Source organism: Electrona antarctica (assembly GCF_951216825.1).
Source record: "Electrona antarctica genome assembly, chromosome: 11".
Classification (NCBI taxonomy): domain Eukaryota; kingdom Metazoa; phylum Chordata; class Actinopteri; order Myctophiformes; family Myctophidae; genus Electrona; species Electrona antarctica.
This window is the reverse complement of record NC_136792.1, coordinates 43,880,949-43,953,037: the sequence shown is the minus strand read 5'-3', so window position 1 is coordinate 43,953,037 and position 72,089 is coordinate 43,880,949. Positions and strand designations below refer to the sequence as shown.

The window sequence follows — 72,089 nt, the reverse complement described above, 5'->3', positions numbered from 1 at the left end:
TGCGTGCGTGCGTGCGTGCACACTGTGTGGGGGTGAATGTGCATTTAAATCAGTCATGTGCATACATGCATGTTGTGTGCAGCATGCACATAATTTCCTTTACTACTAGTCACTATTCCCTCTATTGCTGCCTGCCTTTGCTCTCTGCTAAGGGCCAATCCAATCTACTCAGGTTACTGGCCTCCTTTCCCCCAGAGAGGTAGTGTTGTTTGAACAAAACTTTCCACCATGTCTTTTACTGTTAAAAGCAAAGAAGACATGTAATCAGCCACATGGGCACGGGCCAAATATAGGAGACTAAAGGAGAGTAAACGTAGAAAAGGTGTAGAGATAAATTGTGTTTGTGTGCGTGCGTGAATGTGCGCGCACGCACGTGTGTGAATCATGTGCAGCAGTTGTATCTGGTTCGACCGTAATTTAACCTTCTTCAGTTCTGATCAGTGTTTGGATCTAATGTATTGCGCCTTTTGTGCAAATCCAAATAAAATAATTAAAATGTGCGTGTGTGTGTGTGTGTGTGCGTGCGTGCGTGCGTGCGTGCGTGCGTGCGAGAGAGAGAGGAGAGAGAGATAGATAGAGAGAGAGATAGAGAGAGAGAGAGAGAGAGAGAGAGAGAGAGAGAGAGAGAGAGAGACAGAGACAGAGATAGAGAGAGAGAGAGAGAGAGAGAGAGAGAGAGACAAAGACAGAGAGAGAGAGAGAGAGAGAGAGAGAGAGAGAGAGAGAGAGAGAGAGATGAAGAGGAGAGTGCAGGGCAGCTTTAAGAACACATCCACAGAGGGCTTTTAACATATCAAGCGTTAGCTGCATGGGTACCACTGTAAAGGCTTCCATCTCCCTGCTCTCTCTCTCACAAACACGGACAGGCAGTCTTACTCACTTAGCCCATTGTAGAAAACACTGGCATCCTATTATTAATTCATTCCATTCATCTCGCATTGGAGATTTATCGACGCTCGTCTTTCAGTGCGTTTGTGGTCATTTGTGGACGTTTAATCCGTCAAGATGGCGTGTGAAATCAGGAGCCAGTGGTTTAGGGTTGAAAATGTGATGACTGCTGATTACTAGAGATGTCCCGATACTGTATCGGGAAAAGTATCGGTATCGGCCCTTATTTGTCATATCGGGTCATATCGGTATCGGCAAATATGCCAGTTTAACCACCGATCCGACACAGGTGTAAGAGGTTGACACTAAAGTAAATAAAATGTTAGGGCATATGGAGTTTGCTTTGGAGTTGCCCAAACTGCAAGTGCACATTTGAGTGAGGAGTCTGCTATGAACACAACACGAGATACTGTATATAGCTAGATATCTATAAACACAAGACAAGATCACAACACTGGTATCGGTATTCGGTATCGGCTAACACAGAAATTGTGGTATCAGGATCGGATCGGAAACGGAAAAAGTGTATCGGAACATCCTTACTACTGATAGGATAATATCCCAGTTGTGAAACTACAGTAATTGAGTGTAAAAAAGTGTAAATATACTCCTATACTCCAGATATTACTCAATGACAACTTAAGTGAAAGTTGCTCTGTCAAATTTGTACTCAGTCAAGTTAAAGTGTTCGAGTACTTGTTTTTTAAATACATACAGTAATATAGTTTTCTATTAAGAATGTGTGCGTGCGTGCGTGCGTGCGTGCGTGCGTGCGTGCGTGCTTCATGCCTAGAGGAAGCCTTTATGACCACGGTCATTAAATACCAACCACTTCTACCATGGAGCTGACCAGGTGCAGACTATTTGATTTTATATTTGGCAGCCAAGGGCATACCCACAACTTGGGATGCCAAAAAGGTGGAAAAAAGGCTGGCAAAGTATTGTAGTGTCTCTGCTATAATTGGCAGCCACCACATATGGCAGAGACGCTGAGTGACATGCCTATTGTACCATGAAAACACGTGCCATGATTTTGTAAAGGTAACCTATCTGCACCTATCTTTGTGTCCTTGTATACATCTCCTTTGTGTGGACATTAATAAGTGGTTAAAATGTGTGTGTGTGTGTGTGCGTGCGTGCGTGCGTGCGTGCGTGCGTGCGTGCGTGCGTGCGTGCCAGATTGTGGACAGGCAGTAGGCCTCAGTGAAGTTGGCTGCATGGGGTCAGGTCTGGGGAATCGCGAAAAGCAGCCGCTGGTCAAGGGTCAGGGGCCGGTGACTTCTCAGGACAACCCTCATCTGAGGGAGGGGCCGCCTCTCCAGCATATGACGCAGTCTTCAAAGTATGAGGAAAATTTCCCCAGAATGCAGACCGGGCGGCCCCAGAGCAATGAATATGGGCATTGGGGTCGCGAGGCTTATAATGTTTACCCAAGGGGGCGTGAGTCTCCTCCAAGAGAGTATGTAGGACGGACGTGCCGACCAGGGTGGACCCATTGTGAGACTCTACTGCAGGGGTTCTCAACGTTTTTGGCCGGGGACCCCCGAAAATGCTTTGGCAACGTCTCGGGACCCCCGCCCCGACCCCCAATATAAATTGACTGCTACAATAACCTTAAAACATTTTGGGCGGGAACCCCTTTTGGTGTTTTAAGCATTGTTATAATTTAGCTATTTAAAAATAGCAGATCTACAAGCTCATAGCGCGCCACCGAGTGGCGCGCTACGAGCTTGTAGGTCTGCTATTTTTGAAAAATCGTTTTTTTTTTTTTTTAATAATTTGGGGACCCCCTAAAATAATTTGGCGACCCCCCCGAGGGGTCGCGACCCACGGGTTGAGAACCCCTGCTCTACTGCAGGAACGGGGACTTTTTAAGTTCCACAACAGGCCCACTGATATATCAAAGAAGTTTAGGGGTGATTGATGTCATGAGTGTGATGAGATCATTGGTGTTGTTCGCCAAAGTGTTTTTGTTTAAATCTATTGTAAAGTTTGTATGGTCAAGTTTATATGGTTACTATGAGAAGATATTTTATACCCCATACGATAAAACGGAACGAAACAGCAGACTTGCATGTTGTCCTCCATATTAGGAGATTAGTAAACTGTCTGACTGACCTATTGTGACCTCCCCTGGTTTCCCAAAGTCTCTAGGAGAGATTTACACCCCCACCCCTATAGTTTCACCCCATGTCAGCTGATGTGGCAGACACTATGAGTACATTTTATTGTCTTTTTTTGTATATAATAAAGTTCAGAGGGGAATAGGACTATCTCTAGGAATTGGAGTAACTCATTTGGGTAATTCAACAATAAAGTGTAGAAATTCACTGGATTACACTTTAAGTACGCAGTAAAATAAATATATAGGTACAGAGGGACAATTCCTCAGAATTTACAATTAATTATGGTACTCACGGGCAGTTACTCAATTACTGTACTGCCTCTGAATCTGATATGATTAGTAACCGTTTTGTTTGTAATGGTTTACAAGTTGAATTGAAAAAGGGACGATTGTTTTTGCCTCCCTCCAGGTTGCTCATGTTTTCATATGACAACATGTGGTGTAAGCCTAAACAAAAGTTACCTCCCCTCATTAACATACAGTATATAACCCCTCAGAACATTCCGTGCTCAGCCAATCAAATTATCACAAAAGTCGTTCCGGTCAATCACTTTTGGCATCTTCACTTTTCTGCCCTCACTTTTATCTTCAATATGTACTTTGCTCAGCCAATCAAGTCATCGCTATGGGGTGATCAGCCAATCCCAAGCCAATGTTTGTGTTCACACAAACCCGGAGAGCAAGGCATAGGAGGCCCTCAAAAAACGCAAATACTCGTGCAGGAGTTCACTCCCCAGCCAAACATGCCTATCTTCACCCTCGACAGGCACTCATTAGCCACCGCCCCTCACTTCACCTACCTCGGTATTGCACTCTGTCGCCATCATGCACCATAGACGATGACGTCCATGCTCGCATCGGCCTGGCCTCTGCTGCCTTTGGAAGGCTACGGTTCCAGGGTTTTTCAGAACTGGAACCTCACCATCTCCACTAAGGCAGCTGTGTATAAGGCAGTCTATAGTATACCTCTCCACGCTGCTCTATAGCTCTGACACCTGGACACATACACAGTCTAGAGCTGGCCTTCCACATCTTCTGCCTCCAAAGGATCCTGGGTTTGACCTGAATTTTTTTTACGGGACCAACACACATCACTGCACTCCTTGGCCAAAAACACCTCAGATGGGTCGGCATGTGATCCGTATGCCAGCCCACCGTCTACCACGACAGATACTCTATGGCCAGATTCCAGACAGTCAAAGTGTCACGGTGCGTGTCAGGTGAGGACCCAAAAGCAGAGCAAGCAGGCCAGCAGGTCAAGTCCAGTATTTATTAGCAACGAACAGGACATATACACAGGCAGGAACACAACGTAACAATAACTTATAATCTAGCAAGGAAACACTGAACACAGGGAGACTTAAATAGACACAAACTAACTACACACAGGTGAAACATAACTACAAACACCACATGATTGGCTGAGAACTAAACATGACACAGGTGGACTCAAGTTAGCAATCAGGGTAGAGACAAGAAACAAATAGAGTAGACAGGAAACACTAGGAACATAACTACACAGTAAAAGTGTGCAACAGACACATATCGTGACACAAAGCCTGCATGGGTACTGAGCCTAACATGTAACAAAGAGTCCTCCTCACATAGGACCGTGCTGCAAAAGCATTTACATTTATACACCACCATATAGTGCTATGGTGGAATCTGGACAGATTTATTGATGAACAACACAAGCCGCCCTCCTCCTCCGCCCTCCTCCCCAGAGATAATTACGGTATGTTACTTAATAATTCATTTCTAAAATAATTATGATGTAGACGACATCATTAATGCAAAACACGAGGGGGAGGCGGTATGGTTTGGGCTATAGGGTATACCACAGATAATAAAAGGATAGAGGGAGGACCCTGCTATTCATTTCGATGGAAGTTGCTCAATGGCGTTTTGAAGCCCCCGGAAGAACGGTCTACTTCTGGACACCACATTTTGGTGTACAAAATGCGGAAGTGCAAACGAGCGTTCAATGTTAAAGCCCAGCTTTAACATTGCTTTAACATTGCTTTAACATTGCTTTCCTCGTCATAACTCCACGGGTCCGCCTGCAGTCCCACCTCTGACCAGTAGGGCCAAGCGCTTCAACATTGGAGACCCTCCCTGGGGGCTTGGGGTACCGTATACCAATATATTTTGTGCTAGCCTGTTTTGTACACCGGGGTATAAACTGGACTAGCCCAGAATATATCCCAGGGTGTAAACTGGACCCTGGGTATATTTGGTCAGGGGCATAATCTTAGAACCTTTGACTTTGTGTGTCTTTGACTTACTCATACAGTACATTACAACAATGATAACGGTATAACTTCCACATTAGATTAAATGAAGACATTGAATTGTAATTATATCGATTCGGGCATAAAGAAATAAAAATGAATGATTACATTTTGCTTGTGGGATACAAGCAAATGTTTACGGGTGCTGACTTCTATATGAGAGAGACCATTTGAAACTGGATTTTCCGCAGCCTGTGCACGCACGCACGCACGCACGCACGCACACACGCACGCACGCACACGTTAGTCTATATAGGCACTATTTCCTCTATTGCTGCCCAGTGCATGCCTTTGCTTTCTGCTAAGGTCCAATCCAATCTACTCAGGTTACTGGCCTCCTTTCCCCCAGAGACAGATCCCCAGAGAGGTAGTGTTGTTTGAACAAAACTTTCCACCATGTCTTTTACTGTTAAAAGCAAAGAAGACATGTAGGCAGCCACATGGGCACGGGCCAATATAGGAGGAGTAAACTTAGAAAAGGTGGAGAGAAAAGAGCAAAGTGCATGTGCATGTGTGTGTGTGTGCGTGCGTGCGTGCGTGCGTGCATGCGTGCGTGTGTGCGTGCGTGCGTGCGTGCGAGAGAGAGAGAGACAGAGAGACAGTGAGAGAGAGAGAGAGAGAGAGAGAGAGAGAGAGATGAAGAGGAGAGTGCAGGGTAGCTTTAAGAACACATCCACAGAGGGCTTTTAACATATCAAGCGTTAGCTGCATGGGTACCACTGTAAAGGCTTCCATCTCCCTGCTCTCTCTCTCACAAACATGGACAGGCAGTCTTACTCACTTAGCCCATTGTAGAAAACACTGGCATCCTATTATTAATTCATTCCATTGCATAGCTGCACTGTTGCACTACGTCCTATAGGCTACTGTATGTTGCTTACTTGGCAGAAGACTAATACATATTACACCCAATTTCTCATGTCACAACAGTGGGGTGAAACCCCCTCTTTGTGATCAGAGTGGACTATTGAGCTGATCAAAATGAAACATCCATTATTAATCGTTATTGTTTAATAAAAAACAAAACATGAAATGTCTGCCTCCAGAATTTAGCATGCCCTTCTTCATAGAAAAGTATCATTCTTTGTTAGATTTCATTATTACATTTTATTATTTTAATTAGCAACTTATAATAAGACACCGACCGATAAGGAAAAACGAGTGATTTGTTTGCCCGAAATAGATGCCCAACCCTAGAGTTCTGCAACTTCGGAAATAATGGAAATAAATAATTCAATAAATACTACTACTACTATACTACTCGCTCGGCTGCTCGGCCCGTCCGAAGGGCCACCCTTCCTGGGTACCAGATGGGACGAGTGACACCCTCCTAGCCCTGGTCCAGAGCGTTAGCAGGTTCTCTCTAACACCCTGCCAGGTGCTCCTCTGCTGCACGTGGAAAGAACATTCCACTGTCGTGCATGGATTCGCGACTTTTGTCAAAATAAACAAAACTATACTTTGCTACTCGTTCACCGAAACAAAGGCTGTTTTGGTTTGTTAAAGTCTATTCTCCAGGGTGAGAATCCTCTCAGGAGCCCACCTTCTCTGTATAATACCGTATTGTCCCCAACATAAGACGACTCTGATTATAAGACGACCACCATTTCTCAAAACGCATTTGTGGAAAAATAACATTGAATGTTAAATAGTCTAGTGCCGATTATAATACGACCCTGTTTTTTAGGATATTTCCATTGAAAAAAAAGTTAAAACATAAAAAAACATTATATATTCAGGCCAATAGAATATATGTTTTTGGGCCTTCTTGGGTTAAGGTTATAGGTTTAACATACTGAGGTTATAGGGTTATGGTTAGTTATAGTTTTATTGAGGTTAGGTTAGGGTCAGCTATTTAAAATGCTCAGTGCGTATTGCATATTGTTTTTGAGTGGTGCAAACCACTCCAACAACCATGCAGCTTTGTCTGTATCTATGTTTGTGTCTATGTATGTGTGTACCTGTACGTGTGTGTACCTGTACGTGGGACCCAAAAAATGAGCATGGTTACTATGGTCACTGACATTACGTCAGACCACAGCTGATCAGGCTATATAAGACCTTGCACCACTCAGTTCACACGGGTGTGATTTTTTCTTATTGCTTGGACCCTGTTATCGCTATATATATATATATATATATATATATATATAGTTTTTAATGGTATCTTTTGTTGAGTTTTTATTACACAATAGGCCATACTTACTCTGACCTTTTTGAATCCTGCACCTGACAAATAAATAACCCAAAGTATGAAGTATGAAAACTCTTGTCACACTGTTTACAGAGGTATGGTCTTTCTCCAGAGTTGATATGCAGGTGAGCCTTGAGACTGTCTAACCGACAAAAACTCTTCTCACATTGTTTGCAGTGGTATGGTTTTTCTCCAGTGATACGCTGGTGAGTCTTTAGATTCGCTAACTGACTGAAACTCTTTTACTGGTTTTTCTCCAGTGTGTATACTCAGGTGTGACTTCAGTCTCCAGGTGATCGAACCTATTGAAACTCTTGTCACACTGTTTGAGGGGAGAGGTTTTCTTTCCTGTGCAACTCAGCCTATGTTACATTCTTGGTAAACTGTTGACGACTGTTATAGTTTGGTCCATCCATGTCTCTTTGTTTCTGGCTGGCTGCAGGGCTGTTCATCTGCTGACAGGCTGCTGAAGGCATCTGTTCATTCCTCAGCGTTTGGCGGTAGGTCGTTGTGGCCACCAAATTTTGGTGGTCAAATACGGAAGTCCAACCGAGCGTTCAATGTTAAAGCCCAGCTGCACGGGGTTTCCCGGTCACGAATCCACGGGTCCGCCTGTAGTCCCTCCTCCTACCACTAGGGCCCAGTGCTTCAACGTTGAATAGCCTCACTGGCCCCTTGGGAGGCACAGGCATATGGACACTCAAAACTGGAGACCTAAGTCTAGACATATTGGGACTCACTCCTTCCTCCCATCATCAAATCTGATGCTACAGTAAATGGACTGTGACTGGGGGGGGGGGAGCGAGAGTTTTAGGTTCCTCTGGGGGTTGGGAAATATTTTATATTATATTACTCTCTCCCTCTTCTCTGTCTATCCCTCTTCTCTGTATCTTTGTCTCTCTTGGGTAAAACTCTCTTAGTACAAATGTCTATACATCACATTGACAGTCACACCTCATGCGAGTGCGTTGGTTGGAATGTGTGATAATAGGGGCTGTTTCTTCCATACTATTCTGGTTATCCTCATGATGTCATAGTGATGTGTCGTCATTTCCATGTATGGAGATCCAGTTGATGATGTCAGTACGTTTCACCTCCGTATATGGACGTCCAGGTGATGAGGTCTACAGGGTTCAGCTCCATATACTGTATATGGAGTTCCAGTTGATGGCCTTATATGGAATACGTGATGTCAGACGTAGATGCATGTGTATAGTCAATTCAGCCGATGATGTCGGTGTTGGTGCAGTCGTTAGCAGTTGATAATGGGGGGGTCGCATACATACGTTGGTCCGACGTGCTAACAGTCCGATATGCGTGGCCAATGAGGGACTATAGGCCCTTCGAGGTTCACCCCTCAAATATAGCTGCAAGCAGTGATAAGATGGGGCCAAGCCATAAAAGCAATAAAGCAATAAAGAAAAAATCTATATACGCAATGCCTGTCTTCTAATTAGTCAATAAAAAAATTTCAGTAATGTTACAGCTTGTATCATTCTGTAAATATTTCAGTTCTGTAGATGAAACTCATTTGGATTTTCCCTAGTTGCTGTGCCTGATGTTTGTGTTTATGGATGTGGTGAGCTCATGTTTGCATAAACAAAAACATAACTTTTAATGTCTCTAGCTAAGATGCTAAGTCACCAAAACATTAATGCTTGGCACTGGCGGATGGATAACAAAAATAGCTGATACGCATGTTTGCTATACTTCACGACACCATTTCACGACTCTTTCAATAGATTGCAGATAGGGGCTCTCACACGCAGGAAGTAATAGTCTATTCGAGCCTCCTGTTTCCATAAAAGTGCCACCCATGTATCCTAAAGTGACGAGTTATGGTGTTGCGTAAACAGTGTACACTATTTTTGAATCTAGAAATCGTAGTGCTCCGTGGTCAGAATGCACAATGACCACAATCTCCCAAAAGGGTCCCATGAATTATGAACGATGGAAAAAAGATCCCAGATGCTCAGGATGTTTCTGCAAAGATGTACAATGAATCGCTTGGCAGAGGAAGACACAGTCAACGGCATAAAACACTTCCCAACTCAATTATTATATTCAGCAAGCAGGCGGAGATATTGTGATCGCACGCACGTGTGTGTGTGTGTGTGTGTGTGTGTGTGCGTGCGTGTGTGCGTGCGTGCGTGGGCACACATGTGTGTAGCTTATATAGGCTATCACTAAGCCGATCAGCATCATATCTTGTGTACACTTGCTGGAGGCACTCTGGAACACTGTTCCCAAATACATTATATGATTTGTATTAATAATATATCACAATATTTCACACAGGGATGCATTGTGAGCTTGCAGATCTGCTATACATTTTGTATCAATTCCCAGCTACTGTATAATGACATGCTCAAAATAGGAACGCCAGGCTGAAAGTGCTCCAGTCTGTTTTATAGCTGGACCAATGTCCAGGGAACGACATGGCTGAAGGAATAGGGGTGCTGGGGGGGCGGGGGGGGGGAGCAAAACATATTTCTGTTACTAGGCCTAATAAATATGCTTTATCACAGTATCGGCGCCTTATCCTGGTTAATTGCCTGTGTCAGTTTGTTCATATAACTTGCGTGTGTGGAGAGGGAAAGTGAAAGCCACTTTTCTGCGTGAAAATGTGCGAAAATGCGCGTGCACGGGGCGCGCGCACGCACATTCCACCCCCAGCTGAATAACGTTCAGCACCTCCTACTGTAAATATCTTCCTGCGGCCCTGGGGAACGATGCAAGTTGGGAATGCATTCCCCACTTGGTTATGCAATACCCGCATTGTACCCGCTCTCTGCAGAGTACCCATTGTATCCGTCCGCCTGCCCGTCCGTGTCTCTTTTATGCACACATACAGTATGGAGATTTCTGTGTCCCTTTTATGCTCGTAATGTGGAGTTCAGGCCAGACGTAATGATTCTTTTATACTATGATGTCATATTGATGACATCAGGGTACTCCCACAGTGCTGTAGTCAAGGTGTTTTCAGACTTTCAGAATTATTCCCTGCGCGACAGGCTATACTATATAGGCTATATACGCTTGTGCATGGTCAATGAATGAAATGATAGCAGATACACTGACACCACGCTAGACAGGAACGCCCAAAAACATCACATCCGGTTTTAGCCTGGGGTAAGAATTTTCTATGACTGCCAATGCAACTTGGTCCAATCCTTAATCACATACGGACAAACATCTATGCCGATGCTATCTAACTTGCGGAGGTAGCGTGCCTTGTCCACGGGCAACAGATCTTTCAACGTATGGCATTGCAAATACGTTTGATAATCGCTACTCTGCTCAATATTGTTTTGAAAATGCCGCAAATTGCATTGTAGTGAACGAGCGCAAATCACAACTTCCCCCGGTTGTGGGCGGAGTCACAGTTTGAGGCGCTGTTTACGCGCCGTCGTGTCAGTGTATAGTAGCCTATACGCTTTTAAAAAAAACTTAAGGCTTTGTCACGGCATACTAATTATACGTATATAGCATATAATGGTAGACTACACCAGTGCTCCTACATTAGGGAATTACGGATATATCAATATTTTTTGGGAGATCCGCTGATCCGATCGACTTCCCCTCAGGTTCACGAGATATGTGGGGTGTGGAAAAGACGAATCAGATCAAAATATATCTGTCAGATTTTTCTGATTCCATTCCGATTGGCTATGATTGCCTTTCAAAGTTGTCGGGAGGGGCCCATTCTTTACGAAATTCTACAAATCATGAAATGCTTGTCCTGAAACTTTGCACGTATATACACTCCCAGTAGTAGGCCAAGGAAGAACTACCACCCCAAACAGTCTCGTTCACCTTTAAAAATAACCTCTAAAATAAATAAAAATTAACATGCATTCCTTTGATCTTGATGCAACGCCCCAGTTCGACTCCTCCCATTTATGCCAGATTAAATCTTCTGCCTTTCAAACACACTTTTTGCTATTACTCCTACAGATTCTGTCCAAAAGTCACACAAACCGGTACACATCGTCTACAGTGCCAGCGGTCCCCAAACTTTATTGGCCGTGCACCCCTTGCTACCTCCTGACCTATAGCTGACTCACCCCCCAGCGCCAAATCTCGTTGTATTTGGCCAAAATTATACATTTTTGAATATGATTATGGAAAATAATCACAGAATGAGACATGCAGCTGCTGTATACTCCCGCAGCTGCTCTATACATCTTTTTACAACAGTGGTTTACCAGATTTTGCCATTTGTGCTGCTAAATAACCGCATAAAACCGCCATTACCCTTTTCATGTCACACACCCCCTAGAAGGCGTTCGCGCACCACAAGGGGCGCACGCACCACAGTTTGGGAACCCCTGGTCTACACAGTTATGTAATCAAGATGTATCAGTCAGATCTTCCAGATTACATTCCGATTGGTTATGACTCGCTTCCAAAGTTTGCCCTGGGTATAGGCAAACCCTGCAATGTGCATCCTTTGAGTTCAGATCTCCTGTCCAGTTGGCCAGCTGTTTGTTTATTTTACTGTATCAAACATACAAGAAGGGGGAAACAAAATCAATTGTCATTGTACAGAAATTGATTATTAGGTTGGTCCTGACATCCTCCCCCAGGACGCTTGTCATGTTGTATTCATATAACGCCTCATGCCATGTGCATTACTTAAACCCTTCAGTCAGGTAGCCAGTATAACATACCACAAAATCACACCCGTGTGAAGTATGGGGCGCTCTTATCATCGTACATCATCATGACGTAAACTAGACAAATATGTCTATTTGCTCTGACACTATAACGTAAAATTCTCCATTCATTGTCAATGGGAATTTAATGTTCGTGGACAGACATCAAAAGCTGGATTTAGGAGCGGCTAGCGCCCCTAAAATAAATACACATGCAAAATAAATTCAGCTTATGGACTGATTTACTGGCCTCCCGTCAGGCGCAGCGTTGACGTGAGACGCAGGACAAGGTGGAGGGTGGAGTCCTTGTGGATGTTGTAGTCGGACAGGGTGCGGGCATCCTCCAGGTGCTTGCCAGCGAAGATCAGCCTCTGCTGGTCCGGGGGAATGCCCTCCTTGTCCAGGAGTTTGGCCTTGACATTCTTGATCTTATCACTTGGCTCAACATCGAGGGTGATCGTTTTGCCAGGGAGAGTCCTCACGAATATCTGCATTCTTGCTGAATTTGAGTCACCCAACATATACAGCTGGAAGTCGATGCTGGAGCCACTTTTATGTTAGCAGTGACATCACAGTTATCTCTGACCTCGCATTGTGATTGGCTGAGAGGCGTACTTGTGTGCCCGTTTTGACTTCACACTTCAGTCGTGTCGCGTCATTTCACGTAATTATTTCGTCATTCCCATTTTGTGCACGTGCCAGCAGGCCAATTAAGGAGCTATAGCCAGTTGGTTGCAAGCTGTCTATCCGGCCTATAGGATCCACTCTAGGGGTGTAACGATACATTTTTAACAGCGATACAATACGTAAAATCTCGATGCAGTTACTATATCGTTACAACCCTAATCCACACTATGCCAATTTGCTTCTCCCTTTGGCTACAGCTGTGCAACTATATGCATCATAGTTGAATCTATAAGCATGAAAAGAAATGATCACTAGAGAAAGCGCTCCTCTGAGCACATGTCTCCACCATGGGGGGGAGGGGGTCCCAGATATAAATGGCATTAAATGGGGGTCAGTAGCCTATGCATGTCAAACTGGGCATCCTTTTCAAATTCGGTCCTGCCAGACCTCGACCTCGACCTCACGCGTGTGGACTCGGCCCCCAGCCTGGTACCCTAGTCAAAATATGGCCCTCGAGGAAAATTAATTGGGGAACCCTGATGTACAGTATGTCGGTGTACTCCACTGGCCAATAAGGGATCGCCTGGGTATGTGTGTATGTCGGTGTACTCCACCGGCCAATAAGGGACCACTGTTCTTGATGACGTAACTAAAGTACGTTTCAAGGTTGGTATAAGGTCAATAAGGGGTATGTATGTATGTCGGTGTCCTCCACCGGCGAGCTCTACAAAGCTCAGAGCAGCAATCGTACGTACCCAGACAGAGAGCTCTATATAAAGATCAAGTTGAAGCATATCAAACTCACTCACTCACTCACTCACTCACTCACTCACTCACTCACTCACTCACTCACTCACTCACTCACTCAAGCAGCAGAGAGCTTTAGGACAGACTCAGAGCAGCAGTCGTACCAGCAGTGGTGAATGCACCTCATGGCGCGGCACGCTCTGCTTGCGCACAAGTCGGCCATACATGGCCTACTTGTGTGCAAAGCGCAAGTTGGCATCTCGTGTTTTTGTGCAAAAATGTGCCTCCTGTGCCTCCTGGTGGCGCTATAATAGGCAATGTTAAAAGGGTGGCATTAATTGTTCTTCAGTGTAGTGGAAATGGGTCTCAAGCTCAAAAGGTTTGGGAGCCCCTGGTGTACGAGCTCCACAGTCAAACTAGTAATTAACAGTGACAGGGACTATGTCATGCTATGTCCAGCTGCTTGAAAAGCAGTTGGACAACATGTTCACCTACCAGTGACCGTGGTAGAAACATTTTCCTGGCTGCCTCTATGCCAATAGGAGACTTACCCATAAAGCCCATAGGCTGAACGGCATATAACCCACGCAAACGCTGCATTGTTTATCATCGTTCAAGGTAACTGGCAGAGTGACTAAACTGCATGTGGAGAGAGAAAACCTTCCTGATTTAGCATTTTCTGAGGTGTGTGTGCCTCTGGCTCGGCACTGCAAAGGCTGGCACGTGGCCGTCAATCACTAAATGGACCCCTGTGAGCTGCCTAGCATGCACATAATATACTTCAATCTCATTCTGGCTACATTTGCATAATGCTAATAAGGATGTTAGGTGGAAATAGAGAGAGTTTAAAGTGTTAAAGTGCAAGCTCCACAGACCGTTTCTATAGTAAATTGATCATCTATAAGCTGCAAAATGCTACAGGGCACTCGGGTGGCGCAGTGGTCAAATTGCCTGCGCTCCACCACGGAGGTTGGTTCATATCCACCGTGGTGCATCCGGCTTTGTCAACCGCCTACGCAAACACAAAAAAGCAACAAAAAATAAATCTAATATAGAACAAACCCTAAAGAGTGGTGAAAGGAATGTATACAGAAAGCAGCAAACAATCTGTTGTAACATTCCAGATGTGGTATTCAATATGGTGTTGGGGAGTACAGATTATGTTCATAAAGCACTTCCAAAGCCACCAGACGGCCTATTACATGAAGAAACGTGGTTTAACAACAAACCATTATGCGCCAAACCATGTGAGCAGAATTTAAACACCTGCACAGACCTTATAGTTCATTTGGAACAAATCCTTTGAGTGCGAAGCATTAACTGCAAATGAAAAAACTCAAATTAACATTTAACCAAGTGGTAAAATAGAGCAATACAAACAGGAGCATCTCTGGGCACTGTGAAAATGATTAGCCAGATGGAAATGATCAAAATAAAATAATCAGAAGACCTTCCTCAGTGTAATACAGGCTGTGTGGGTGGGACAAATCAATACTTAGTTTTCATTGAATAAGAATAGTACAGTACATATAGGCTACAGTGCAATACTAATAATACTAATAAGTACTACTAATAAGTACTACTAATAACTACTAATAAGTAGAGTACGTAGTTATAGTTAGTTAATAATGTCCATCACTGGAGATTGACAAGGCTGACTATTGGCTTTTGTGGACGAAAGCATCTCAGTAGTCCAGTCTTAAAGTAGTTTTGTCTCAAAGTAGTCTAAGTTAAAAGTCAGGTGGTGTTGTAAATGCAAAAGGCTTTTTATTTTTTAGTTTTTTTCAATGAATATCATTATAGTTTCCAAGCGGCAACACAAATCTAAAATGTGTTCTTTCCTTCCATTCCGTGACATATCGTTCCCCCTGTAACCCCATGCCCTGACAGGTTGTTGATTCACAGTTATGGTATGCAGCTTATGCTTTGTTCATACTCCTTGTTAGACACAATAGAGCAAACAATAAATCTGCTATTTACACCTCCCCCTGAGCCACGATGAGCCTGCATCATCTCCGTTTTACTGGGAAGTGAATTTGAAATGCCTGTGATGCTATCAGACCTACATGCAAGGCTGTGTCGACGCACGGGGAAGATTTATGGAACGGCACCGTCGCCCACCCCACCAATTTACAGCCATACCTGCTGCTATGACTACACCCAATGGCATTTTTCTTGTACTCGCTGCATGAATTGATATGCATAATTTATTTACCTTCTGACAGATTTTAAATAAGAACCATCAAGCCACGGAAGTAACCTTGGGGCCACATCCGAGTGCACTTGTGTTGCTGTCACTTTAAATAAAACGAGAATGGGAACATGCAAATCCAGTTCATTCTTCACAAAACCCCAGCTCTCAGTTAAGAAGGCTCTGACATCTTTCTTTCTTTGTTATTATCGGCAGCTCCTGTGAATATGGCAACACAACGTTTGGACGCGTTGAATTCCTTTCCGACTATTTTTAAAGGGGATTATAGGCCTCTTTAGCCTTAGGACCACAAACGAAGGGTGGGTGTAAATATGTAAAAATAACAAATAAATAACTCACTTTGTTTGCATATTCTTACGCAGTATCTGTCTGCGAACATTATTCCCGTGATCTCTGGGGGTAAAAAAAGAAAAAGAAAGAACACACAATATAGAATTTAGGCATTTAGCATACGCTCTTAATCCAGAGCGACGAGTAAACAAGAACAAAAATACAAATACATAGAAATAGTCATCAAGAATCATACGTATAAGCTAAGAAACTAACAGTGGAATATAATGAAACTATGCGTATACAGTATGTCTACATAAAATACTATCTAAGTCACATAAAACACACGCACACACACAGTCACAGTCACGCGCATGCACGCACGCACGCACGCACGCACGCACGCACGCACGCACGCACGCACGCACGCACGCACGCACGCACGCACGCACGCACGCACGCACGCACGCACGCACGCACGCACACACACACACACACACACACACACACACACACACACACACACACACACAATGGCAGCATAGTTTAAATTAAATGACCCCACCCTTCAATTGTGATCCAAATGATCTAAAAATAGGGCCCAGGATAAAAATAAAAATAGAAGTTTTCCCCTTTAATGTGACAGTTTATGGTAGGAATGAACAGAGAGAAGCAAGAAACCTCAGTCGACGGTGGAGGTAAACATCTGTAGAAATGCACAAGCAGTGATGATGATGACCCAGTTCCTAGACTCTTTTAGGCATTTTACTAGACATTACGTTATCTTTCGATGAATGCACAGGATCAATCCTTTTAGCAGACCTTGTATTGTGTAGTTACTTCCCTGTGCTTTTCCAAACTTTTATTTTACTATGAAAACCTACATTTCCCGTCAGTTAGTTAGTCAGTCACCCCCAGACATGACCATATACTGTATGGTCATGCCTCGTGACATCACGTGACATCATCAGGGATGACCCTTAGATTGATGACATCAGGGATGGAGATCCCCGATGTCATCAATATTAAGCCCATATATGGAGATCCCTGATGTCAACAACATTGGCCAGCAACTCTACATCTGATCTCAAACCTTAAGATCTCCATATATGGAGCTGACCTGTTCTGACATTCCATATGTTGATTCTTCCCTATCCATCCTTCCTCTTTGTTGTATCCCTTTTGATTTAAACTCTAGACTGGCCTGCCCCAAACTTATTAGTGCAGCCGCGCCCAGCAGCCGGCGAAAACTAGAGTTCTCAACAGGCTTAAAAAAATTAAGGCTCGGCCCTACCTGGGCCCTCATCAAACCCTGTACACTCAAGACACTGCCGCCGCTGCCACCCTTAGATCTCCATATATGGAGCTGACCTGTTCTGACATTCCATATGTTGATCTGACCTCATCAAACCCTGTACACTCAAATCTATATACAGTATGGCCAGTACAGAATTAATTCCATATGTTGATCTGACCCCCCATGCCAAAGCGCCAGCGCTCGCCCAGCAGTCTGCTGTCACCCAGGAGTTTGCGTGCTTCTCGCCCTCAGGCGTCTTACTGGTAAATAGATATATAAAGTATTCAATCAATCAATCAGCCTTTGTTTTTTATGTTTTTGTCAGGTGAAACCTAATGAAAGCTCATGAAATGTAGACGACCAAATGACCACCTATAGTCATACTGACGGCCTAGCCTGATTGGCTGCCTCGTCTGCCTCCTCTGGACAATCCATGCACACACGAACCTCTGGCAAATGGGACAGGGACAGCAAGCCATGCCAACAGCATCCATGCACACACACACAGCGCACACACTCGATTTGAGACTCGCAGTGAAATTAATCCGTAGCATGACAGGCAACGCTGAATCGGCACAACAAGCGCTCAGCTAAATAATATAGATAATATATATAGGTCCAGTGCTGGTTGATGTGTTTGTAAAGCGTTATACTATTAGTATTTATTAGCGCCGAAGTCCTGACGTCACTCACTCATCCCCTGGTTCACAGAAGTTTTTCTCTATGGAGAATAACATGGGGTCATCTTAAATCGTCTCATATAAGAATTGTGGTCCAAAAATAAACAAACTGTCTCTGCGATATTGTTGGGGAGGTGTCTCTGTATCGTTTACTGTTTCACCTGATGCATTATGACTATGTCATCATTCCTTGTTTTTCTTTGTTTCTTGTTCTTTCTTTCTTTTGCCAGAGGGGGAATTCTCCTCCCACATTGAAGAATCCAAGAATATGCATTTTTTATTTCATAGTGCTCCGACTGCCATTTTTGTGGACATCCCATTAATAAAGAAATAGTATAAACTGCTATTTTTGAAAAATCGAAGAACGACTGACATAGAAACATAGCTTTTTCAGAAAACTGTCAGGATGTAGAAGACATTTTTAGAATCTGATCTCAGTTATACTGTTACTGAATATGATGGAGCATGGGGCAGCTGGTGGGGGTGTTGATACAAGAGCTGTTTTGGGGAGATTCCTCTTTCTCTCCTGTGATCTGGTGATCAGGGGAAACCGACCACATTACTCTACATCATGACTGCAGAGTCCAGCAAAAGGGATCTTGGCACACTGACCAATCTGGGAACCCATCGGCAAAAATAAAGAAAAAGCAGCACCCTCTGCTGTTTGTTTCCAGCACAGAATGTGTTCTTGAGAGATTACACAGACAGTACACAATGACTGACCGACCGGTTGTATAGTAACATCTCTGTACTCACTGAGTTACTCATCAGTCGTTTCCATTATAGAGTCAATGGATTACTTTCTTCTTCTTTTTTTCTTTCTGTAAATTAACCCATTTTGGGCGGGAACCCCTTTTGGTGTTAGCATTATGTTATGCTTTAGCTATTGAAAAATAGCAGATCTACAAGCTCGTAGCGCGCCACTCGGTGGCGCGCTACGAGCTTGTAGGTCTGCTATTTTTGAAAAATCGAAGAACCACTGACATAGAAACATAGCTTTTTCAGAAAACTGTCAGGATGTAGAAGACATTTTTAGAATCTGATCTCAGTATCAAAATGGGTTAAACTTCTACTTCATATTCATGTGGGAAAACATTGGCATCTTCGGTAAAGAAAAAACATATTTCTTTACAGGAAAAAAATATAGATATATAAAAAATCAGACTGTGCTGTTCTTTGTAGTACTGTACTGTACTGTACTGTACTGTACTGTACTGTACTGTACTGTACTGTACTGTACTGTACTGTTCTTCGTAGTACTGTACTGTACTGTACTGTACTGTACTGTACTGTACTGTACTGTACTGTACTGTACTGTGCTAGTACTGTACTGTACTGTACTGTACTGTACTGTGCTGTACTGTACTGTGCTAGTACTGTACTGTACTGTACTGTACTGTACTGTACTGTACTGTACTGTACTGTACTGTACTGTACTGTACTGTACTGTACATCCAAACCTGTGAAGAAACATCCAGTGGCTTTGACATGGTCCCATCTAGCTCAACTCTGACAAACGGCTCACAAACTTTTCTCGTCCAATATTTTGTGGTTAGAAACAGGGAGCAGCCTATAGAGCCTCGAGCTCCTGCATGAGTTTGAAATAATGTGACAGTGCAGATAAAGTGTGCTGGGGGTGGGAGGAGCACGGAGAGAGAAGAAACAACAACAACAACAGAGAGAGGTCTCCTGAGAGCTTTTATGTATTTGAAGGTTAGCTCAGCAGTTTTATACCAGTATAACCCATTTAGGCCTGACCTCAAAATTTAAACAAATTCTTCTAAATCCTCCAGTTTTCTGAAATAAATATTTTCACGATTTTTCAAAAATTGCAGACCTACAAGCTCGTAGCGCGCCACTCGGTGGCGCGCTATGAGCTTGTAGATCTGCTATTTTTCAATAGCTAAAGCATAACATAATGCTAACACCAAAAAGGGTTCCCGCACAAAGTGGGATAAGGTCGGCAGCCGATTCAATTATTCTATAAAGCTTCTGCCAGCAATTAATTTATACTCACAGAGCGTTACCGACAAGATTGAGGATTTTTTTTGACCTTCTTACGCACTCCATAAACAACCTGGCAATGCAGATAGCTACCCCGTGAAATGACATGGCTAAATGCAATTCTGTTTCACTTGCATCGCTGACTTCTTGGAGGTTGGCAATTTGGGCCCAAAGGCAGAACTTAAACTAGGGTAGTTAAGCATCCTTTAGACCGCCTCTGTCACTCAGGAATACTTCATATGGCTGTACATAATGACACGCTTGCGTGTGCCGTGTATCTATATACCGGTAGTCTTATTTGAACATTGCCCTGGCGGGAGTTATGGGAGATTAGCTTCAATACAAGTGATTTGTGCTTTATGGGTTAATGTGTCAACTGTTGTGGTAATCAGGGAGATACCCAGAATAGGGAGGCTAGGGTTCAGGTGGTTAAATGGGCATTATCACAGGTTGGTTAAGCTGCCTTAGCCTTCGTGAGCTCAAGTTTGCATTTCAAGAAATGGTTCTAGTCCATGCGGTTTTGCCTGAAAAGCAACTATGTACGTATCTCAAGGAGCTGATTTTGACCCAGCATCATCATTCCTGATCAGATGATTATCATATCACAGCGATGGGAATCTTCAAAGAGCTACACTCTCTCCTTCTGAGGTGGGGCTTGGGCTCGGAGCAGCAGGCGAGGAGCCGGCAGTATTGACTGACTCGGAGGCCATGTTCTGCACCACAGCAGAAATATGGGACACCACTATCATGGTAAGAGAATGCTTGCTTTTGGAAGAACACAGGGGTGGGGGGGGGGGGGGGGGGAAGAAAGAAAACTACAAACAGACTTTAAACAGATCTCATTAACTTCAGAAAAGGTGTTTGAAGCCTCAAAACAAAGTCAGCGGGTGGTACGAGGGGAGATAGAGAGATGTAGAATGCTGAGGGGTGGGAATAAGAAAGTAGTGATATTGAAACCTGTTGGAACTGTTAAAGACGAATTTATACTTTGCCACATGATCATACAACAACTCATATAGACATGTTTTGATGTATTTTTGTCACTGTTGTGCAACAAAATATAGCCTGCATAGACTATAAATCCATCCCATACTCTCTAGCTACTACAACTCATACTACAACTCACACACACACACATACACGCACGCACGCACGCACGCACGCACGCACGCACGCACGCACGCACGCACGCACGCACGCACGCACGCACGCACGCACGCACGCACGCACGCACGCACACACACACACACACACACACACACACACACTGACGTAAAACACCCCTCCATATGGCACCTTGGGCACAGGGGCATTACTCTCTGACTGAATGTGTGGTGTGGCCTCAAGGAGTGAGAGCCCGAGGATTCACCATAGGCTTGCTTTGAAAATGTGCTGACGCCACGCCTCGGCTTCATCACTTCCCAGCGATGACGAAAGAGGGAGAGGAGCAATGGCGTTGGGTTTGGAGGGGAGGCGAAAGTTAGGCGAAAGAAATAAAACAACCACAAGAAGGAAGAGGCAAATTAAAAATGCTGCCCCCTCTGATTCATTGTGCAATGACCTATAAGCTCCTTCCCGTGCTCTTCATCATTTAAATTAATTTAATCCATTTTGGGCGGGAACCCCTTTTGGTGTTAGCATTATGTTATGCTTTAGCTATTGAAAAATAGCAGATCTACAAGCTCATAGCGCGCCACCGAGTGGCGCGCTATGAGCTTGTAGGTCTGCTATTTTTGAAGAATCGTGAAAAGTGACATGAAAGTGTTTGAGAACGACTGACATAGAAAAACATAGCTTTTTCAAGAATTTAGAAGACATTTGCAGAATCGTTCCCAGGTCAAAATGGGTTAAGTCATTTAAAACACCTCTCAGGAGGGCAAATGAGGGGAGATATTATTAGTCAGGAGGGGGGGGGGGGATAGGAGCGAGGGGCTCTCTGAGGTAGATAAGTGAAATGAAGGCAGAGAAGAGTGGGTTGCTGTGCCGCAGTCAGTCGTTCTGTGGCACGCATGGGACTGATGCCAGACATCTCTCTCTCTCTCTCTCTCTCTTTCTCTCTCTCTCTCTGTTACTGCTACTCAGCACTGCAGTACTGTAGCAACAGGGTGGATCCCTCCCCTCTGCCAAGTGTGTGTGCATGCGTGCGTGCGTGCGTGCGTGCGTGCGTGCGTGCGTGCGTGCGTGCGTGCGTTCCACTCACAGAAGTGGAAATATAATCACATTCTGTCAGTGCAGCAGCACGCATGCAGTGTTGATTTTGCAATAACAAGCAAATACAGTGTGAGCAAACCAACTCGGACACCCCTCAGCAGACTTTATTTATACTGTCCATATACTGTAGTCCAGAAGGCAATGGTCTCCAATCCCAAATTTGACTGTCTGTGTTTTATTTATTTATTTAATAAGAGGAACCGTTTAGATTTGCTGGTCTGGAGGAAACCCACAAGCAAATCACTGAACCCCCCAGCTGCGCCAGTGGGCTGAAAACTATGATTACAGAACCTCACAAAACTATTTGTATAGTAAATGGAACTCTCCTACATAATATAGGAAACAATCAGTGAGGCTTTAAATTTTAAATTGTGGTATAGTTGATGCTTGCTCAGGCAACACAAGCAATTTCCTTTCGTTTGTAGAATTGGTTAATATTTCTAATTATCACAGCTGTTAGAAAAAACTTTTGCAAACCTGAGGAAAAGAGAGAGAAAGAAAAAAGAAAAACGTCTTAAAAGCAGATGTTTAAGAAGATAGTGAACATCCACAATAAAAGAAGCACCCGCACACTGCCCAACTTGCACTGTACAGAAGGGCATGTATGTGTCAGTGGGAAATAACCTTAAAACATTATATTACATAGAATAGCTATTAATGTATAGTATAGTAGCCTATTACTGTATATAGATTCGACAGCAGGCAGGCAGGCAGGCAGGCAGGCAGACAGACAGACAGACAGACAGACAGACAGACAGACATTATACTATACTCATCCACCTGAAAATGACCATTCACCGTCTGACACGTCCTCCACAGCCATGAGTAATATCTGGAATCTGCATCATGCTGACCAGAAGTGGTTCTGCTGGTCTACTGACTCAAGTATGATTGATCGGCATGCTCTCACGCCGGCCACCGAGCCCATTCAAACATCTCCATTCCTATTAGCCCACCACTCCGTCCGTTAGCAGCAAGGGAGGTGTAAAATAAGACCAGGGTGGGGTGGTGGTTGGGTGGAGGAGGGAGAAGGAGCATCTGGAGGTAAAGGATAAGCACTGATGAGTAGCACTTGCGAAAAAAAATTAAAAAAGGTCCAGGCCATTAAACCAATCATTGAATGGGAAGGCTCTCGATATCAGCACGGTGGCGTACGCATGCAGAGAGCGATGGCTTAATTAAAGTATCATCCAACAAATAGTCATAGAGTATTTGATGATCCCGAATCATTTAATTCCATGTGAATTTAATATGAATATTAATGAATAATAGGCGCGAGATGTAAGTCAGGCTGATGCGGAGGGGTAAGAGCCTGAGGCAAGATGCCGGGATGGGTATGACGATGATGATGATGATGAGGACAAAGTGTCATGCCACCAGTGTATCGCCGTACACTCCCACCCTAGACGTCACAGTGAACTATGGCAGTAAGCTGGTGTAGAGGCACTATAATTCCCCAAGACGAGGACCTGGCACTGGCTGCTTGGTTGGTGGGTGGCCTACATTCTGACCCTGTCCCTTGTTGTAACATGCCCGCCTTTGAATGCACATTGATTTCAATCGTGCCCTAGAACGCTGCTCCTCTTTGCTGTTATGTCTTTCATGTCAAATCAAATAATGTGGCCAAATCTATGTGTCCTAAATAGTCCCAGGTTGTATTATTTTGAACATGAACATGAAGGCAGCATCCGTCTTTATCCCGTAAACTGGTCCAACTGAGGCACACGGTAACATTCCTGTTTCATATTACCAGTGCCTGTCGGAACGCATTGCCCGTTCAGTTACGCAATAGGCTACCTGTTTTTATAGATACTTCATAGATATCCATGTCATACCCATACTTAAAGGAGCATTCAGTGATTTGGGTAATTTGGAAAACCACCCAGTCCGCCCCAGTAACAAAATGTGCACATGCACGCTCTACAGTGGGGGGAAGTGAACAGGCCAACAGCATGTGCACCAAGGCCCGCCCCCACTCGATCATGATTGGAGGAAGGCCCCTCTCATCCTGATTGGATGAAGGCTTTGCCACCCGCCACCAAAACTGAAACTAGGGTTTTTTGACCCCAGGGGTTAACTGGGGACATGGAGGAACTCCTTATATGGTCAGCACACTCTATAGTAGGGAGGATTATCCAGAAAAAAAGAAAAAATAAGTGATATTTGAATGAAGTCAAATCACTGAATATACCTTTAATGTATTCGTGGTCAGTAGGCCTGCCCATTACACCTGTTCTCAGATTATTATCCAGTGCTGTACCCACTACCATACAACCAAGCAAGATACAGGGATCGCTGATATTGTTAGAAACTGCTGACCGTCATGTTGATGACGTACGTGCTAATATGTGAAAGGGCCGGTCCACGTTGCCCCCACGCTGCCACTTGGCAGAACGGCACAAATATGGCACAAAGCTGAGCCAATGAGTGAAGCCGACGGGTTGGGTTGGCCAATCAGGGAAGCATTTTTATCTCAATGATTAAATACTAAACATACTCTAAGATCCACTAGGTTAGTTCTGTCTGTGTTGGTTGTTTTATTGTTCATTTCTACATGCAAGCATGAAGCATATTTTAAAATCACACTTGTGTGAAGTGAGGGGCGCTCTTATCATCATACATCATCATACATCACATTCCGTGCATGCTCAGCCAATCAGATCATTTCCGTGGTAGGCCTACTACACACACACACACACACACAGACACACAAAGATGGGAATAGGTGGGGCTAGCGCCCCTCAAAAATATGGATGACTCTGATACATTAGAGACGAGACATGATGAACAGCACATGCTCGGGGACCACTAAGCACCACAAGTAAAGTGCTTGATGTACATTTGACTCTGAAGAGGTACAAATGGTTTGTGCCCTCCATGGACACACGCTCGGTTTAGCAGTGGTTGGAATGCAGTGCTCTCACCAATGAAGGAAATAATGAAGCTACCACCAAACTGATGACGGTGCATGCATGATGAATAAAGTATTGGGCCTACTGCCTGCCACCGGGTAGAGCAGTAAAGTAGACTACTTATTGCCCTGATGGTAATCATCCTGAACCAGCTTTCTTATTCTTTCTCATGCAGTACAAGCATAGAGCTATAATATAATCTAGAGAACGGATTGAGGAGCGATACCCCCGCCCCCCGCTATTCACTTCAATGGATGTTGGCATTTTGAAGCCACAACGAAACGACCAAGTCTTCCGGGTAGTACCCCTCGAGCGCTGATATGATTGGTCGGCTCCTATCATAGTACCCCTCGCGCTGGTGTGGTACCTCTGTGTCACGTATGCGTCGACGGAGACGGTTTCAGCGTTGACCAGCCAAGCTATTCTGCAGGCTTGAGTACAAGTAAAGGAGTCAATAGAATGGTAGCCAGGCCCTCAATAGAATAGTAGCCAGGCCCTCAATAGAATGGTAGCCAGGCCCTCAATAGAATGGTAGCCAGGCCCTCAATAGAATGGTAGCCAGGCCCAGCCAGCGTGATTTCTGATATAGAGGGGCGGGTGCCGTCGGGATCACGGCGGTGGATCCTATTGGTTCACCGATCTGAGCACCCGCCCCCCTCCCCGATAGAAAACAGCAGAGAACACTGACGTCACCAAATTAAGAGCGACGCCCCTCTGCACTGTGGTTCACTCCCACTCCTAGACCAGGAAATGCCCAGGCTTTTCTTTTTCTTGTGAAAACGAAACGCCTGCGGTCTCCTAGGCTAATAGAAAGGAGCTAAACTGAAATTCAGTTGCTTTCCATGCATGATAACAAAGCAATTCACATCAGACTTGTGTTTATAATATGTAGCGTTTCCATACCATAAAATTAATGAGTGAGCCAAGAACATTCTCCATCTCAGTATCCTTCTATAACTCCCGAGGGAGTGATGTGATGTGTGGGAAGTCAGCCGGTTCGGCAGTTGTCCCTAATAGATAAATCCGACGGCGTAGTACTGGTGATGTCATAGACTGGCCTTGTACTCGTTGACTCTGACAACGGGTGCAACGCGTATTGCTTACCCGGTGGGGCATCATGCATTCCCAACTTAAATCATTCCAGACTTGCATCGTCCCCGAGTAAGCGGCCAGTGCAGGTCTAGTATATATTACACATGGCAGCTTGAGAAACAATAAAAACAGACACTGCTTGGCCTTCTTAACACCTATGGACATCAAGTTATTTACAGTCTCAATGACAAAGCCATTTATAAGCAAGTGGTTCCATTCCAGACTCACTATTGATTTTTCTAAAGTCAAAGATCACCTCTTTAGTTTTTAAATCACTGAGTTCCAAATTGCTGGCTGCACCTGCCGTCTATAATTACATTAATCATCATAGCTTTTTAAACCTGTCAAAGTGGTGCCATTTGCAAATGACAATTAGCGAACCAGGGAATGCAATCATGTGGGTGAACAGTGTGAAGAGAAATGGGGGGAGCACACACCCTTGTGGGACCCCGGCACTCAATACACATATACCAGATACCAAGTGACCTACTTTGTTGAAATGCAATGTGAAGAACAAGGCGTTGGGCTAGGTTTGAACTGAATAAATCTTCCTTAGTAACATATGCAGTGATGTCAGCCAGAGACTAATTAGTCATTTATTCTACTTGGATACAGTAGTGGCTGAGTGACTTCATGTGTCTTCTATTGATGTTGTCGTGGTGGTGAGTGAATCTGTTGATTAGAAGAGCTCTACAACTGGGAACATATAGTGGCTTGATGTGGGACGTACTGTTCTGGGACTGTGAATCTCCCGTGTGAAAAGGGAGAAGGCCTACATGAAACATGCGGTACTTGGAAGCTTTAGGCCATAAAGATGAAGGTTTACGAGTTGGTATATTTATTTTGGAGAGCACTTCTAGAACGTTGGATAGTTTCTCTTTCAGCTCCTCTATATGGATGTCAGCCATTACATTGGGCAAAAACAACGTATACAAGAGATGAAACAATTAAAAACTTTGTTTCTGGTCTGTGATGGCTTTGACAGGTTTTCTGGCATTTAATAACAACCTATGATATAACTAAATTTAATTGAAAGGTAGTCTCCTGCATGCCTGCCAATTTCTACTCAAAATTCTTTACCCAAAGGAGATGAAATAGTAAACGTATCCATTTTCCACCTAATTAATTACCTCTTTGAAATTAGTATTTCGAACCATGCAAACAAAATCTCAATACTGAGCATGTGCATGTGTGCATAGTGCATAGCAACCATATGTGATCACAATAAAGATGCAATGATCACAACTTGGCCACAAGCATGTTTCAAGGTGCAAAAGTACAATATTATCTAGACCAATGCTGCCACCTACTGTTAGAATGGAGTTAATTCAGGAGGACAAACCACCTCTTGGGGTTCAGGCAAGGATGCTTTAAGATTTCTCAGGACAAAAAAAAGGAAAAAATCACACCCGTGTGAAGTGAGGGGCGCTCTTCTCATCGTACATCATCCAATAAAACATTTATATACTTCTTCATGAATTAATTTGTCAATTTATGTTATTATCTTTTAACCATGATACAATGTTTTTTTTAAAACTCATCTTTTCACCATGACCATGTAAGATGACAACTGAATTTATCTATCTATCTACCTACATATGACGTAAATGTTCCTTTCATTGTCAATGGCATTTAATGTTTGTGTTGCCACAAGTTTACGTCATATTTCAGGCACATAATAACGTAAATTCTCCTTTCATTGTCAATGGCAAAGCAAAGCAAAGTTCTTTGTTTACCCAGGGTGAATGGACTAAGCACGAGATGCTTGTTTACAGCCAGACCCTGCTCATAGAACATTTCATGGTAGGGGTTCAATGCCTTGCTCAAGGGCACTTCAGCGGTGCATGGTAATTTTAACGTGCCGGTCCGGGGATTCGAACTGGCGACCTTCCGATAACAAGACCGCTGCGCAAACCGTTCGGCCACCGCTGCCATAGGCAAATGTGAGACGTGACGTGACGAAAAGCTGTATATAGCGCCACTCAAAAATAAACAGCTAATGGGATTTGATCAACAGTGTGCTAATTTTAGGACTTTTATAAAAATGGGCCCACTGCAATTCAACCAGATTCAATAGAACGATAATCAGACAACCAGTATTCAAAGTATGACAAATGCATAGTACTATTCTCACTTTCTGGAGGCAGTTAAATGGATGTTCCGCTCTGTATCACACACACACAGACTCAGCAGGTCTGCCTGTTATGTCTTTCAATTCCCCATATTTTACACCTCCTTTACGAGTTGAGTGTCCCTGTTCCACGGAACAGCAGTTTTTGTAGTCCTCCCATGGTTGTAAAAATACAATGGAAATACATTAGGGATAGATAGGGAGATGTATGGACACATGGACAGAGACCAAGAATAGCTCCAAGCACTTTAGGCCTCGAATAACACTGCACAGGTACGCGTTTATAGATAATATCATATTATGTTTTACTGCTTTCAACTGGGAAATGCTTCCAATACTTTAAATAAGCATTTAGTGGCTGTGCAAGCACCCACACATCAAGTCTTAAATACTTAATAACCAAGCACAATATAGGCTAAACGATTCTGGTGGCAAATTATGACATACATTTAGGCGCATTTATTGACGTTTTTTATTGACTTAGCTAGGCCTCATTGTAAATTACACAAATCTCGAATGGAATAAATAAATAATGCACATTGCAAAGGTTATAACATAATCTCATTATACTAGAATGTCTTCTCATTATGGCCTAATATAACATTCAACTCAGGATTCCAGATGGATATTGTGAAACATTACACAGCCATGAAGAGCAAAAAGAGGACAGCCAAATTGCAATTGACATACCATTCTTATCTCCCACATTTGGGGCTTCGCCCCCCGGCCAGGCTGTGCCGAAGAAGATATTCCCCAAGCATGAAGGGGTAAAATCATTATACTTTGAATCAATCTAATTAATACGAAGGGCAGCCTGTGTCCAAGGGCCATCTGATTAGGGTGGCCCGACTGATTAGGGTGGCTCGACTTTCAGTTTCACTCTCACTCACAGCACTTGACCTCCAAACTCAATGATGCTGTTGCCAGAAGCACATTGTTACAAAAACATTGAGCTTTAAAGGCGCATTCAGTGATTTGGGTGATTTGGAAAACCACCCAGTCCGCCCCGGTAACAAAATGTGCACATGCACACGCTCTACAGTGGGGGAAGTGCAACAGCATGTGCACCAAGGCCCGCCCCCACACATGATTGGAGGAAGGCCCCTCTCATCCTGATTGGATGAAGGCTTTGCCACCCGCCACCAAAACTGAAACTAGGGTTTTTTGACCCCAGGGGCTCACTGGGGACAGGGAGGAACTCCTTATATGGTCAGCACACTCTATAGTAGGGAGGATTATCCAAATAAAAAGAAAGAATAAGTGATATTTGAATGAAGCAAAATCACTGTGTGCACACATACATCCCTTCACCTATTTCAACAAAAAAAAAAAAACCCAAAAAAACACAGAAATGAAATTTAAAGAAAGAAAAAAGAAGAGGGTAGGCCCATGTTAGACATTCATTCATTTGTATCTATAGACCCATAAGGTACATTTAATACAAAATATATATAGTTCGTATATATAGTCTATATAAATATATAAATACATAAACATATTAACACAAATATATAAATACATAAATATATAAATATATAAATATATAAATATATAAATATATAAATATATAAATATATAAATATATAAACATATAAACATATAAATATACAAACACATAAACATGTAAACATACCAACATACAGGCATAGGGGGAAAAAAATAAAAATAAATAAAAATAAAATAATAGAATTAAGGACATTAATGGTGTGTGTGGGGGGGGGGGGGGGTGGGGTGGGTAGGCTTTGTTAGGCTTTGTTTTGTGATGATTGTGGTTCTTCCATTTCCTTTTTATTTCTCATTTGTTTGTTTGTGTTACTGAATACTTAGGTCTAAACAAAAAAAAAAAAGAACAGAGAAAAAGAATAGACCTTTAAGGATCAAAGAAAATAGAAAATAAATGAAATTTTATATGCAGCAACCAGACAGGGCAGGAGAGAGAACAGAAGCTAATTGAATCTAATAGATCAATATATCCTAAATATAGGCTACAAATAAGCACAACAGCATCCAGTACATAATGTGCTTTGGCTGGGAATAACTGCAAACTGTAAGCATACATAACAGTTGTAAGCCTAAATTCCATATTATGTATAATTTAGCACACTGTCGTGGTAATCTATACTGTTTGTGAACAACATTATAGTACGGTCCTGCAGGCCTATCTATCACCATAAAAGATTAATAATGCTCAACTCTTTCCACTGGGAAAACTAACAGCTAAAAAAAACGTATTGCTGCCTACAGGCCAAGGACCACAAATAATCGTATTGGCATGTTCTTCAGCCTATTGATCCCACTAAACACGCACGCACGCACGCACGCACGCACGCACGCACGCACGCACGCACGCACGCACGCACGCACGCACGCACGCACGCACGCACGCACGCACGCACGCACGCACGCACGCACGCACGCACGCACGCACGCACGCACGCACGCACGCACGCACGCACGCACACACACACACACACACACACACACACACACACACACACACACACACACACACACACACACACACACACACACACACACACACACACACACACACACACACACACACACACACACACACACACACACACACACACACACAGGCTAACCCTAATCTGAGGTAATATAGCGCTGATCTAGCCTCATTATCAGACTGTAGCTTTCAGTCCACTCAGAGAGTGGGCGGGGTCTTTGGGCTGGATCCAGGCTAGCGCTGATCCATATTCATAAGTAGCGATGTGATGGCCTGTGTCACCAAGACTGAGATGGCGACAGTGCTCAGCGCTTGCTCAACTTAGCTGCCTGATAGTTGACAGATAGTCTTGTCAAATGAGTACCACAGACGAAAAACAGTCTAAGTCCAAATTTCATTCTGACCCCTCCACGAAAAGGCCTTGTTGTCCTGAACCCGTATCTATCATTTATACATTATGGATCAATAGTGTGGACTTAGACTGTTATTCGTTAATGTAGGGCTGCAACTATCTATTATTTACTTATTGATTATTCTATTGACTACTTTTTTGATTAATCAACTATTCGATTAAGTGCTTAATCCATTGAGACCTGGAACGCATCCATGTCACGTTAGCGTTTAACCACATTAACCATTAAGCAGTAATATACTTAGCCGCACAACGGTGTCTTTCAAAACTATTGAAAATAGGTCACGCATGCAATGCTATTTTCACTATTTTGTTTTTACAAAAATGTTTGCCTATAATGACGTTTTCAAAAATAGAGATTGATTATTAATCGATTATTTTACTATAGTGATTATCATAATTTTTTATAATTTAAATTGTAGAGTGGCTTTTGATAGGTATCAAACATTTGCCTCGATTATGATTAATGAACGATTATTTAAAACAAAAAAGATCTACGTACAAGCTCACAACGTGTCACAGAGTGAAGCGTAGCTTGTAGATGAGCTATTCTCGCTATTTTTATACGCCACCCTAGTACAGGGTTAAGTTGTTAATGAGACTAATTGATTTAGTCGATTATAAATAAAAATCTATAAAAAAATGTTTTTGTGTCGATTTGTTAATATAAGAAAAAGAAGAAACCTGCTTCTTGATTATTCTCTTAACCTATATTTACTTACCGTACTTTACTTATCCTTGCACTGGCTGGTGCATGTCTTTCCACTTCCATCTGTCTTTTGCCATCTTTTCTATGGCCACCAGCAGCTCTGTGGTGTTGATGGAGCTCCTTCTGTATCGTCCTTCTAATGGCTTAAATCCTGCCAGAAATATGTTGGTATAGTCAGAATGATTATGTTTTTTACGTATCAATATTGCAATGTAGAAATACTATGTTGCAAATAAAAGTCTGGCACTCAAAATGCACTAGACTAGAGTATTTACTGAGAGTAAAAATATATATGTTTTAGAATGTCCCATTTCAGAAGTTTCCAAATGGTTTGAAAATAGCAGATCTACAAGCCCACAGAGTGCCACTTTGCTACGGGTTGTGAGCTACTAGAGTATGCATATAGGACTGAAGTGGTTTATGTACGTTTTGTAATAATAATCAGCCTGTGTCAGGCCGCCCCCGACTCAGATATAACGCGACATTAACAGCATGGTTTACGGCGATACCGATGCCGGACGGCAGCTTTCAGTCAGTTGGGGGGAAGCGGTCGGTTTGAAATGGAGTCTGAGAATCATCAGAGGATGAAAGAAGTGATTTGGAGGATCCAAAAGCTTATGGGAATGTATAGAAAAGAAAGAAAGAAGGAACATCAGAGAGTGACGAAGAAATTGGAAGACATGTGATCGGGATGAGTTCAGACACACAAACCGACAGGCTTTTTAGTGATCCTCAAGCGGTGGGAAAGTTTGTGGAGAGAATTATTGGCAGGGTGAAGTCAGTGAGGATTACTAGGAGTGGATTGTAGTGATAGAGTGTAGGAACAGAGACCAAGCAGAGAAAGCAGTATACAAATTCTGTACTTTAATGATCGATCAGTGAATGTTTTTTTACCTGGGAGGAAAGAAAACGAGGGGAGTGATTAGTGGCGTGCCATTGGATTGGAGGATTTTGACATTGAAGGAGTTTGTGCAATAAGGAGGATGACACGATTTAGGGAGGGGAAACGGGAGGACAGTTCGTCACGTTTCAGGTGATGTTTTGCCAGATCGAGTGTATACAGCTTTCGTGTTGGGCCTTTCGAAAGAGCAGCACTAAGATGCTATTGCTGCCAAGAGGATGGGCACGTATAGCTGAGTGTAGGGGAAAGAAAAGATGTGGGAGGTGTGGGAAAGAGAACTGCAAAGGAGAGTGTGAAGGGAATGAACAGACAAAGTGCATGCATTGTGGAGGAGAGCATTATGCTGGGTCAGAGAAGTGTGCGAGGAAAATGAAGGAGGTTAAAACACACAAGATGAAGGCAGAAATGAGGGAAATGTCTTATGCAGAGGTGGTAAAGAGAGTGGAGATGGAGAAGCACAATGAAAAGAGGGAGACAGAAAAAGAGGGAAGGGTAAATGGACATGGCATCTACAGGTATCTGTATGGATAAAACCAGATTCCTGGCTTTTATAGCCATGGTGATGAACTGTGCTGTCGAAATATCAAGGAAGTCGGAAAGAATAAAGATGGTGCTGGAAGCAGCCAGAACATTATTGAATGTTGTGGATGTCACTGGACGGTGTGCTGAGGGAAGATTTCTCAGTGGTTCAGAATGAGGGTCTGCATGAGTAACTGAATGGAATAGGGGATGGGGAGGGATCACAATGGGTGCCTTGGGTGGACATTGTTAACTTTTTATTTTAGTCGTTTTTGATATGGCAGTAAGACTATGTTTGATCATAATTTGGATCAGTAGGTGGCGGTAATGCACCAAACGTTGGATGCCAACCGCCGTTAAACCAAAAGAAGAAGAAGATGGTTTACGGCAGCACGCCACCACTTTACGATAGTAGCGGCCCTCTGTATAAATTTGCGTGCATGTTTACATTTATTTTTTGCTTTTGCGAGGAGTAGAAGGACACTACTAGTCACGATGGGAATTGAAGAAGAGGCTAATCGAACTCTCTTCATCAGAAACCTCGACCAGAGAGTGACGGAAGAAATTTTATTCGAGCTGTTTTTACAGGTGACGTCGATTTGTGGCCAGCGCACTGATAGCGCAGCTAGGCTAACTCTTAAGCTAACTGCTAACGTCGGTGGTATTATTGAAAGCTACTCGATAAACGAGTCGGTTTCAGCGACAAGTTTGAATAAACATAGCATACGCCCTTATTATTATTTTAACTCTTGTGTGTACTATACGCCGTGGTAAAGCACTAACTAATGGTCCCAGGCTTCTGAGGCTTGTTCGAAGAAGAAACCATAACAACCATAGCTAACGTTGGCTCGCTGTAAGGCTTGTTATGCGAATCAGCAGCAGAACATTTGTGTTATATCTTACAGGGCACAATGTGTCCATCCATACGTCACATCGATGTAGCCTTGGCTTGGATCAAGAAGACTATCATAGCATGTATTGATTGTATCGAGTCTTACAAATGTCAAAATCGATCAAATGCATCTGCGGTGGTCTTGATCTGGTGTTTGTGTGGTATCTTAAACAGGCAGAGCTCGATCGTGTCTCCAAATCCATGCATTAGACGCGGCGTGTCTTATCTTGCAGGCGGGACCCCTCACCAAGACGAAAATCCCTAAAGACCAAGATGGGAAACAGAAAACATTCGGCTTTGCTGTTTATAAAGACGAGGACTCTGTGCCCTACGCCCTGAAGTTGCTGGATGGGATGTCTCTTTTTGGAAGAACTATGCACGTGCAACCTCGAAACGGTACGATCTATCCTAGCTCCAGTATGTTCCCTCAGTACTACGCTCATTCTGTAGCTCCGAGAATGAGCGTAGTGCTGAGGGAACAAACTGGGACTAGATCTATCCCTGATTCCCTATCAAGGTTAAAATAGTTTGGGATTTTGTCATAGTTTACTTTACATGCCCAGTAACAGTTAGTTACGGGGTTGTTAGTTTTTATTTGTTGTCACTTAGTTTTAGTTTCTTATTAGTGTTTTTCATACTTTGGGTCAATTGTCAGGTGCAGGATTCAAAAAGGTCAGAGTAGGTCAATTGTGTAATAAAAACTCAACAAAAGATACTTAGTAGATCAATTTGGATGTAATGGGGATTAGAAAGTGCACTGTATAAGTCAATTTCTTTTTTTTTAACCCCCTTGTCTCCCCAATGTAGTCGTTATGCCAATTAATTCCTCCCCGCAAACATTTCTATGTTGTCACTGCTGTTCCGAGTCTGAGACTGACTCACCTGCCAGTGAGGAGCCCCCATTGGGACAACGTAGAGCCTTCGTCTTACTCCTCCCGCCCAACACTCCCTTGCTGATTACGTGCAGTGCCAATTATCACCCTCCCTGGCCAGCTTCCTTTCACCGAACACGAGCCAATAACGGGCCATGTAGATGTTCGACAAATGCACCATGGTCAATTTGTCTGTCTCGAGAGAGAGGGTTAAAAATTAGGAGACGCTAGACTGGGGAGTGTTGGCAGGTAATAACAGAAAACGGGAAAGACACTAGCATAGAGCCCTTATAGCAGGTGTGCCCGGAAGGTAGATCATGATCTACCAGTAGATCACAAAGGCTGTGCAGGCCAGGTAGATCACATGACGTGCCCTAAAAATATATTAATTGTATAATTCAAATGTAAAAAAACTCACATCTGCCACATGAATTTAAGTGACTTGTTTTATTGACATCAGTTCGAACCCACAATTTTTTTTTCAAGAGTGTTGCACACAAACATCATTAGCATTACAAAGTTATAATTTATCTGAAAACACTATACCAATTCAATTTCCTCGCCCTCTATTTCCTATTCCAAGTGTGTTTGTCTTATATGTAACGACAGCACCACACAGCTCAGCAGTTGGAAAATATATTTTGTGTGTGGGTAGATCTTGTTTAGCTGGTCATTTTAAAAGTAGATCTCAAGTAAAAAAGTGAGGGGCGCTAATATATGAAAGTCTAACTCATGTTGATTAGGTGATGTAAAACAAACGGTGCCAACACAAACGTTAATGCCATTAACAATAAAGAGACGATATGACGTAAATTTTCCCTTCATTGTCAATGGCGTTTTTAAAACAAACATTGAACTAAAATCCAACATTAAACCTGTATATAGGAGGGGCTGGCGCCCCTCAAAAGTGTGGGCACCCCTGCCTTATAGAGCGTCGCAGTCCTGCCTCCTACCCTGGACAAGGAAATGAAACCCAATGCATTTTTCCCATAGACATTTCTTAAAGTATTTATTTAAAGACGGTTACGCCGCTGACAAAGCCAACTCGAGTCGTGACAACTCATGACAACACAAACAATATTTTGGACCAAACAAATAATTACAAAGAAGAAAAACAACAAAAAAGTGTTGTAACCTGCCGTTTTTTTCTTCTTTCTAATTATTTGTTTGGTCCAAAATATTGTTTGTGTTGTCATGAGTTGTCACGACTCGAGTTGGCTTTGTCCGCGGCGTAACCGTCTTTAAATAAATACTTTAAGAAATGTCTATGAGGAAAATGCATTGGGTTTCATTTCCTGGTCCAGGGTAGGAGGCGGGACTGCGACGCTCTATAGGGACTCTGCTCAACCATATGGGGTTTAAGTGGCTAAGCCTTGTATGGTTTTCCTCCAATCAGTGTTGTGGTTTTCCAATTTAGCTCCACAGATTACCTCCTTCACCATCACAAAACATTCTTCCTAACACATTCTGTGCTAGTTGATTCATTAATTTGTCCGCCACTGACACGTCTTTTCAGTGCAGGCCCTTATGTTTAGTAAATCTGTTTACATTGAGGTGGACGGAGGCAGACTTTTCACTTTGGTTAATTTCCCGTGTTATCGGTCGCCCAGCAACCTAGAGCTGAAATGACTGCTGGACTGAACATATGAAAACAAACGTTGAGTATGGGGCACATCATTTGACCGGTTACCAACTCGCAGCACCAATCGCAGCGCACATGTCAATTGTGTGCTCCATATGACTTTGTGCTCCCCAAAATAAGTTATCATAATGTTCAGTCCTGCAGTCATTTCTGGTGCTATTGCGCGAAGAGAATGTTGTCCGTGTAAGCTTGTGGAAAAGAGTTATAAATGCATGTTTTCTGCCAGAATGAATAAATAGAGGACAATATCTTACACTCAAGTTGCAGCAATTAATTGAGACAACTTTAAATGATTCTGCTTCCGAGGCAGGCATAGGAGTGATCTATGGCTGTGTATATGCAATACATGAAATGTATTTAATATCACAGCCATTCTGGGGCTAGTTTCAATTGAGATTTTTTTGGGGGGGCTTAAACAAAATAAATGTTTTTCAAACGTGTTGATCGTGTATTGTATGATCATGAGATGCATTATAAGACAATGGCTTTCTTAACTTGTGAGCGCCTCTAGGTGTACCACAAAGTACCCCCATTTGAGTAACATTGCTCTATGACAGTGTTACATTTAGTGGAATTGGTTGTTTATATACACTTATTTTCTTTTTATACATTTCATCACAGGAAGCACAGTGAATTCTCAGACTTCAAGCCCTGGAAACACTCCAAATCCACATGGCCAGTGGTAAGAATTCAGTGTATAAACACATTCTAAGTAATCTAAAATATAATGGGGGAATCTATTTGGGCGTAAGCCTCTTAAAACGTTTAATTTGTGTAGTGCTATCGTGGTGTGACAAGTGAAAAAGTTGCTCATTTACATCAATGATTGTATAGATGACTATTATTGGTATAGTTGGAAAGACATTAAATTACCATCGTTTTTCACAAATTATGTGGATTCGGCGGATGGATCAAATTATTTTTAATTCTTGAGATGACAAGTCTGACACCAATTTTGTGCAATTATGTTGCAATTATTATAATTTGTGCAAGCACTTTAAGTTGTGATTTATATTTGCATTCTTGGTGTTTGGAAATTAGGCTTTTGAAAGTTGCACTGTTTCCTCATAATTAATAATAATGCAAATGTAATCATTCCTTGCAGGTCACAAGGGCAGATGAATTCTCCACCCTATAGCCCTCAAATGCAAAGATCATCATCGTTTGGATCCCCTGATAGCATGCAAAAACAAGTCATGGTAATTCATATCTCCATTCTTACTGACACAGCAGCTTGAGGCAGTTTGTGGTTAACAGTTTGTGATTGTGACTTAATATTGAGGCTTATACATTGTTGTTGTTCACCTTTAATTAGCAACAATTAAAGGCTTTGTTTCATTCTTCGTTAGGGCAGTCCTTCATATTGGGACGGTGCGTTTGTTAGCGCTGGTTTTCTCTGCTGTTGTAGCCCATACATTGACTGTAGATTTTCCTGGACGTATCAGTAGGCAGAGATGCTATGCAAGACTAATTCATTGATAACCGTAGACCTACTGCGGGGGAAAATGAGAATCTATGGCACCCGGCCTACTACTTGTCCTCACATTGTTTTAATATTTGATTGCCGTTTACAGTATGTTGCAGAAATGTAATTCACGTAAAGCCTGATGACGGACTGAAATGAAACGCTATGTTGTTGACAAGGCTGTTTTACAGTTCAACTGTAAAATGATAAAGGGTAGATGGATAGATGGAAATCAGTCGCACAGCAGTTAAGGTTACAAACATACATGTAAGGATAAGAAAAGAAAGAAGTACTGTAGTATGCAGTAGAAACAAGGCAAAGGGTAAGACAATTCTGTCGTAATTCAGAATACTTCCTAATCGCAGCTGTGTGTGTGTGTGTGTGTGTGTGTGTGTGTGTGTGTGTGTGTGTGTGTGTGTGGAGACAGTGTGGTCATGTAAAGGTATGTTTGTTTTCTCTTTTTGAATTGAAGTGTGTGTGTGTGTGTGTGTGTGTGTGTGTGTGTGTGTGTGTGTGTGTGTGTGTGGTGGTGGTGGTGGTGGTGGTAAGGGTGGGTTCAATGAATCGATATGGCAATAATCATATCGTATCCCTTGCCGATAATCGTATTGTACCATATGAATAACGGCAGGACATGCTGTGTGTGTGTGTGATGTGGATTTAAAACATCAGAATCAGTTTCTGTCTGACGGTTGCGATATATGATTAAATCTTTTGCATTTCATCCATCAAAACATTACTTTTTTTCCTTGCTTTTTGTTTCAATGTTATCCACTAAGTTGTTCAAGTTGATTTGGAAACTTTAAAACTTCTGACAATATAGTTACATTGGCAATCGGTGGTCTAATAGCAGATCTACAAGCTCATAGCGCGCCACCGAGTGGCGCGCTACGAGCTTGTAGGTCTGCTATTTTTGAAAAATCGAAGAACGACTGACATAGAAACATAGCTTTTTCAGAAAACTGTCAAATGTAGAAGCCATTTTTAGAATCTGATCTCAGGTCAAAATGGGCTTAGTCTTGTTCCCATCTTTTCTCCCGTCTATAGATGAGCAACTTAATGTTGCAGATTCAGATGACCCAAATGCAGCAGCTGCAGGCGCAGAACGGGAGCCTGCTGGGACCTGCGCCCCAGCAGAGGCAACAGTTTGCCAGTGGTGGAGGCTACGGTGGTGGCAGCAGTAACGGAGGTGGAGGAGCTGGTCTACAACAGCATGACAGCGCCGACTCTTGGCAACGTTCTTCATCCCAGACCCAGACGAGTGGCGGCCACTACAGCAGAGGCCAGCGCTACGCCGACGAGCAGGCCTCCGGTGGTGGTGGTGGTGGTGGTGGTGGTGGTGGCGGTGGCGGGCGTCACGGTCATGGCGGTGGTGGTTACCATGACAACAAGGGCGGAAACAATTACCAGGGTAACAGAGGCAGCAGCAGCCGCCACCACGATGACCGAAGTGACAACCGAGGCTACCAAGACAGTAGACGGCGACGGTACTGAGGCATTATGAGATTAATTTGATTTTATTCTTCTTTTTTTTAATTTGATTTTTTTGAAAATGGGCCCTTGTTTCTCTTTTATAAACATGTACTTTGTTCTGGAAAATGAATGAAAGTAAGGGGGGGGAAATTCGACTTGGATTGTTTAAACCAATTTAAAAATACACATCTATGCCAGCGTGCCATCATTGTTTGCTTTTAAAGTGCTTTTAGTTTTGAATTCTTCAAATGTGAGTTTCTGGCAATGTATTGTTAAAAAAAAAACGATTGGTTCTGAAAGCAGTGACTACCCTGCTGCATAAAAAATATCACTGTTTTTGAAAAGATTCTTTGTATTTTAATTATTTATTTTTGAAAGCATTCAAATGTTTGTGAAAGAAATATGTTTAGGATGTTATGGTGATTTTTAATTTTTTTTCCACCAAAAATGAGAAACAAATGTATACTCTATTTCACCAGCAGAACGATATTGGAGCACATTCCTTAATTCTGTTTAGGCCGATACAATTTCTTTTTTTATAGGCTGTTTTGAGATACCATTGAGATTTATTTTTTTCTTTTCTGAACAGAGTTTTTTCCACACAATTGTAAAACGATCTGTTTTTAAATGAACATGTAATGTGTGTATATAAAGCTCCTTTCATTGGATTGTGTTTACTGATCTCTTTGTGACAGGGGGAAAAAAACATTGTTATTTTAACTCATTAAGACCTGGCGATCTGATGCTACAAATGTCTTCTAAATCCTAACACCTGTCAGTGGTTCTCAAACTTTTCCATGTCAAGGATAGGAGCAAAGATTTAAATGTTACTGTGAAAGAATATATTTTCATGTCATTCCACGATTTTTCTAAAATAGCAGATCTACAAGCTTGTATCTGCTATTTGTATAACAAAGTTTTAAATAATGGTTAAAAGGTGACACTGACACTGGTGACATCTTACAGTGGAACAGTCCTTTGGGCATATAGCAGGCCCCTTCTGTGCTGTGGTAAATTGTTTCTATTTGCACAGGAGTCGGGACAACTATAAGTAAGCTATATTGTATGTTGAGGGTACTTGCAGTTATGTCTGCCTCTATAAATGACCAGTGTGTAAGTAATATGCTTGTACAGCAGGGTTTGGTAATCTGCAGGTGGCGCCACATGCATCCCTTTATTGAATCAATTAAGATGATAAATATAACTGGGCCATATGATCAGCTATTGTACGTGATATTTCCATTTAGAATGCCAATCCAAATGTTGCAGCCACTGTGATTAATTAGGATACATGGCTTCTGGGTCTACTCTAATTACTATGTATCATGGCCAAACATGTATATTTTCTTATCTTATTTTTGGTCTTCACGGTAATTGCAGGGCCTTATGAGGGCCAGTTTTAGACTTGCGCAGGTTTTAGTTGACTTAAGATATTAGTAAAAACGATTGTGTCCCCGTTTAATTTGAGACTTGCCATATCATGTTACAATTAGCGGCTGTGCTCCGTGTCGCCTGCGCTTGAAATGAAGTCGCGGGCCAAATCTCTTAATGTCCACGTTGAGGTCATAATCTACCCACCCGAAAGTGCTTACAGGCCGCTAACAACAGCTCCCGTGGTGTATCAACATGCAGCATATCCCCAATAAAGCTGCCGGGTTCCAAAAGTAGAGGTGCATTTGCACCCTTCTCCACTAAGCTCTTTGTCTTGCCTGTAATCTACCCTGTCGTGTCAGATTCCACCCTGATACTCCGAAGTCGCCCTAATGAAGAGTATCCTGTGTTCTGTGTCGCGGGCCATTGGTAGTGTGCTACTAGGAAGACCCCCGGTTATTGCATGCGCTCCCGCTGGCAGCGCATAGCTGTTTTAATTGATTGATCTGCTTGGCGTCTCCAGCCCTGCAGCAGCCGGATTAGAAATCCCGCTCAGTAGCTGCTGCTGTGGACTTTTATAGAAGCGGAGTGTAGGCTACAAAAAACATCCACCAGGCACCCTTCCTTCTTCCAGTATAGGCGCACCAGCTCAGTGGCAAGAGACCCGCTCCCTCCGTTCCCGGAGCCTTGCACTCAGGTTGTTGGGTTCATGATCATGATTCATCGCGGTGCGCCGTATCCAAAGTTCCAAACACCTCTGCCTCCGCCCAGCAACACCGGCCGGCCCCTTCTCGTCCTACTGTCACCCCACCCGGCCGGCCACCCCTCAAAATGTGATCCGCATGCGGTAACACTCGCGGCGGCACTTGCTCTTCTCATCTTCTCCCGACCTTTGATCAACCAAGTACCAAACCCCTCCAAAACAGCCCAAGCTTTTCTATGCAGAGCTCCCATATTTCCTCCGCAATAATCCTTCACACTTTGAACTGCAGGCCAGGGCGACTATAATCTAGAGAGAGATATATAGGTCTCAAACGAGTTATATTTACTCCCAGACTGCTTGCTTGGGAAGAGATGGTAATCGTTTCTGCGCAGACCGGCATGTCAAAGTGAAAACTTGATCTATACCGTCTCTCTTTTAGGGCCAGGCATATTGCGGGGGTCTCTCGCAGATAGTCTACTAGTCGTCTCAATTAACATCCAATCAGCAATTATTGCGAAGACAACTTTGTCCATATATAGGCCTATGCCCTCCAGACGTAGATAAAGAAATATGTTTTCTAATGCTGAGCTCCTTTGAATTGAAATAAAAAAACATTTTCTCTAAAGGAATAATACAAAACATATAATTTTCACGGAAGGCTCGGAAAATAATATACAGTAGGCCTACAAAAGACAAGAGGCCAAGAAAATGTCTAAATAGATTTGTTTTCAACGAAAAAGCAGGTCTAGAGAATTATACTGAGTTGAAGATATATAGCTCCTGGCATTTTCTCACAGGCCCATGCACATATTGAGTATCCTACGTAATTTGACTAAGACTAATCCTAACATTTAGGTTTAAATGTTTTGTCGCTAATACATTTTTGAATTCCAAAGGTGAGTTGCAACTTGCGAGCCCCCGCTTTGTTCTACAATTTCTGTTTGTACAGTTTGGCTCAGCACCAAATAACGGAGGATGTGCGTTATATTCTTCTTTAAAATGCTTGCACACACATTTCTAGGATGTAGGCTAAAAGATTTCAAACAAAATAGAAATCGCGTCTTTAAATAGGCCTATATAGCCTAGTCTATAGGCTATTTAACATGTTTAACCCTTATGATGATAACTGTTTGTTAGGCCTATAACTATATGTTTCATTGTGCTATGGCTGTAGAAAGTAGCCTATATGCTACTTGAAGAAAAATCTCTCAACACAAAATGTAGGCTATTTAACTTTATATCAATTTAAAATGTATACGTTGTTTATTTGACTCACCAGTATAGTTTTACAATAGGAGTTGTGGGTTGCCTAATACCTGAATGACGTCAGTTTACTTGTCATGTGAAAAGGGGCGCTTAAATCCACCGTTTGCCTGAACATTGGCTAATAATCATTCTACCTGTTTGAAATTCGTTAAATTAAACAACGAATTAATTAGATAAAATGGTATATGGAATATATTTATACCGCAAACTACATATACGTCTAACACTGTTTATACTATTATATTAATGAGACTTTTAGGAAGGTATCTTCGTGCAGAAGCAGAACCAAAATATGGAAAAAGCAGGCAAGATAGAAATAGGCCTATACAAATAAATGATGTCCAATGTTGTTTATGATCAGACTACTCTACTCAAAAATGTGTTAGCCTACTTTTTCACGTGGCATTGGTCAGCTTTATTTGTATTAGGCTATACTATGACAATCAATCGCCATTATTAATTTTAATATGAACCAACATTGTTTAAATGGATGAATCAGCCCACCGGGCCAGAAGTTAAAATGACCTAACTTCATATCAACGACCAATCAATCGGTATATAGCATATAGATATTTGATTTGCGCATGGTTAGTTTATACTGTAAGGCAGGAGAGAGCTGGGTGAGAGAAAATGTGTGTGTGTGTGTGTGTGTGTGTGTGTGTGTGTGTGTGTGTGTGTGTGTGTGTGTGTGTGTGTGTGTGTGTGTGTGTGTGTGTGTGTGTGAGAGTGTGTGCGCGTGCGCGCGTGCGTGCTTGCGTGCGTGCGTGCGTGTGTGTGTGTGTGTGTGTGTGTGTGTGTGTGTGTGTGTGTGTGCGCGAGAGAGAGAGAGAGAGAGAGAGATGTGATTGACAAAGTCAGTAGTTAAGATGTGAAGCAGGGATGGTTTATATAGCGGTGGGTGTGAGCACATTGTAGTCACTTCATTACCACTGCAGCGCTGCGCGCAGCTCCACCGAGATATACAGTAGGCTACAGAAGAAGCTGCCGCGCACATCGGGAGAAAGAAAGACGAGCAAGATTATATATAAATTAAAATAAAAAGATAAACACGAATGAGCTCTAACAGTCACGCTCTTCCTAGAGTACGAACCAGTTGTAATTACACAATTCGATAACCAAACCATTTGGTGGTGCAGGCAGCCAGCCGCGAGAGTATAGGCTATAGAGCAGCTCAGCAGCGCACATAGCGGGAGATCATGCACTGTCAAGCCGAGTTGAGGCTCTCCTCCCCCGGGCAGTTTAAAGCAGCCAGGCGGCGCTACAAGACTTTCATGATCGACGAAATCCTCTCCAAGGAAACTTGTGATTACTTTGAGAAACTTTCTCTCTACTCGGTCTGCCCGTCGCTCATCGTCCGCCCGAAGCCTCTCCATTCATGTTCGGGTAAGAACATTACAACTTTATATAGCCTGCATTATATTAAAGCACTGTTTTTTTTCCAGAGTCAAATGCATTAGTCCTGTTGTTTGCTGATTACGAAGACAGGTTGTTTTTTGCTAAGCATACATGGGAAATTATGTCATGTAGTTTAATTTTGTTCTAATAACATAGCAGCCAATTCATATTTTATGAATGGGGAAATGAGTAGGCTAATGACACTTGCATGCGCTCTGTTATATAGCGTTGCGCGTGCAGAAAATGTTTTAGAAGTTTCGCTACCTTTCACACTTAAACATAAATAAATAGATAGCCTACATGCATAATGTTTGAACATTATTGAAGCTATTCACAACCATTTGGTTTATGCATGCCATGCATGCATATACCACCTATAGCCGAACCGTCCAGGAATCAAAAGTTGAAGACCGATTGCTTTGATATATCGGGAAAAGGCTTGTAAAAGTGTAGATCTATTCTATAAATTATGAAGAATATAGCCTATTAAACAAAACGTTTCCATGCAGGCACCTGTAACCCCATGTAACGTTGTGACTGACTGAGGCACCGACAGATGTGCATGCAATAGAAAAACAGTAGCCTAAATTGTTATTATGATGCGGCAATAATCTTGTGTTTGATGTAGCCTATAAATGATCGTTGGCATTTGCGCGCTGTGTCCAGATAAACAAACAGTAGGCCAGCCTAATTGCCAGACAATATAAAAGCATGCACGCGGCGGGCTATACGCAATTAGGCTATCCTTGTTAAAATGTAGCACGTGACAGGTGTATTCCCTGTATATCCATGTATTATCTGGTACAGCTATAGTACAATATCACAATATTGTCACAGGTTTATTGTTTCTATATTATTTGAGAGAAGCCACACATTACTGCATGGGTGAGTGCATGAGTGATGCCCCGCGGGTCTTTCCTGTGGGACTGTGCAGATGAATGATACATTGCTTTGACTTGTCAAGTTGTCAAGTTAGGCAACGGCCATTATAGGTCATTGACGATACAGATATTATCATCATCAACTATATGCAGAAGAAAGCCATTCTCGCCAAACGCGTTGCTGAAACCATTGGCTCGTTTGTTCTCATTCACTGCATGGATTAATATGAACGCTATAGTGCTAAACCCATATGCGGCCCACGTAGCCATATACTCTAATGACTTTAGCCTACTGCTGCCGCTTCGCATTCATTGAGGCATGCCGCGTGGTCGGGTCATGCCCCCCCCAGTGCTGCCTGGCTGTTAGTTATCATCCCTTGCACATTTCGGATACGAGGTCTGGATACAGGTGGATCATGTGATGTGGCATCAACCACGCGTTCATAACTGTTGCATAAAACAGTGTGTGTGTGTGTGTGTGTGTGTGTGTGTGTGTGTGTGTGTGTGTGTGGGGGGGGGGGGGGTGGTTGCAATTGCACAGAACCTGGTTGGTATTTCATGCGGTTCTGTAACATAATCTAGGTAACATAGCACAAATAAAGGTCCCAATATGAATACGAGCAAACGTAATCTTTATGCTATTTAGCACCATTTTTAGGGGTAAGGTAAGGCAAAAAACAAAAACATCCGTGTATTAACCGTGCTAAATGATTATGGTGATCAACATTCTGAGTTGAGACACTGTTTATGCCCACTGGCACTGCACTGAAATGTGGAATAAAGCTGTGGTTCATGGCCGTTTGATCAGCTAATTATACAGGCAGGCAGGTGTGTCATCATGATGGAGCTGCTCTCAAAGTTAGGCTACAATGACGTGGGCGATGGCATTACTCTTTTCTTTAATGGTTTAAGGATATGTAAATGTTTTGTATTTTGTTGAATTGGAGTAGTTGGGCATATAGTAGCCTAATTGATTAGGCGGTGCGGTAGGACAGGTCCAGTAGGCTATATATGCTTTAATCCCAATCATTTTCTGACGTGTCAAAGCAATCGTGTCATTTCCCCTCTTTCAGTATCGGCTAGTAGGCCTATATATTATAGCCAAAAACCAAAGTGCTCTTCAGTTCATCTTTTGTTTATTAATCCTAATCCACTTTATTGCCTCAACCAAAGTGTTATAACGGGAAATTCATAGGCTAGGTATATGTGCTATATGATTCAATACGAGTGCATCACGTCTAGGCCTAGGAGTAGGATATCACATGAAAAGTGCTTTTCTTTTCGTGTCATCCGCCGTGAGAATATGCTGGAGTTGCTCTGCCAATCATGAGAAACCCCTGCAGGCTGTGTTTTAACTTTTAAATTAACTATATAGGCCTACAGCAGAAATCCATTCACTGACAACAAACCAGTCGGCGCGGCACTATAGCCTATTATCTCAGTCAAATGAGTTTTAATATTCGATGCATTATAAGCATAACTGTGTAATTCTTGATGAAACCAGGATCGTGAGGCAACCATCGCAATCAAGTATATAACCATTACGATAATTGCTCTAAACTCTGAAATAATAGCCGCGTGCAATTTGATGACAACGATGGCCGGATAAAAATAGGGGGAAGCAATTGACTCACGTTGGACGGCAAGAGGGCACTATGAACTGGATTTGGCACCCCTCCCTTATACTCCCGGTCGGATGGATAGAGTAACCCGTCCCGGCATATCAGAGCACTGCGCCCACCACTTATTTGTAGCTGAGGGGGTGTGAGACACAGTATATTCCATAACTTCAATGGTTCGTAGGGCTCTTTATAGAAGCTGGCAGGCTTAAGGGCCCTGAGCCAAAGAGAGGCCTCTGTGTCGGCCCTCTGTCTCTACACAAACATACACACATCAGTGAAACTAACTAGTGAAACGTTGACTACTGTGTTGTTTCTGCTTAACGGGGCTGCGATAACCCCATACCACCAGCGGAGGCCGCTAAAAGACAGTGCTGCCAGGATATTATGACGTATAGCAGCCCTAAAGGGGTTCAGGTTAATGATAATTTGTTTGTTTGTTTGTTTTATGTAAAGGCCAGTCAAGCATAAATAATTATGATTGTCATAATCTTTCCTCTCAGTGCACGCACCATCACATCTATATGATAGCTCCCATGATTCAGGACAGTAGCATTCTTCATAGAATATGTTAGGCTACTAACCCTGCCAGGTTTTGAGTATTCTGTAGGCTATGTACTCATGCCTCAATAAACTTGGGATAAAAGCTTCCGTGAATACATTTTGTTTCATAGGCACTATGCTGTTCTCTTTAAACTAATGTACTACTTTGCCTATTATGTGACTAGTCTACCTTGTTCTTATGCTGCTCTCTCTTACGCCTAAATGGCATTAAGTCACTCTGAATGATATATACTAAATGCCTAAATTGTCATCGTTACTCTTGTGTTATTAAACAGACAGAGGCACATCCTTGTATGACTGATCTGTTATGTTCAGTGAGTAAAATATTTATAGTATAAATTAGGTGATTATTAGTGATTTCTGGTTTAGACCTGAACAGAGAGCATTGTAGTTGTCTATAGCAGTTGGTGATTAAAGGCATTGATGACCTTTTTGAAATCTGCAGCGGACAACAATGACTTATTTCTGCAGATGTGGACCACTTGAAAATTAACATTTTTATCAGAATCGATAAAAACACAAATGCTGATAATTCATTTAAAGACAAATTCATGGTCAGATTATCTTTATGAGTTGGTCAATTTTGGGGGGCCAAAAAGGACAATCTCCGATTTGTCTGTGTTTAACTGTCGGACATTTTGGGACATCCAGGAGTTGATGTCTGCAAGACAGGCCGATCAAGGCTCTGTGAAGTTGGGGATTTGATTGGCAGTCTATACATCTGCATATCAATGGATGTGGAGGTTATGCTTGCGGATAACGTGGCCCAGAGCAAGCGCATGAATCCAAAATAATAAAGTTCAGAGAATGGACCCCTGAGGGATATATACCACACGTAACAGGGGCAGACGAGGACGACCACAAAAGAAAAAGTTCTGTTGGCAAGGTACGAACAGAGTAGTTCTAGAGCTGCTGCATTCAGGCGAACCCTGCAGGTATGCAAGGCAAGGTCAGAGAGACTACCCTGGCTAGTAGCCCCAAATACCCCCATTTTGCTGTATGAGGGAGAGGGACTACCGTACTGTGGCTATAGTCAATCACCACTACTGAAGTCTTACGCCTTACAGGGAAGAAATGGAGGAGAGCTAAAAGTGTTTTAATCCAGCATAATCCACCACAGACAATAAAGCCTGCCATTAAATAGAAAGCTGGCTTGAGGAGGGTTGACTACAATTGTGTCAACATCACGCACACGTGTGCACACACCCACATACACAGGGTCTCTGCCACAAACGTGCACACAAATAGTAAATCGCGCATGCACTCGTGCATGCGGGGTGTACACTCCGTGAAGGATATTTCGACAACTAGCTGTCATCTCTATACCATTTCCACAGGGCCACGAGCATCAGCCCTTCTCCATCTGTGCATATACTAGGGATCAGATTTTAAAACTGTTTGTGCCTTAGGCTGATCTGGAATCCCACATGAAAACTCAGAGCGATCGGGTTTCATGTAAAATACTTATTTAACACTTAACAGGTAATGTAATGCCGTGTGGAACGGCACACAGCATCAGTCGGCAAGCATGTGCACGGGAGAAATATACTACTGCAACTACGTACTACACACAGAGTAATGTGTCCTTGACACTTTAATCTATCATACTGTTGAGAAGTGTTGTTTAGCTGCTCCAATCTGTCATATCCTCTAGGTGAAAGAGTCTAATTGAAGCAGAGAGAGAAGAATTAAGAGGCACTACTGGTTGCCCTGCATGCATATGCACCACTTGTTTTATACAGTTGGGTGCCACCGATATTGTCCCTTATTATTTGACCCATTTAGGCCTGACCTCAAAATTAAAAAAAAATCCTTCTAAATCCTCCAGTTTTCTGAAATAAATATTTTCACGATTTTTCAAAAATAGCAGACCTACAAGCTCGTAGCGCGCCACTCGGTGGCGCGCTATGAGCTTGTAGATCTGCTATTTTTAAATAGCTAAATTATAACATAATGTTTAAAACACCAAAAGGGGTTCCCGCCCAAAATGGGTTAACTGTCCTTTTGCGCAGATCACGCAAACCTCAGCAAAAAGAAAAGGACAATATCGATGGCCTCCAACTGTATGCACTTGTTTTATATGGCACGCCGTGGGTGCAGAGTGACAAAACAAAGTAAAAGCCATCTAATCGAACACATCTCAACCTTTCACCTCACAGTTTATACTCAAAACATTGCAAAACGTCACGTACAATTGTTATATTGTGTCCTGAATCATCCCTTTCTCAATAAACAGAAACTGAGAAAGACAAATAGTGAATGCTAACTTACAGTACAAAACAACAGGTGGTTACAGGGAATGCATTTTGCTGTGTTGATATCCAGTTGACACAACAAAAGTAATTCCAAGCCAGGCAAAGCCAGGCAAATTGCTGAGAATACATTTGCTAAAACATTTGGCAGTGCCTCTTTAAAAGAGAATCTCAGAATAATTTCTACACTTATGAAAATGATGCCACATATGTAAATGTGACTGGTTGTCCGTACTTGTGTCTTTAATTTGATAAGTTCACCAAAGCTTTGTATTTAAAAGGAATGCTTAACAAACCGTCTATTCTTGATCTATTCTTGGCAGGTATGCCTTTGGTAATGACTGCCATAAGCACTTGTGCCAGTCTCCGCATTCCGACTATGCTTATCAAGAGTATCACTGTGCATTTGCTTGGGGCAGGGTTGTGTCGCACTCCCGCTGTGGTACACAAACGGTTTATTTGTAGACTATTGACAGAACATTGGCACTTGTCAACAATGTATCAGATCTGGGCTTGGCTGAGAGACAGCTCGCCTGTCAGTGGAAAGTCACCACAAGGTTTGACATTTCCCTCGCACCCTTGACTCATTTCCTCTCTCTCTCACTTCTCTGTTTTTCTCTCTCTCTCTCTTTCTGAGTTAGCCGTCCAAAAGAGAGAAAAAAAAGTTGAGACAAATTCAAGCTCTTTGTTGACAAGAGACTTCCTGAGGAACGTGACAAGAACCTGAGATATGTTTTTGTTATTCAAGCTGACAGGGTGAATAGTTTATCCGGTTGTCCTAATGTCCCCTCAGTCTCACAAGTCTTAGACGAATGTGAGAATGCATTAGCGAACCAAGAAATGAATGAAAAAAAATATAAATGGTGATGCAGGTTCTATTTGCAGTACCAACTGGCCAACTGCAGCAACTGTCTTCCACCTGCACCGCCTTTAGACTGTCATCATGCTTTTGTCTCAATAGTCTGAACAAATTATGCAAAGGCCATCGGACTGCCGATTTTCCTTCAAAATGTCTCCAGATCCAAACTACATTTAAAACTGAATTTGAAAGGGAGGGAAAAAAATAAAGAGTGGGCGGGAAAAAGAAGACTTCATGTCCAGACCTGCTGCAAAAACAGCAGCACAGTCTTATGTTGGAAGATTAGTGATGAGCTCAGCACCCTTACCATGATGTCATGTTGAGCCCAAGGCAGTGTCTGGTGAGTGTGTGTGCATGCGTGCATGTGTGCGTGTGTGTGTGTGCGTGCGTGCGTGCGTGCGTGCGTGCGTGCGTGTGTGCCCAAGGGTATGACAGTGCCTGTGTTTGTGTGTTCGGTACTCATACAGAAGATGTATGTGTCTTTGCAAGGGCATGATCTACCCTCTTCTTAACCCTACAGTATGTACTGTATGCAAGTATTAGGCTATGCTTCAGTGAGAAATGGGACGATTGGAGCTTTTTATTTTAATAACAGGGTGCAAAGCACACCCTGACATAAATCATGTTTAAGTCACTTGAATATTTTCAACAGGAAAAAGTGTCATTGTAAGTGGCGCCACTACATTGGGCTTTGTGCTGAAAGTCTGACGTTTCTCTTCTTTTCCACCTGTTTTGTCCAGTTGGATTTAATACCTTATCTGTCACTTATCTGCCTTAAGCCATGAACATCATGAACTCATGTTCAGAAAAGTGCGTGTGTGCGTGCGTGCACGCGCGTGTGTGTGTGTGTGTGTGTGTGTGTGTGTGTGTGTGTGTGTGTGTGTGTGTGTGTGTGTGCGTGCGTGCGTGCGTGCGTGCGTGCGTGCGTGCGTGCGTGCGTGCGTGCGTGCGTGCGTGCGTGCGTGCGTGCGTGCGTGCGTGCGTGCGTGTTTTCATCTAATGTCTGAATGACATCACGTGTTGCATGCTGGCGTTCAGTGATGGTCTGATCATGTACATCTGCTCCAACACTACAGTAGCTTTGATCTGTCCTTATTATTACTTCCATGCCCCCCCCACCCCTCTCTCTCTCTGTATCCATCTCTTCTATAAGTCCTCATTGCTTCCTGTGTGTTAGTGACTTTTTTTCTTGTTCTTGTAGCTTTCATATTTGAAACATAAGGACCCCCCCTCCCCCCAGCAGTTCAATGCACACACAATCCTTACACATAAACACATGCTGCGCCGGCTGCGGGGCTACAGCAATGTGTCCCCTAGCTCTGCCACCACCCTCCCCCCATCCCCGCCAAGCACTAGACATTAGACAAGTGTTAGCCTACTTTTTATTGATTCTGGCGTCTCGACGCCTCTGTCTGCACTGATAAAGAGCGAGAATGTGTGTGTCTGTGTGTGTGTGTGTGTGTGTGTGTGTGTGTGTGTGTGTGTGTGTGTGTGTGTGTGTGTGTGTGTGTGTGCGCGCGCGTGTTTGTGTGTGTGAGAGAGAGCGTTTGACTGAGTTAACTGAGAGAGAGAGAGAAAGAGTTTAATTGTGGAAGCGTATGGTCTTTTAGTCCTTGGATTTATTACTGCCATCTGCATGTGTGTGTGTGTGTGTGTGTGTGTGTGTGTGTGTGTGTGTGTGTGTGTGTGTGTGTGTGTGTGTGTGTGTGTGTGTGTGTGTGTGTGTGTGTGTGTGGGGTGGGGGATTGTGTGTAACAAAGAGAATGTGTGCGCACACATGTGTGTGTGTGTGTGTGTGTGTGTGTGCGTGCGTGCGTGCGTGCGTGCGTGCGTGCGTGCGTGCGTGCGTGCGTGCGTGCGTGCGTGCGTGCGTGTGATAGGGATGACATGGGACTAGCGCTTTTCTTCCCTGTTGAGAAAATAATTATTCAACTTGTGAGTTCAAAGGAGCCGTGTAAAACACACACTGCGTCATGGGGATCATAGCCCTGGACATTGAAGAGGTCAGAAGGAAAACACTTTTCACGCTACAAACAGAGCAATTAAATGTGCTTCATCCAAGCAATTACTGATAGTCGATTGAGGCGTCGCCCAACCTGCGGAGAACACATAAAGCCCCCTAAAAACATAAAATGACATATTACTGAAGTATTTTATTCCAAAAAGAGATATCCTAAAAAACAACAAATGACATTCACATTTATAAAATTATTTTAGGACTAAATAAGCATCAGAACCGATGGTTATTCAATTATTATATTTGTCAAAGTTGAACTTCAATTATATATGAATTGTATTACATTATCTTCTCAATATACTACGAGTATGTGCGCTGTTTGTGAAACAAGCTTCTAAATATCTGAAACCCTTTACTTTTTGTACTAATTCTATTCTTTCCTGCCTTGATCTCCTTACCCCCCATGTCTTCTTCCCTTTCTTTATTTTCTTGGTAAAATAACACGATGGGAACTATGCACAAAACCGACACTTTTCTTACTTGTAAAACTGTGATGTGACAATAAATCTGATTCTTTCCTGCATGTGCCCTATGTTGCTGCTTGCAGGCTCCACGCTACGCGCCTACCCACTCCTCTCCGTCATCACGCGGCAGCCCCCCAACATACCCCCCCATCACCTCTCTCAGACCCAGAGCCAGGCCTTGTCCCCGGGTGGCGCCCGGTTGCCACAGCACCACCTGCCCCAGCAGCAGCACCCCCGGGGGACCTCCGAGCCGTCGCCCAGCCAGACGCCCGTCAGCATCAGCAGCGAGTCGGACACGGAGCACAGCACCCCCCGACTGAAGAAGCCGCGGCGCAGCCGCACCATCTTCACCGAGCTGCAGCTCATGGGCCTGGAGAAGAAGTTCCAGAAGCAGAAGTACCTCTCCACACCTGATAGGTCAGTATGGGAGCCAGAGGCTCACTTGGGGAAAATGGGGTGCTTGTTCTAACTTGATTGTTTATATTGTGTCCGTTGTACAGCACTTTGCAACATTGTTTCGAAAGGTGCTTTATAAATGAAATACTTACTTACTTTACTTACTTTTGATTGGGTTAGATTAGATGAGAGATTACATGCATTACAAAGAGTTTGACGCATAAGGTATTGCAAGGTTTGACCACGTTAGAGGTGCTTGACGTTAATACAATCATTCTGATAAAATGTTCTGTTATGATGTTGTATATGTTCCAGTTACACAAGACGTTTGACCAGTGGGTTGAAATTAAAGCCTAAATTAACCAATATTAATCAATATATCAATGTATCTAACAATTTTAAATGTGTGCACAAATATACAACAATGTCTGGTTGTCTGTAACTCTGGCGTGGAAAAGGTATTGAAAGGACGGTGTGAAAGAACACGCACAAACATACAAAATGCATTTGTTAAAGAGAGCTTACCCAACCATAACTTTTTGATTTATACTGTGGGGAATGTAATGTGAATTTGCCTTAGCCAGCCATTACCTCAGCGTACTAGCAGAGACAAGAGTAACGTTTTAACCCTCTGCCCTCGAACAGTAAAAAAAGAAGAAACAAAGAAACACTGCCTTATTCAAGAAAACAGGGACAGTGGCCAACACAAGCAAATAGAAATGTATTACATTGAGTCATTGCCAATCGTTTAATATATGTGCAGGTGTATATAAAATACAGTTAGCATTGTACAATAAGATGAGGTAATATCTGTGTCGTAGGTTTCATTCTCTGGGTCATTTTTGGGACCTGACATCAGGCCATAACACCTTTTTTCCATTTTTATTTTAGGCCTCACTTTTACATTTGGCCTGTGGGCCATATTTCCAGCATAACTCACTTTAATATCGAACAATAAACTTTGAAAACTTCCCCCCGTCCCTTGAGCAACAGGCAACCCAAACAGCTTATGTGCACCACTGCATCAAATACCGTAAACCTCACTGCCCTCCTTTCCTCCACTTTCATGGAGATGGAGATGAGATTAAATCATCACTGACATTACGGTAGTAACATTTTAAACCCACACACAAATTAAAGGACCACTTCACCACTTTTCAACATCTCTTCATATAATTGGTCCTCACTAATGTTCATGATAAAACACCACCATTTTTTCCTACTCAGTCTGTGTCTCATAGGAGGGCTTTGGGCAGTTCGGACACCCGTCCACCAGTGACATCATCATTAGGAAGATTTTTTTTTAAACAAGATTTGTTTTAAAATATATTTAGATTTGTATTATCGTGAGAATGATGGCTTCAACTTTTGCATTGCAACTTTTCAGGAAAAGAAAGCCTGCCGTTTCTATTAGCTTGGATTCACCATCGATGATGTCACTGGTGGACGGGTTTCTGAACTGCCCATAGCCTTCCTATGAGACAGAAAAAAATTGTGGTATTTTATCATGAACATTAGTTAGGACCAATTATAGGAAGAGAAGTTGAAAAGTGGTGAAGTGGTCCTTTAACTGACTGTATATTATACAGTATGTGAGCATGGCTTCTCATACAACAGGCACATATTCTAATAAATATTCAACACACACTGTCACCCTTAATATTATAGTGCATCTATGTTGAAATCAAATCACACCAGAAAATATTTTTAGACAATAATTGGGAAGAGTCATTTGCCATTCACCATAGGCCCTTTTTGAAACTAGCTCCGCTCCACTCGCCCTACACACTTTCACTCGGTTTGAGCATAGATTTATAAATAATAGAGATGGCATTTATGTAATGTGTATAAATATAATAAAGTAAGGATAAATATAATCATTCATCACCTGGTGCGATCTGCAACAACGCTGCCTGCTTCTAGTAACAGCAGCACTGCGGGGCCAGCGTGCCTGTCACTCAATATGTCCGTGCATGGCCACTCAATGCAAGTGGATGGGAGGGGAATCCCGGTGCCGTCTCTATTATTTATATATCTATGATCAAACCGAGTGGAAGTGTGTAGGGCGAGTGGCGAGGAGCTCGTTTCAAAAAGGGGGATAGAGTTATAGGGAGGACTGCCCACCCCCAGCTATTCATTTCAATGGAAGTTGCTCAGTGGCGTTTGAAGCTAACCTGACTCCGCCAGATGGGGCAGCAGAGAGTACACTGGGTTCCCCCCTCCTGCTCCCATCTGGGAACTCTCAGGCAGACTTGATGCCCGGCCACAAAACGGCCTGGCCAATCAGCAGCAGCTAGAGGCGGGATCAAGGCATACACTTGATCCTTGATCTCTCATACTCTCTGCTGCCCCATCTGGCGGAGTCAGGTTAGTTTGAAGCATGCACGGGCCATTACCATTATAACTGTCTCGAGCGAGCGGAAGCTGAGAGCGGGGTTCGGGGTTGACGCACATTACGCACATGGCGTCATTGAACGTCCGTCCACCTCCATGAACGTCCCGGAGCGTGCTGCAGTTCCAGCTTCAAGCTTCCTGCAGGCGGCAGCTTCACCGCTGGCCAGGTGTTCTGGGGGCGTGGTTACATGCCATTCCCCGGGGAAAACTCCCACGATGCAACATTCAATACATGGCTATGTGCTACGAGCCAGCAGTGGAAGACTTTGAGCCATGCTTCAGTCTCTTGAACAAAGTGCCCGAGGCAGAGGCACGACGTCAGTGATCGGTGATCAAAACCAAGCCAACACACCCCCCTCCATGCAGCCTGCGGTGCCATAACACAGCATCTTGTCAAAATATCTGATTCTGACGAGTTGTTGAGAACTAATTAAACCCCCCCCAGCTGTAAGGGTAGATGGGTATATAGATACTGTGATGTAGATAGAAGATACGATCTTTATTGTCCACAAGTGGAAATTTGTTTTGGAAAGCACAGCCTGAGAAAATCCCCCTCTCTCAAAACCCCACATCACAAGTGTGGTGTGCTCCCCACTTTTTGGTTTGTTGTGATCCAAAGCACAGACAACTTCAGATCACCTCCCAAAACCTCACCCACCACCACCCTGCTCCCTTCTCTTCTTCCCTCACTTGGCCTGGAACCTCTGCGGTCTGTGATTGAGATTGTGTACGAGAGGAACCCAAGAGCAAAAACAAACCAAAAAAAAAAGTTCCTGGTAAACCACAGCTTAGGAGATAAATGTAATGATTTATCTCCTCAAGCAATAATGATTTTTATGTGCATTCGGATTGTTATAATCAGGGCCATCATGATCGTCACCATCATCCTTATCATTGGGTATTTAGCGTTTATCTTGAATTCCATTCTGCTCGGCGTCTAAGTATTATGGAAGTCTTCTGACTTCTATACAGTGGAGCTGTTGCTGTAAGTGTGTGGTTTCCCTCCATAGAAGACTAATGACCATAAATAACCAGGGTGCTTTCCTCTACTGCAATTACTTTTCCTTGCCTCCAGTCTCCCTCTGCAGTGATAGACTGGGGAGGTTGTGACTGATGGACAGCTTGATTGCTGGTATTTCTGCCATAGTGCGTTTTGAAAACACAGTGCGTGAATGGGTGTATACAGTACGCTCGCTCACAGACAGATGTGCTCACATAATCGTGTGCACGCTTGTGCGTGAGCGGGCATGCACACACACACACACACACACACACACACACACACACACACACACACACGCATGTGCGCGCGGTTGGACGCACACACACACACACACACACACACACACACACACACACACACACACACACACACACACACACACACACACACACACACACACACACACACACTCACATCCCGTGAGTGGGCTCTGTTTTCGTGTCTGATCTCTGTTTCTCTGTCTGCACGTCTGTCTGTCTGTCTTCCTCTCTCTCTCTCCATCAAATGAAAGAGTAGTTCCTCTCGGAGGCTGAGGAGGATTGAGAGTTGGTGGACGAAAGACTTTGAAGGGAGGACAAACTGGCGGAAATCTCGTTTTAAAAACTTGATAAACCCCAATGCCTTTCCCCTCCACATCCCTTTCTTCATCTGTCCCTTCCTGAGCTATATCGTGTTACACGGCAACCAATAGCCATATTAGTCATGGACTTGTGCACATGTGGTGGATGCATCCAGGATCCCATGCAAACTCTCTGCGACTGTTGCTGGATCGCTGACTCCTTGGTGCAGTTACTTGTTTTCAACCTGGGGTTGCCCTTCAGCCGCAGGTGTACCGTGTCTGTCTGAGTCGAGAGGACCTCGAACTCTGGCTGCCAGTCAGTCAGGCGGCTTTGATGTGAGCAGCCATGGAAAGAGTTAAGAGTACTAACGAGAAAGCGTTGTTTGGTTGAGGTTTGCCCCAGGTGTGTAACGCCTGGTTGCATACTTGGCGGACAAATGTAATCATTTAACGTTGGAATACAATGTGTAGTAGAGTAATTAATAGTGTTCCCTGACAAACATGCGCCCTGTGTTTCTTTTTCTTTCTTTCTCTTTCTTTCTTTTAATTGTATTGTTTTGTTTGTGGGCTATGCATGGTTCCAAAAATAGGTAAGCAACATAATCATTTATTTCAGCTGAGAATAGGTGCAGGTTGAAGCAGTTCAATAGACATTGTATAAAATGTGCATTATGATCCGAGCTGTGTTTTGTCTTTGTGTGTGCAGGCTAGACCTGGCCCAGTCCCTGGGACTCACACAACTCCAGGTGAAGACATGGTACCAGAACAGACGTATGAAGTGGAAGAAAATGGTGAGAGAAAGTAAAGTCATTTGTTTTATTCTGCCCAGGCCAAAAAAATAAAAAAAGATTAATAATTCTATTAATAAGTCTATTGGTCCTGTCTTGCTGGATATCTAACGCGTAACTCTAATATTTGAGATTTAAAATACAAATACAATAGTGATTCTAGATCTTCAAAGATAGTGCTGCTTGACCAACATATTAAAATCATGTCACTCATAAGTCAATAGACAAAAACGAGGACGCAAGTTAAAGTAGAGGAAGAAAGAAGGTATGAGTGAAAGAGAGAGTGCAAGGGAAAGAATGAAGGAGGGAGGGATGCAAGAAGGGACCAGTGTAGGCTTTGACTGATGATAATGATAGCGAGCACAAACGCTTGTGTAGTTGGGTCAAAAGCTCAGAGAACAAAAAGTGACCTCAAATCGTTAACTCTTAAGATAAATGAGTGTAAAAGGAGCAGCCAAGAGCAATACGTCTTCTCTTAATTACTATAATAACCGGCGTTGCCTTTGACTGCTGCTGCCATTTATCACGAAGAGGTCCACTGAGACCACATGTGTGTCCCCTTTTTTCAGGTGCTGAAAGGAGGTCACGAGGCCCCCACCAAGCCCAAGGGGAGGCCTAAGAAGAACTCTATCCCCACCACGGAGGAGATCGAGGCAGAGGAGAGGAGACTGAGGTTGGAGGAGGAGGAGGAGATGAGGAGGGTCGCAGACGACGCAGTGCTGCTGCCTCACGGAGGAGAGGAACCTCAGTCAGAACCTCAGGACCTTAGCAGGGTTCCCCAAATAGTGACAGAGACCCACAGTCCCACTGGTGAAATGGAAAGCTCCGAGCAGGATTCTCCACTCCCGATGCAATCAGAATCTCATGCGGCAAGCTAAAGTAAACATGACACAGTCAGAGACTATTACTGCCAACAGGAAAACAGACACGTAGTGCCTCAGGATCACTGTAAAAATGTTCTGTCTGGTCTTCAGAACCATTTGTTTTGGGGGTTTTGACTGGAAGCTTTAGTGACGTTCAAGCTCAACTGATTGTAACTGATTACTTTTCAGCAGGTGCATTGCAAAGATATAAACACTTATAGGCCCTGTTTGCACTGATAAAAATGTGGCCTTTTAGAAACTAGATTTGAATGGATCTCCTGCCAAAGATGCACACAACATGTAATAAATATAGCATTGTTTGGTTTTGTGTGATATGGGAGTTACAATACCATACGTTGCCCCCCCTCCTAGAAACGGTTTCGCATGTGTCAAAATGTCCAAATGTGTCTTTGACTATAGTGTGGTGGGCCTAGTTATGTATATAGATCAAATCTCTGCCAAAAAGTACATTATTAAATAGTCATAGTGCCTTGTCTCAGAGGAAAAAGCTTTGCAAATGTGTTGAGAAAGTATAATGCAAATTAAATGCAAATATATTTTTACAGTGTTTCACATAATATTTGGAATACATGTGGTGTTTTTGGAAGCAAAGTCAAGTTTGATAAAGAAATGTTCCATGCTGTAGAATGCAATTGTTCAGCACAGCTGCTTTTGTCATTTTCCGTATCTCTCTGTAATTTACATTTTTAAAATGCTGTTTCACTTTTAAATGAGATTTCTGCCAAGCCAAGCACTGTATCATAATGTAGAAATATTATGTATAAAACACAAATGTTCGTTTAGGTTTAGGATATACTATATAATGTAAGATATTTTAAGTCGCTCTTTTAATTTTGATTTATGATCCGTAGGTAGGGGTTTGTCGGATGGTATATACCTGTACCTGTCCATTATCTATCTATTCTTTTGTCGTGGAGGGTTGATTGAGCTTAAGGAAGCCTCTTAAGCTGTCTAAGACTCTCAGAGGGAATAAATCATTGCCTGTGCCAAAGAAACATGGAAACTGCCAAACAGTAAAAATCCTTCAGAGGTTCTCAGCCTGCGGGCTTGCATGAATGCCCCCATGCTAATACGTTACACTCAGTCCTATAAAACTGTCCTCAAATTCCTGTCAACACTTTGAATTTTCCACATTAATCTCTAGTTGTTCCTTTTTTGACGATTTTGTAATTACAAAGGGTCTTTATAATTACTCGATATCATACAGATCTATTTTTGTTGTATCATCAAAAAAAAAAAGTGCAGTATTTTTCTGATGTAAATAGTGCTTGTTTGTTATTCTTGCTGACTGTTTTTTTTATTTAGTTTGTGTAAATGTGTCATTTGTACTAGGTTATATATATATATATATATATATATATATATATATATATATATATATGCGTGTTTGTGTTCTGTGTATTTAAAAACATTTAATAAAACATAAATAATTTCCATTTTACTTCGAGATTATTTCCATGCTAATCGCTCTGATTTAATAATGAAAGTCGTTTGGCCTGTTTCACAGCCACCCATGTGGCACTAAAATCTAATGCCATATCTTTACATCAGAAACAATCAGAAATGGCACTCAAGGCATGAGGGTAATATTTCAGACAACGCTTCTCAATGTATTCCAGCCTTTTGAAGAGTCTGTCGTAAATCACATTCAGCTAGGAGAACAAAGAGTCAGTCCTGTCATGTTTTGACATTCATCAACTCTATCTCTACAGCATATGAGCTGGCCTTCGGTGCACCTAAAGGCACTTCTGTGACCCTGAGTGAGTTACAGTCTAAAGAGTATTTTTAGTGCCTGATACCGGACACGGATGATTTCTAAAGCAAACTGTGCAGGTTAGCACTGAGTGAGGTACAGCATGCACTAACGCCTTGTGTAAACATTCTGAGCATGCTTTGTGAGCTTTAAAAAAAAAAAGCACAAGTCCCTGTGTGTATTGTTCTTGAAAGTATGGCGTTACAAGTCAGTTTCCAGTCTTGAGGAAGAAATTAAAGGGGTGGGGATTTTGATTGTGACACCAAATGGGTATGGGTATAGGAGCAGTGTTTGGCACAGTGCACTTTGCCTTTTGAAACAGTTTGAGCACCAAAAATAATTTCCATGTAAATAAACCTGCCATCAGCATTGACGGCCATGCTGGTTGCTACGTGCAGATGACAATACACATTCTTGCACTTGTCCTGACCAGCAATACGGCATAATTGTCTGCTGTAGGAACCTTGGATAAGGCCATTGGCCATCATTCCATCATTACGGCAGCAAGTACTTCTTAAAAACGAACATTAAAAAGAACAAAAAACAAATTCAACGTATTAACAGAAAACTTCTTCAAACTAATTTATACTACATCCTATAATAGCAAATAACCTCCAAGTACCACAGACGAAAAACAGTCTAAGTCCAAATTTCATTCTGACCCCTCCACGAAAAGGCCTCGTTGTCCTGAACCCTTATCTATCATTTATACATTATGGATCAATAGTGTGGACTTAGACTGTTATTCGTCTGTGGCATTCATTGATAGCACATTGATGTCCTTCTTTATTAACATAATCAAGGCTACATCTTTCATCTGCTTGGAGGATTTCCATCATCATCTTCTGTCTATGTTAGTAATTAGTATAATTTTGTAATAACAACTTTCAAATCTATTAATGTCACAATAATATCCTCTGAAATGGGGTGAGCAGAGCATTTGCGTGCATGCATGATGCCAACTGCCATCTGTAATGAGCACTGTCAGAGAAACAGATACTATTTACCTTGGCCTCAACATAGAGCCTAAAATAAGCCATGAATAAGTGTCTGGTTCTGAACACCTGGAGGCAAACTCTATGCTTTCCTTGTTCTTTTTGTCAAGACTCTTACACAGGTCCACGTGTTTTCCCAGGTTAAATACAGTAACTCATATTATTTGTGTGCATTTTCTAAGGCTTTAAAGTTTTCTATAGATTACATAGGTTACATACTGTAGATGTTCAGGGAGAGATTCGCTGGACATTTCATCGATGGCTCATGGAACCTCCATCTCCAAGCAAAGGGCAAAGGGGTTGTGGTCAACAAGCCATGGTGCCTCAAATCAGAGTGTCTCGGGATAATCCTTTTGAAAGGCAGTCTATTTCTACTGGCATACAAAATAACACCACCAATACTATACAGTACCAATACTATACAGTCTATGGGGATGCACCTCACTGGCTGGAGCCATTTAGTCAGTTGTTTGGAATATAACTTCTAGTTGAGTTGGAGTCACAACCTAGCCACCTGGTTAAATAACAAAATCATCCTGGTGTAGGTACTGTGGGGCTTGCTTTAATTGTTGGGAATGAAGGCAAACATTTGCCCATTAAAAATACCCTTGCAAAAACACTCTGACTGGCAGGCAGGCAGGCAGGCAGGCCTACTGATACTTAAAACTACACTACAATGCAGGTCTCCACAAGCTAGCAAGTTTGCTTGTGGCTAATTGTTGTGAGGAGAGGTATATGGGAAGGACTTTCAGAAAGAAAGAAAAAAACCCTGTGGTAAAACAAACTGCCGGCTTAATTTGAGAGACTCTTATTTTCTCTCAGGTCCAAGTTCAAATGAGGGTCACAGGGGGTGTGAGCAAAGCAGTATCAACACCCCAGCTAGCCCTATAGCCCGCCTCACCCTTATCCAACACCCCAGCTAGCCCTATAGCCCGCCTCACCCTTATACAGTAAGACATCCATCGCGCACGTTCACCTGTCAAGTTTAACTCAAGCTCAAGCAATTAGCCTGCGACAATATGAGAGGGTTTGGGGGGGAAGGGTGGCTTGCAGTGATTTACCTTCCTCTCCTCTGTTATGACAGGGGAAGTCATCACTAAATGTCGAAAGTGGGAGTTACAGCAGGACTTACCAAAGTCAATAAAGGAAGACGTTCTCTGGGTGACATGCACAATGCTTCCTATTGTTCTCTGCCACAGCAAAAGGGGAGCAGTCATCAGCAATAGGAATCAGCATCAGAATAAGACCCAACCAGTGCAAAAAAGTACTTGCTGTAAAGGATTTTCCTTAGAAATTATATTCAGTTTATTTTATGTTTTGTGTCCCCCCCCCCCCCCCCCCCCCCCCCATGTGGACCCTGTCGCTATAGCAACCTCACTACTGTTGGCCTGCAAGGGTGTACACAAATATGTGCTTCCTCCGATACACATGGAGTAGCCAGACACTTATAGAGGGTATGCAATACTATGCACAACTGCGCTTAAGTGAGTGGAAAATCGAGTGACAAATCGTGTTTAATGTCGTTTAACGATCAGATAGGACTTTTCTGTTTGGATGGGCTGTCAAGGCCAGAACGTAGTTTTTTGCCACTCTGTAGGCGTTCCTGCATAACTTCCGGATATGATGATGATGTCACGTGCATACCTTCTATAGAGCACCAAGTCTGACGTCAATATCGGGTTGCTAAGTCCACGGGTTCATGTACCTTTTATTTGCATTATAATCCCCATAGGTGGATTTTAGATCTCCTCATAATAAGAACTGTTTGAAAAATAAACAAATCATCCCGCCCGTTTCACTGATGGATATGAAGAATCAACTGACAGCGAGAAAACGCTAATGTTACTACTGTCAAATTAGTTATATTTTCGCTAGAAACAGACTGTATCAAATATGACTGTCTTAAACGATACAGAGACACCTCCCCGACAATATTGCCAATACAGTTTGTTTATTTTTGGACCACAATTCTTATATGAGACGATTTTAAGATGACCCCATGTTATTCTCCATAGAGAAAAACTTCTGTGAACCAGGGGATGAGCGAGTGACGTCAGGACTTCGGTGCTCTATTGTGCACCTGGCGAGGCCAGAGGAGAATCCAACCGAGGTCTCTGCAGTGTTGGATGAATGTTTGCCACTGGGACTCACCACTTTCTTTTCTTTTCTCTCTTGACAATAATTTGTAATCACTGAAACTCTAACATCACTAATTTATGCTATGTTTTATGCCATATTTTGTTTTTTAAAGATCAGCTTTTATTTTTTGTATTCTTGGCGTCTAGTGCTGGTCCCAAGCCGGGTAAATTGGGTATAGGGTTGCATTAGGAAAGGCATCCATATTTATTTGGTTATATTATAACCAACTAAAATATGCGGACAACAAACCATATTTCTATTCTTAGTTACACCATACTTAAAATACAAAAGGGTTTACTTCCCAATGTCTTGAGTGTAATTCAATGCAGTTCAGTATAGACAAAGGCAACAAGACAGCTCAGATTAACATTCTCTACCCAAAATGGGCCACAAAACAGCATCTGAAATTCAATTATAATTATAATCTTCAAACAACTCACGGGCCACTAATATGTTGACTGCAGCTTAATGAGTTTGATTGCATTAGTTCTGAATCCTGGCATTTAGTCTGTCATCTTCTAACATCCATGGTGACCAATAAAATGCTCTCTGCAGTCTGCACTCTCTTTAGTAGTATAGTATAGTCTCCTAGTAGCCCTTAGGGCTCAAATTATAACTCAGTGCACCCTCGCCCATGTAGCCTACTTTGGGCTTTTTCGTTCTAATGTATTTAGTGTGTTAATTACAGTGCTGTCCGCCTCTCTGTCGTCTTTCTCCAACTAATGCTTCGGTCAACATGTCTCACTGTCTGTGAATTCTTGACAATGCCTCCCACCTCCAGGCTCTCACATTCATAAATCACCTGTGTGTGGGGGAGTGGGAGGAGGCATATACTGTATGATATTTGTGTCTATTCAAATAAGTGGAGCATACTGTACTTATTTACACGCACCTTGACAGTGGGTGCAGAGCCAAAAAGGCAATATGGAAGGAGCTAGGGCCCGCACACCATTCTTTTGGTAAAGAATTACTTTATTGAATTACACGACAACGTTTCGATCTTGATAGATCTTCGTCAGGTCAGTATATCAAATCCCATGGCAGTATGGCAAATCCCATTGACATATATGGGATTTGCAGTCTGTGACATCACAAACAGTAGGGAAATTAGAGCACTTGTTTGAGCCAGAAAACCCCAGACCACAGAAAATATACTGAATGTAGTTGTTTTGGGTGCAATTGAGCTCAGAAAACCTAAAAGAAAAAGAAAAAAAATAAGAGAAATTACAAAAACTTTTTTTATGTCACATCCCTTTAAGAAATGTGAATAGCCTCCTTCAAAACCGCTCTCAAAGAGCACTTACAAGCAGCTGAAACTGTCCCCTCCCCCCCATATTTCTGTAGGCTACTGTACACATTTTCCCTTTTTTCTAACCAGGTAGGCTGATTATTATTATTGCATAGAAGTGTATTTATTTGTATGTCTTTAAATTAAATGTTCTGATGAATTGAAAATGGAGGACCCTTATGTAAACAAGTCTTAGTGCTTTTTCTGGTTTTTTATCCTCTTAGCAGATTTTGTATTGACCTGTACTTTCCTTGAACTGTACCCATTCTGCAAACTGTTAATACAAATTTCAATCAATCAATCAATCAATCAATCAATCAATCACCCACCATCACATCAAATGAACACTTAACAACATGTTAGTCTTTGTCCTATTGATGATATGCCCACGGCTGCCTCTTGCCAGCAAGGTGCTAGGCCTACCTAGGTGCAACTTCCCATAGATAGCCCATTCATCCAAACAGAACAGTCCTATCTAATTGTATTAAATAATGTCAAACTCACCAACATTGCAGCTGTATGAAAAGCTTGAATTATCGTCTTACTATCTGAAAAGTGTTTGTTTCATAAAAATATGTTATGAGCTACTTCCTGTCAAAGGAAACGAGGCCGACCTAAGATCACCTGGCGCAGAACGGTGGAGATGCAGGGTCTCTCATGGGGCACGGCGCGACTGGTTGCCAAAGACCGTGATAGGTGGAGGAACATTATCGATGCCTTATATGCCCCATTGGGGATGCGAAGAGCATAAGTAAGTAAGTACTTCCTGTCAAGAAATTCCTTGCAGATGATTATTTGTGTCAGAGTTTGGAAGCACTCGTCAGTAAAGCAACATTCTGCCTCCTGCGTTATGTGCAAATTCTAAACAGGTGGTACACATGGGCTGTTGAGTGATGGTCAACGAGCACTTCCAAAGCACTTAGAAAAAATCTAAGCACTTAGAAAAAATCAGACCAGTCTGAAGCGAGTGGTGCAACAGCACCCCCTATTGGTACTCTAAACATAGTGACATAGTGACATAGTACCATAGTCCCACAGGGACAAAGCTGTTCCTTGGAGTGGTTGCACCACTCAAAAAATCATCTGCAAGGAATTTCTTGACAGGGAGTAACATGTCTACAGTGGATTTTTATTAAACAAACACATTGCAGATAGAAAGAGAATAATTCTAGCTTTCCGTACATCTGCAATGTTGGTGAGTTTGACGTTATTGAATACAATATTAGATAGGACTGTTCTGTTTGGATGAATGGGCTGTCTATTCTATATGGGAAGTTGCACCTGACCTAGGTAGCACCTTCCTGTCAAGATGGCAGCCGTGTGCATATCATCAATAGGGGGTGCTGCAGTGCTAAACGGAATTGAGACAGGCAGGCTCAGATGTTCCCAAGAGACTACATTACCACTTCCCCGATGGAATGATATTTTCTAGTAATTTTGAATTTGAATATAACAAGTTGTTTAGTTGTCATACTGTATGAATGCAACGTTTTATGTAACCACTGTCATTTTAACTACTGTAACTTAATTAAGCTGTCTCGTCTGCTACTGTTTTGACCAGCAGGAAGAGAGAGATGTAGGGCCTACATCTTTCTCTTCCTGTTGGTCAAGTGGCTGTCAACATTGGAGGGTCAGAATTCAGGAGATTTTGGGGGTGTGGTCTGGGGTAGCCACGCCCCCTTCAAGCCACACCCCCAGCACCCTCACACAACATATACAAAAATACAGACTATGTTAGCCTTTTAAGACTTTGAATTGAAAGGCTAACATAAACTTTAGGAGTGCAGTCACAGATTTAATCAATTAACTGTAATAGCCTACAGTGCGAGGAATAAGTGCATTCGCCATCTATTTGAAAGAAGTCTGATTTAATTATTTTTAGATTTTCTCCAGTTTATCCCTTAAAATTGTGTTGTATTTTCTGATTGTTAAATTACATTTTTGTTTGTGTTCCTCCTTAGGAATTAGTTTTAAAGATGGAGTGCCACAATGTTTGTATTTTTCCAGTTTTCCATGTGTCTATGAGGGGACAGTACTTCATTAGACACCCTGGAGTCGTTTTTATGTGCAATGGTGTATTAACTTTTCCTGGAGGCTGAACCCTTGACAGTCAAACGGGCCAATGCAATAAACAGTAATATAGTGACAACACACTATCAGCCACTCCCCTAACCCCTCCCCCTTTATCATACAACTACAGCTGTGGGTGCGGCTTCAGTTCAGGTGGATCACCACCTTAGAGTATATATGAATAGAGACGTCACCCGAGTTCTCCTCCCATCCACTTGCATTAAGTTGCTCAAAAGCGCATGAGGCGATTTCACTCCTCCTTCCTTGTAGGAACAGAGTGCATTCTGGGATTGATTGGGCCAAACTCATGAACGCGCTGCCATTGCACTGAAACCGTGTTCACGTGTCATCATGAACGTGCGCAGTCAACGGACCAGCATGTGCATGAGTTTGGCCCAGCGCTGCAATACCAAATTCGGCCACTATGTCCATTGCGCCTCAGGGTTTCCTCCGGGTGCCGTCTCTATTCATATATACTCTAGATCACCACCCATCACCACCCACCAGGCAAACCAGGCATACTTAATGAACTGGTGGGCGTGTCCACATAAAAGCATGATTTTAACAAATAATGTACACTTTTTGGAAAAGGTTCTTCCTATATTATAATAATACCTGATGATCATGTTTTAGGGTGGAAAAAAATCATGGCACTCCATATTTAAGTTTATATGCTTATAATCTAAAAATGTGTTTTGATTTTTAGATTTATAATTGGCCTATAATTTGTTTTAAGACTAGCCCAGGTGCTGGACAAAAGGCAGTAGCCTACAAGAGAAAGGAATAGAGTCCGCAACACTGGAATAACTCAGCTCCACTGGTTTATTGATTAATTCAACGTTTTGATCACTGAAACGTTGAAGTGTTGCGGACTCTATTTATTTCTCTTAGTGTTTAAGTTTACCATAACTTTTAGGTTTTTAGTCTTACTTAGATTTGTTGAGGTTAGGGCTAATTCACCCCATGGCTCCTCATGGTGAAACTAGCCAGTGGCAGGTTCATGACTAGCCTGTGGCTTCCTGTGAGGTTATAGGTGTAGTGTTAGAGTTTAGGGTTACTTATATTTGGTCTATTTTTTTTAAACTATATATATTTTGGTTATCTGAGTTTCCTCTATTTTTGTAGGAGCTCACTCAGGCATAAAGCCTCTTCTTCTAGGTTACATTTACTGTACATTTCAAGGTGTCTCTGTCATGTTGTCCTCCTTGTTTAATTGGCCTATTGGCCTATTTGGTGCTAATGACACCTTTTGCCCTTGTTGACTTGGTGTGAAATGTGCTGATGTGTCCCATGAGGCACTATTCTTAGTCAGATTTCAAGTGATTGTTGGCTGTTTTAGCATCTGCACATGCACAGTTTAATCATTCTGTGAATCATTCTACATGCCATGCAAAGCCACGGATATCCCCAATCCAGGGGGAATTAAGGAGAAATGACAATTCAGGAGCGCCGCAGGAGATGGGGTCAACATTCAGGAGTCTCCTTCCGGATTCAGGAGTGTTGACAGCCCTAGGCTACTTTTAAATTGACACAAGACAAACGAGGTGTGATTGTTGTTAAAATGGAGAAAGTAGGCTACTGGCAAATAGGAAGTAATTAGGCTAGAATGCTTGGTTAGTGTGGGGGAGATTACAGTTAATTGCCACTCGAAGATCAACATAATAGTCTACAGCTGAATGAATCTGTGAACAACGTAGGACGCAAGACAACAACTAAACGTCCCTCGCTGTAGCAGAGCAACAGCTTTCCGACAACCCTCAAACGTGCAGCAAGGTAAATAAAAAGAAGGCACTGTCATTTTCGCTTTCCAGCAATTCCTGACGACATTTTCGTCGCCTTGGTACACTGGGTGGGAATATCCTGGGAATGGGATCAGTACCATTTTCGGCAGGGGATAATAACTTTTATTGTTGGCTCAATTCCAATGTCCGCCCTGCATGCACCCTCACTGAATTAAGTGACGTCAGCTGAGGGCTCCAACAAATTGTAGCGAGTCCTTCATTCATGACACTTTTACATCACTTTTAAAACTTCTTATACAGTCAGTGCTTTAAAGGCTATGATTGTTGATTATTATTATTATATTTACATTATTCTGTTTGTTTTAATTTGTGTTTGAATTAATTAATTTGAATGAGTAGTTTATTTTGGTGTTTTACCATAACATGGCTAAATACTTCAGTTTAGTGTAGACTGAAGCTGAGGTTTATTATGCCTACCCTATTTGAAGAGTAACTTAGTTACAAAACAAAGCGAAAACACATTTCCAGAGCTTAGTCCGACAAAAAACAACAATTATGTCAGCAGATTTTAGCATGAGAAAAAACAGTTACTCACTGGTTTGTAGTCATCAGGCCGGCCGGAACTAGCCTGGCTAATAAGCCAGACTCAAATCACACTGTCGTGTTCTTTTTTGCCAACGGCTGATTCGGTCTGGCTTATTAGCCAGGCTAGGCCGGAACCACCAAACTGGAACCAGAATTACCCCATTAAAACCCTTGATGCGGTGTAGTTTAGCTTACAGGAATAGTTTGTTTGGTATTTCCATCTTCTATACCCCCGGAACCAGCAAACCGGAACCATTTCCCCCCCTTCTTTTTTCAGTATCGGTCGCCTAGATCGGATCACAGGGGCCCGTTTGGAACAAATACCAGGCTTCCCTCCGAGTTGGAAAGTCTGGTGATGCGAGGTTAACCCATTTTGGGCGGGAACCCCTTTTGGTGTTAGCATTATGTTATGATTTAGCTATTGAAAATAGCAGATCTACAAGCTCATAGCGTGCCACCGAGTGGCACGCTATGAGCTTGTAGGTCTGCTATTTTTGAAAAATCGAAGAACGACTGACATAGAAACATAGCTTTTTCAGAAAACTGTCAGGAAGTTGAAGACATTCTTAGAATCTGATCTCAGGTCAAAATGGGCTTGATGTACATGACACATGTACAGTTGTACACCCCCCAGCAATGATGTACAAGTACACCCCCTGGACATGACACTATTAGGTAGCAATCCAAGCCTTGATGCTGAGTGCCAAGCACGGAGGCACTGGGTAACATTTCATCTTTGGTATGATTCGGCCGGGAATTGAACCATGATCTCCCAAATATCTCATGGAGGACATTCTACTGTAACAGCCAGCATGCCATTATAGGTGGAATGAATGAATGAATGAGTATACATGTTTATCCTACAGGCTACTTAAAAATAGTGAAAATAGCAGATCTACAAGCTCACAACACGCTGCGATGCAATGTGAGCCAGGCTGGACCAACTGTCAGACTTCAAACATCAGTTGCATGAGCCCGCATCTCGCATCAACCACTTCATGCGATCATCAAAGGGTAAGTTATTTTGAAAATGTTTCGGCCGGCCGCTGTGCCAGCCGATAGGCCTATACTGTTTTGTATATGTTGAGATTTATTTCAGAAAACTGTGATTCTTCAGAATGACCAGTCAGTGAGTCTGTAAAATCAGCGGTCATTAAACGCTTTTATGGTCAATGTGGATACAATTTCATGCTGTGTGCGACAAGCTGTCGCTGCCCTGTCGCTGCAGCTGCTGTCCATGGTTCTGAAGTGTCCGCCTGTCCGGCCCTGATGAGTGCTTGGCTGGGTGTGTGTGCTGTCATGATGGCATAGGCTTGGCTTGCCTTACATAACAGTTTGTTGGTTTTGGGTGGTATAGGAGGGGGTGTCTGTCTGCTGTCATGCATTTTAGCTCCCTGACCCGTTTGTGTGATTATGCATATTATTTGTAAGGTGAATGCTAAATGTTTTTTTATATATATATATATTTAATTATAATATACATTTTTTTAGCATCTTCATTTTTGTTTTGGAGTTTGAATTGTCATAGTTGACTTTTGGTGGTTTGTTGATTAGCTTTTACATCTTGGACTTTAGTTAAGAATCTGACAAATGCTAAAATGGTCAAATTGAGAGAGAATGCACCACTGTTGCGTATAGCTTTTTTTTTTACATCTTGTGTGCATACACCCCGCGGGGAGAAATTAAGGTGGTTTTTACACGAGAACGGTGTTCATAAGAAACGGCAAAATAAAGTATCGTTTGCTGGCGTCCGTTTAGACGAGAAGGGTGTTTTCAGGAGGTGAAAACGCAACAAAGTGAAACCACCTTCCAGAGTGGAAATCTTTGAGAACGCCGTTTTATCCCTTCTCTGTGTAAACAGGCAAAACGGTGAATCCGCAAAACTTATGACATCATGGCTCACGTTGGCTCGCAGCGCATATATTATTACATTGATGCAGAGCCATATAATTATGATATAATGGAGTTCCTGAACAAGCCTCCCTCCTCGCCTACAAAGCGCTGCTCATCAGCGATGGTGAATGTAAAACCATGATGTAAATACAATGCCTTAATTGTGATAGGTGGCAGCCGCAGCAGCAGCGTTTATGTAGCCTAATGTATTATAAAATATATAACCATCCCGTGGCGTGCTCTGCCTGCATGCTCTGGGCTGTCTGTCAGCATGTCTGTCACCTAGATGCGTTATAGAAAGCAGGCAGCGAGCGACGGCCACAACCACGTTGTGTTCTGATTTGTTATAGATTTGTAATGTTCTATTATTTTCTATACTAACTATTCTCCAACACATTTCCCAATGGAAATGGAGAAATATACGGTATTGTTTACTGTCGTGTCTCTTTAGTTTCTAGAGAGACTAAATGGTCACAGATCAATATTATTAAAATTCTTTTTTTTAACATCCAATA

At 42.7% G+C, this 72,089-nt stretch overlaps 2 protein-coding genes across 3 annotated transcripts; both read left to right on the top strand.

The window, feature by feature from the left end:
* Positions 1-33,757: 33,757 nt before the first annotated feature.
* Positions 33,758-40,362, top strand: rbm7 (RNA binding motif protein 7). Its single transcript, XM_079513526.1, has 5 exons — positions 33,758-33,938; positions 34,476-34,638; positions 37,378-37,438; positions 37,862-37,955; positions 39,269-40,362. The coding sequence occupies exons 1-5, from the start codon at positions 33,846-33,848 to the stop codon at positions 39,713-39,715; spliced, it is 858 nt and encodes a 285-aa protein (XP_079369652.1). The 5' UTR covers positions 33,758-33,845; the 3' UTR covers positions 39,716-40,362.
* Positions 40,363-43,955: 3,593 nt separating this feature from the next.
* barx2 (BARX homeobox 2) lies at positions 43,956-60,437 on the top strand. Of its 2 annotated transcripts, none has more exons than XM_079513658.1 (4): positions 43,956-44,417; positions 53,169-53,502; positions 58,144-58,228; positions 58,795-60,437. In XM_079513658.1, exons 1-4 carry the CDS (start codon positions 44,231-44,233, stop codon positions 59,101-59,103), a joined length of 915 nt encoding a protein of 304 aa, XP_079369784.1. In that variant the 5' UTR covers positions 43,956-44,230; the 3' UTR covers positions 59,104-60,437. The 2 variants fall into 2 exon arrangements, with proteins under 2 accessions (XP_079369784.1, XP_079369785.1); XM_079513659.1 differs by having other exon boundaries at positions 58,144-58,238; positions 58,795-58,968.
* The last annotated feature ends 11,652 nt before the right edge of the window (positions 60,438-72,089 follow it).

Coding starts and splice junctions, on each gene's coding strand:
- barx2 (XM_079513658.1), top strand. CDS start 44,231: ATGCACTGTCAAGCCGAGTTGAGGCTCTCCTCCCCCGGGCAGTTTAAA. Junction 44,418..53,168: donor GCCTCTCCATTCATGTTCGG/GTAAGAACATTA, acceptor TGCTGCTTGCAG/GCTCCACGCTACGCGCCTAC. Junction 58,229..58,794: donor GTATGAAGTGGAAGAAAATG/GTGAGAGAAAGT, acceptor CCCTTTTTTCAG/GTGCTGAAAGGAGGTCACGA.
- rbm7 (XM_079513526.1), top strand. CDS start 33,846: ATGGGAATTGAAGAAGAGGCTAATCGAACTCTCTTCATCAGAAACCTC. Junction 34,639..37,377: donor GCACGTGCAACCTCGAAACG/GTACGATCTATC, acceptor ATTTCATCACAG/GAAGCACAGTGAATTCTCAG. Junction 37,956..39,268: donor GCATGCAAAAACAAGTCATG/GTAATTCATATC, acceptor TCCCGTCTATAG/ATGAGCAACTTAATGTTGCA.